Source organism: Pollicipes pollicipes, unplaced genomic scaffold (assembly GCF_011947565.3).
Source record: "Pollicipes pollicipes isolate AB1234 unplaced genomic scaffold, Ppol_2.1 Scaffold_5724;HRSCAF=6776_pilon_pilon_pilon, whole genome shotgun sequence".
NCBI lineage: Eukaryota > Metazoa > Arthropoda > Thecostraca > Pollicipedomorpha > Pollicipedidae > Pollicipes > Pollicipes pollicipes.
In genome coordinates, this window is record NW_023596746.1 from 2,742,708 (window position 1) to 2,814,796 (window position 72,089).

Genomic DNA, 72,089 nt, shown 5'->3' on the forward strand with positions numbered 1-72,089 from the left:
CCACCCGCCTGATCAGCTGCGGACAAGACAGCGAGCTCGCCCGGGGTGGCGGTTCAGGCGGAGAGCCCACCCGCCTGATCAGCTGCGGACACGACAGCGAGCGCGCCTGGGGCGGCGGCCCAGGCGGAGAGCCCGCCCGCCTGACCAGCTGCAGACACGACAACATGCCCCCACTGTGCCGACTCATAGCATCCTCCTCTCAGACCCCGACTGTACAGAGGTAGCCCCAGCCCCGTCCTGAGTTCGTAGGGGCGCACACACTCGTGAGAGTGTAGTACTTAGTGTAACAATACATGCTGTGTCGTGTTGTGAGCTCTGACCTGCGAGCGAGGTGAACCAAATGCCTTCACCTTCATCCATATATTTACCTTCATGATGATACCTCCACCACCACTTCATACTGCTGGCTTGTGGTAAAGGTGACTCATGTCACCACATCATAGGCCAAACCCTTGTCTATAACCTCCTGGTATTTACCCGGAGCCACCAGATGAGTGTCCTGCACGGATGTATTGCTCCAGACGACCACTGCAGCGCGTACACGTTCGCCGATAAAATGCATACAATCACTACACCATGCCACGCATGGTCTATTTCATAAACGCATGCCGCTGCTATCCGGCGCCGGGCCAGTTCACAGAACCGTGCTCAACCATGTCAACAGCAAGGGGTATGAGGGGCTGGCACGGGCGGGTACCGGAGACACACATAACACGGCAGGAAGCTGACGCAGCGACTCTTAACAAGCACTTCGCGTGCACCCCACGCCAGCTCACCATTCCCCAGCCACACGGCAGCCTGGGAACTCACACTCCTCGCAAACCTTCCTTACAAAAAGACCGGCCTCCGACGCCTTCACGAGCTCAGCCGACAGGAGAACCAGCCGCCCCGCTGACAACGCGAAGCGGCGAAGTGGCGGCTACCCGCGGCGCGGCCGCCGGCGCCGGCTGCGCTGGCGTCCAGCCGCAGCCAGCAGCGGCCCGCTCTGCGGCCGGGGCCGGTGACCGAGCCTAACTGGCCTGCTCCACTCGGCCACCACCTCCACCCCACCGACCTGCGGTGCGGGGCGACTGAAAGCACTACAGATCGGCCCGGAGGCGCCGCCCGCGCGCGGTTCGCCGCCGGCGGCGCGCCCCGGCCTCTCTCGCCCAGACTAGGAGTGTACTGCCGCGCCGCATTCCAGCGAGCCACCCTGTGTTCGTGCCACCTCAGACGTCCGGTGACCGCGCCACCTATCGGCAGCTCGTACAACCACTAGTTACCGTGAGCCCCGGCGCAGCAGCGCACGCTGCCTACGGGCGCGTCCGTTGATCTCCGGCGACCACTGAACAGTTTGTCGGCCAGAGCGCCGCTCACCGCACTTGGCCGAGCACTGGAAGATCCGTCTACAGCCGCCACAGACTCAGCCGTCAAAACACTAGTCGTTGTAGACCCACCAGTCGCGCTCGTAGCCTTCGTGCACGTGCTCTAGCAGGGCCCTCCGCCGGCCGTCGCAGTATCTGGCCGAACAAGAGCAACGCCGTTGGGCGTGCTTCACAGAACAGACTTGACAGTCACACGACATACACCGTGTAATGTTCCCCAGGACCCCACAATGGGACGAAACAACCCCACGTCCTACAAACTCAACTTGCCAGTTAAATATATGACGGCCACTGGTATCAGCGATATGGCCTCGCGCACGTCACAACTTCGCGAGTTCGAGTTTGAGTTTGTTCATAACTCCAATGACATGGGCGAGCATAATACATGAACACGATATGGCCTCGCGCACGCCACAACTTAACTTCGCGAGTTCGAGTTAGAGTTTGTTCATAACTCCAATGACATGGGCGAGCATAATACATGAACACGATATGGACGCGCGCACGCCACAACTTCGCGGGTTCGAGTTTGAGTTTGTCCCTAACTCCAATGACATGGGCGAGCATAAGACATGAACACGTGCAGTTCAATGACATCAGCAGCGCAAACGACGGCGCTTGGCCCCACCTGTCCTTGTCCTGAACTTTCTGTTTGATGTCCACCAGGTTCTCCTGAGTGATGTCGCGCTCCAGATACTCAGACAGCACCTCAGTACACCGCTCCAGGTCCTTCTGGTTCTCCTGCAGTACGCCACCACAAAATAAGCCTCCAGCTTTTTAGGTCGTGCCCCATGAAAGGTGGTACAAAGGCGGCGGCATGGGCCACCAACGCCTACGTCTTACGAGAAGACAACAGGCAACCCGACACGCACTTCGATGATAGGAATGTTTGCAACGAGCTTATCAATAATTGTCCATTCAGTAGGCAACTGGTGGTTAGATGCCACCGACACGCTTACCTCAAATATGGTTGACTGGTTGTTCTTTCGCAGGTAGTACGCGAAGACGTACGTGTACATAAGCGTCACACGACAGGAACACAGAATGTCCACAGCCTTCTTCAAAAATTGCACCTATGGCGACACAGAACACAAAACCATTGTGTTAGTCAGCAGGAAACATGATATCCGAAATTATCGTTCGAAATAAAGTGATATTAGCCTACTTAGTACGTTTGGTTCTTATGGGTCCGCAGTTACAGTTGTTTTGAGCATGACCAAGAAACATGAAGTTCAGCTGTGCACACACCAGTTTTTTAGTACTTGTTGGGCACATATTACACAAGTCAAGCGGCTAGGTGTGTCAGTGGTATAGTTTCCCAAGTGGCTGCTGCCATCCCTGCAAGGGCGTGACTTTAACATGACACACCACATACGTGAAATTATTATTAATTATTATTAATCATATGTGCATCTAGCTTTAGATAAGCTTGGAGTTGTGTTTGACTGTCATGCCTGGTTCATGTCTGAAACTGCTTTAGGATGCCCTCGCTTCGAGGTGTGGTACCACTCCTGCCCAGTTGGTATACAGCCACACACACACAGCAGGTACTCTCCCGACAGTGTGACGCCTATACCCCAGCTGCCTCCAGTCTGCAGCTGACCTCGATCCAACTCATGTTGTGCTGCTGCATCTCCTCCATCTTCTCCTTGACTGAGGCGTACAGCTTGTTCTCGAACTTGAGGGACTGCATGTGGTTCATGTAGCGGTTGCAGTAGAAGAGGTAGCGATTGAGTACGGCGCGCGATTTCTCCTGGGCGTCGCGGGCCGCCTTGGCCTCGTCCTCGTCGTACCGATTACAGCTGTACCTGTGTGTAGCGTAGAGAATTACACCGGAAACGGAGGTAGTGCCGGTGGCAGCTCTACCTATTGCAGGGGTGGGGTCTACGACTGACCAGCAGCGTACAACAAAACGCTACGCCTCCATAAGCCCACACATTACACGAAGCCGGGCGCCGATCAGCCCTAACATCTGCAAAACCCGGGTACAAAACACGATACAAGTATAAAACAGCAAAGGCATATATGAACAACGCATTTCCAAGCATCACACTATAGAAGCATTGCTAGGAGTGTATACATATTATGGGTAGCAACAAACACAGTATTGTGGCAAGTATTGTGATATTACTAGAAACGCATACACCTCATGGGTACCAGTAAACGTATTACATAACATCGCACGACAGTCCCGCTAAATGGGCCTAAATGTATGGTAGCATATATGAGACATTCGAGATTCCTGACAAAGCAAACGGCGAAAGCGGCACCAAACATCCTTTTTCCAGTCGTACCGATGAACACAAACTCAGGCGAGGCACCAGGTTACGGCGCGCGGGCTCGAGATGGCCGAGATGTTGGTCATAACTGGACCGTTCTAACTAGGGACGCGAGCAGCCCAACAAGACAGGAGGCCCACCCCAGCAGAGGTCGTCACTGACCAGGAGGAGCCGTGCGGCTCCCAAGAGCCCAGGCACACCCAGCAGAAGTCGGCGCGACAGCTCTGGTTCTTGCACACCATGTGGTTGCACCCGCCGTCCTTCTCGATTGTCACACTGCACTTTGGACACTCCTGCAAGGCACACACGCCATGGCGTCACACGATCCGCATGACGAGGTCGGCCCGCTTTGGACCGACCGGCTCGGCCGACGAGGACCAGCAACACTCTTCAATGCAAGCCAGGCCCGACTCGCTTCCAGGGCAGCCTCCACAGGACTTCGGACAATGGCTATAAATCCAGCAGACGCAGTATGGCCAATTTAACAAAAGCATCTGCTTTCAAAAGGCACAAAGCGGCGGCACAGTACTGCTCGACCCCTGCTTACAAACGGTACAATCCCCTCTAACTCACAGTCAAACCCCAGAATCAAATCAGCTCTCGACCCAACCAGCGTCCGCGAGCGGAAGCAACGCCCATCCAGCCCCAACACGCACCTTGGTGTTGGCGGAGATCCAGTTGAATGTCTCCGAGTCGTCGTCGCACTTCTTGAGCCAGCGCTTGATGAGCGAGCACCGCACCGGATCGTGCCAGGCCTCGCCGCACGCGAAGCAGAAGCGGTGACCGCACTTGCACGTGACGGGTCGCATGTCCGGGTAGGAGACCTTGAGCGCGTAGCCGCAGTCCGGCGTCGGGCACCAGCACAGACACCGGTTACACTGGCGGCGGACGACGGGCGCGTGACACACGACCGGCCCCGGACGGCCAAGCACTCTGCTGGCTGCTGGCCCGAGCGCCGACACTGGCGCAGCCACCAGCTGCAGGGCACTGTGGTGTAGTGTAGCAGGCGAGGCACAGAACACCGTACGCAAGGACATGAGGATGAAGAACAATTTTTTGCAGGCAACACGGCTGTCCGCGGTCTGCACAGTCGACACAAACACCAAATAATGACCCATCAAACATACTTTCTTTCGAGCTATAGGCTGACGTAACACCTCCCGCAATGTGAACCAACTTCAGCATTCTCGAAACCCAATCCAATTCGCTGATAGTCGCAGCTGTCTAAACATCCAACACAGAAAAGATGCTGCCGCCGCCACAGGCATGCCTCCGGTCGCCAGCTCGCACCTCAACGAAGCTGTTGGTGATGAGGTGCTGGTAGCGCTGCAGCACGCGCGGCTCGCTGACCAGCCGCATGACCGTCTCGTCGTCCACCAGGATGTCGCAGCCGTGCGCCGCGCACGAGATCGTCTGGCCCATACCCTCATCCATCACCTTGGTGGTCAGGTACTCAGCCCAGCAGCCAGCGCAGAACCGGTGGCCGCACGGCAGGCTCGACATGACCTGCGGGCGCGGGGCACCGTCACACGGGTCACGCGAGAGCAGCGTCCCTGACGTCCCTGCGTTCCTGACGCGGCAGCGGTCCGAAAGAGGCGTTGGCACGCGGCAGCGGTCCGAGGGAGGCTGTGGCACGCGGCAGCGGTCCGAGAGAGGCCGTGGCACGCGGCAGCGGTTCGACAGAGGCGTTGGCACGCGGCAGCGGTCCGAGAGAGGCGTTGGCACGCGGCAGCGGTCCGAGTAAGGCCGTGGCACGCGGCAGCGGTCCGAGAGAGGCGTTGGCACGTGGCAGCGGCCCGACAGAGGCGTTGGCACGCGGCAGCGGTCCAAGGGAGGCTGTGGCACGCGGCAGCGGTCCGAGAGAGGCCGTGGCACGCGGCAGCGGTCCGAGTAAGGCCGTGGCACGCGGCAGCGGTCCGAGAGAGGCGTTGGCACGTGGCAGCGGTCCGACAGGCGTTGGCACGCGGCAGCGGTCCGAGGGAGGCTGTGGCACGCGGCAGCGGTCCGAGAGAGGCCGTGGCACGCGGCAGCGGTCCGACAGAGGCGTTGGCGCGCGGCAGCGGTCCAAGAGAGGCGTTGGCACGCGGCAGCGGTCCGAGTAAGGCCGTGGCACGCGGCAGCGGTCCGACAGAGGCGTTGGCACGCGGCAGCGGTCCAAGAGAGGCGTTGGCACGCGGCAGCGGTCCGAGGAAGGCCGTGGCACGCGGCAGCGGTCCGAGAGAGGTGTTGGCACGTGGCAGCGGCCCCAGGGAGGCGGGTGGGATACCTATCGCCCTGACGGTCTGCTGCCCTACTGTTCAGTGTCTTAAGGATGCGTCATGCACAGGTCCACTCGGCAGTTCATTTGACACCCAGATAAGAACATAGCTGGCAAACCGACACTCAATATGTTAAGTGGCAATCTTGTTCAACTGTGTTCCTTTCAGATAAGCTACCTTTCGCTTCCGCTCGCTATTGATTGCTTTGTAAACGAGCCGCACCGACGCAATGGCACAACCATATACAAGTTGAAATAACAGATATTTCCGACTAGAGTCTGTGCTAAGCAGTTTACCGGGAGCCCGTATGTTACAGCGCAATCCTGGAGTCTCAATAGCAGTCCTGCCATTCACCCCAATGGTGCCCTCCGCCCCCGTCCCCCCCCCCCCCCCCCCCGCCCCTCTCCGGCCCTCCAGCTCAAGTGAAGGAGCACCGTCGCCGGCGGGAGGCCATCCCCGTCGTAGCCGGGGCTCTGCTTACCGCCGACGGCTGCACCGTCAGGCAGATCTCGCACTCCTCGGTGGTCACGGCGCCCCGCCGGCTGTTGACCTGGCGAGGTGGGACGCCCGGGTCAGTGTCACCGCACGTCACACACGGCAGCGCACCGGCAGGGTGGTGCTCCGCTCCCAGGATCCCGGCCCCCCACCACATCATTCGACGCTGGTGGGAAGACGTCCGAGGGAGGCGGAGGGGGGCGGCGTCTGGAGGGGCCATGTCTCGACGTGGCCGGCCTCCACCGGCTCACCCACCCGACGAATGCATGTGGTGGGAGTACAAGGTGCTGGCAGAAAGTCTGGAATGCCCGGACAACGGGCACTACTGGCGGCCATGAGGATAACCTCGTGAAAAAGCATTGGGCATATGTACCCAAAATATTTCATATTTCAGCGGGATCTGGATGTCATAGGGCTTCAGGCACCCAGTTTTCGAAGAACAACAGAAAAAAAACATATGACCTATCACCATAACATGGACTGGAAATGCTTTATCAATCATGTCACCGAGCCTTGCTCTGGGGCGAGCCCCCTGATCCACCTCGCAATCCTTCGCGTTTCTGTGCAGGAGAGCCGCAGGCCACCTGTCATCGCTGGGCGGGCGGTGGGTGCTCGTGATGCGCGGCGCCTACCTTGGGCGCGTGCGAGCTCTTCCTAATGAGCGGGCTGACGACATGCGCCTCCTGGAATAGCCGCTCCTGGTCCGTGTCATACAGCCGCTCCAGTAGCTTCTCCTTGTCCCAGTTAAAGTGGTTCAGCAGAATTCGTATCGTCGTTCGCGGCAGCTGGAACAGCGGTGAAACCACATATTAGAACACTGGTTAGAACACTGGACGGACGTACAGCAGTGACGGGATCGGGGTCAGTTCATGTCACGTGTCATTTCCTATTGAAGGCTCCAGATCCTGCCATCTGGCACATATACATTTAAGTCCAATGGATAAAGCCACACCATTTTGCCACCCAGCACGGAAGGATGTTTAGTTTTCTATCGTACTCCGATACCCTGAAGTTTGACCTGCCTGCACCCCGAGGGCAGCTGCCAATTTCGTGTCTTACATCAAAATAAGGCAAGCATATTCAGAAACACCCGTGGAAGTGCTGACCTGAGCCACGTCCTTCACTTCATTGATCTCTTCCACCATGAACTCGACGATCTCCTGGATGGAGAGGACCTGGAACGGGTAGTCGTCCATGATGGCGTCGTCGGCCCTGGAAGCGGATGGGCCCGCGCGCTGCTCGTCAAAGTCCAACTCGTCGCCGCTCGACTCGTTCCCCGAGTCGGCCTCGTACAGCATGTTGTCCTCGCCTGAGTCCTCGTCATACTGGATCTCGCCATCTGAATCCATGTCGACCTGGGGAAGGGTTATACAGGTTTTAAAATACTTGCAATAAGCATATATACTTCTCAAGGTCCAAGCTTTCAGAGCCAGTAAATATGGGTACACAAATCAAGTGAAATCAACAGGTTTATCCCTCCAGCAAGCAAGAGTTGAGGGCCATTTTCTGTTCCAAGGTGCAAGGTTTACAGAACATCATAGCATTTATGGATCAACATGGCGAACTCAACCAGATTGATTTTAACAAAATTACAAAAGTAACTCTAAGCAGGGAGAGAAAAACATAAGTTGGTAAGTTGGTCTTGCCACCCATCTAAGGTCTTACACTAATGAATGTTGATCCACTTAAGCCATGACTCAGTTCTGAATTCCAAAGCATTATTCAGAAATTCAAAATGATATCAAGATCAAATGGAAGATGAGTCCAGATTTTACAGCACAATGACAGAACAACAGTTGCAATGCACTGGAAATCAGAGAAAACAAAGTAGGTGAGGATAAACAAGACAAATGCCATGCATAGCACATATTAAACCATCCAGTAAGGATAAATTTCCCACCTCTAGCTGACTACTACCATCTAGCAATTCAACATGATACCTGATCCTGGTATGTGGTCAGACAGCATAAAATCATCCAACTGTTGTTAATTGATTAACAACTGAACAGTGTGGCATTCCAGCCTCGAGGTCTGATTATGACACAGTTCTTGCATCTGCATCTGATCTGATCATCTGACACAATGCAGGCAAAATTTAAAGCATCTTTATTAGAACATACTACTCCCATTGCTATGCAGAACATACTAGTCAAATAATGAACATTCATGTACAAGGCAATGTGACTGTGTCACTTGACAGATGTAATTGTGTGATATGATTACTTTTTTGCTAGTTATTAATTCATCTAGAGGCCTGATTCATGTTATGATTCAAAATTTTGAATGGTAGAGCACCATTCATATGTGCAGCCTTTTGTGCACAGGGCAGTTCACTATTTGGTTCACTCCCAAATCATCATCAGCTACCCAAATATTTACTGAAGACCTGCTGCTACCCTCCCCAAACATACCCAAATCTGAAACAGAGTGCTTCACATTTTTATAGGATTTGGAACCAAATAGCCATCTTAAGATAAGTTGGCACAGTCCACAGCACTCGCCCTTCTAAAGACTCAACCACCCCACCCCCCTCCCCCCTCTAAATTCTGAGCCACACATCTAGCCAAGATGCACTTGACTATTTCAAGCAGGACTATTTCAGTGTCACCCAAGCATCCAGCACAGTGGTAACATCATCGCCTCATCCATCATTGCCGTGATCAAGGCCCAAAAACATATAATTGGTGAGTTGTTCATGTCTCTGGCACTCATGACCACAATTTCTAGAAATTCAATTCTGTTATCTAAATTACATGATGTTTTATGAGCAATTTACTAACAGAAACATTGTATTTTCTAGAGCAGTATTTCCACTTAAAAGCATACCATTGTTATAAGTGGGCATATTTCATCATATCTAATGCTTGCTTCAATGTCTCAAGCTTGAAACATTTCCTTACAGGACATATTTTGTAAATTGCATGTTCCATAGCTTCATGGTGAGAACTCAGCCGTATATGTTTCTTCCATAGCATCATTTCTAAAATGCATCAAGGTTCCAACTGTGCATGACTAAACAACCTAAGACCAGAACAACCTAACACCATCAACCTAAGCAACCTTAGCAGCATTAACCTCAACCTTAACAACCTCAACCTTAACAACTACCAACAATTCAACTCTTAGGTTCTTCTTGGCAAGATGCTCAACTGTCTTGATGGTGCAGGCAGCCTTAGCAAATGAGAGTAGGACAGAAATAACCCTGTTACTTCACATTGCCTAAAACTGCATACATTATGTCTGTCTCACATAAAAGATCGATAAAGATACAGGATTAGAGTAGGTCTCCAATGAGCCATGTTATAATCCCCAAAGGAATGTGTAGATAAACCTGTACACAGTTCGGCTGTTATAATTTCTCAAAAATTGCACACTGCTTGCAAATGCCAATTGCTGCATTGCAGGCAGTGCTAAAAAACCAACATAGCTTCTTTCCTCACTTCAAGAAGGTTTCTATAAGCTCCATGTGGTCAAAAGCTTTGTATTGTTCTCAGTATGTCTTGAACCCTCAGTTTACACATGATGAACCATGAATGATTTTTAGCACAAAATGGAACATGTTGACAAACATGAATTTTTTTATATTTGTACAGGAATTGTTTTGATGCTATCATATTTTTTAGGACCTACATGTGACTAGATAGTTGCACAAGCCAAAACTCATATCATTCATTGCTAGATGTGTCTGGGGAACAGCCCACAGGCTTGATCATTTCACAACCCAGTGTATCCACCTGGTGGCAATGGGGGTTTCCCTACCCACATACAACTAGATCACTAGGTAGCTGAATACTTCATCCTGAATATCTCACATGGTCATATCTTGTTGACATCACCCAACCAGTCTGTCAAAAATTCATCCAATGCATCTCATTTGTCTCTGTGATGCTGTTCCAAACATGGAGCATGCCAGCACTCAACTCAAGCCAGGCAAAATTGCATGAAATGTCTTACTTTTTTAGCTTGGAAGCATTTTTGGGAACATCTCTGCCTGAAATTTGTTTAGCAACAACACTATTCCTTACAAAATAGGTGTTTGCCTGACATTATTTCAGCAACAACATAACTCCTTACAAAACATGCCATCCATGCAATGCAATCGACGGATGTTGTGAAGCGAAACCACAGTTCTCAGAATTAATGAGTTCACACACTGAAATTGTTGGCTGGGTGCCACTGCTATGCTGAACAAGTTTGGTGTGACATGTACTTTTGGCATATCAAATCAATCACACTTCCTTGCATGACCACAAAAAATATTTTTCGTAGACAGGTGTTAGCTGGGTATGTAGAAAAGAAACTTAGGCACTCATACTTCAGATTTACCGACCCAAATAATCTTACCCAAAGCGCTGTCGTCTTGATGCTACCACGAATATTTCACAGGACCGCCGATTTCACAACGTTGCACGTAGCGAAGATGCCTTTCAAGCGGTCTTTTGATGCAATAAAAAACAAATTAACTCATAAGTCTCCGCAGGCTTGCAGAAGGGCTAATCGTACATTGCACCAGTGAGCAATGAGTAAGCTTAATAACTAGCCCTAAGTATTCAATGAGTAAGCTAATACGAATACGGCTCACCTGCGAGCGAGTTATACCTAGTTTGATGACGTCACTGCTATCATCCTCTGATGTAAAATGCCAGCAACCATCGAAAGCATCAAACTTGTTTAGATACACGAACTTCAAATCATGATGAAGTAGGACAAACATATTTTTTCATGCACATATTTTTGATCTATGATTACTATTTTTGCACCCTATTTCGAATCCCTTGATCAGAAACGAGTTCACATGCTCATGTGAGGGAATAGGTATGTCCCAAATTTGAAGATTTGAAACAAGCATCGGTGCTGTCGAAGCAAGCATCAAGGAACACAGACTCTCTGGGTCTGTGCTCTTTGAACACCAAGCAACTCAAAGAAACTGCATCTGGCCAGTTGCATGCAACCGCCAGAGACTCCGACCAACGTTATAGAAGACAGTGGTTCGCGGTGTGCTGGGTGATGCCGGCCCACCTGACCAGCCGGCCGCACTGACCGGCACCTCCGCGCCCCCTTCGGGGGCGCGAGCTGCCGGTCAGTGGAACACCCTAATTACCGGGGAGCTCCAAACGCGAGCAATAATCCACCAACCGGGGAAACAGTAAAAAGAGGGCTCACTCCATGCCCTTAGCGCACAAACTTTCGGCACGGGAACATACCAACTACCCTCAACTGACATGACAGTGAATTGGTCAATGTTGACGTGAGCTTACTTCGCCCACGTGCAGTCCATGTGGATGAGATTCATGCCAGGCAGTCCCTCTCATTGGTACGTGGCATGGTAAAACCGAATCAGGGAGCACACGGTACGAAAATTATTGCGCACATAGTTAACATGACAAGGCATATGGCCCGCCAATCTGGATCCCAGATGGGGCCCCAGGCATCAGCCCGCTTGCATCCCATGCTGGCATGTGGTCAGCTGGCCCACGCTGCTGCCCGTTTGGATCTGAGTATATGCCGCTCACCATTGTTTAAACTAGCTTGTACACAATCAGAGAACATCCAACCATGAAGAGCAAGTCCGAAAACTAATACACTGATGTAAAACATGTCAGCATTGTGGGCAGGCCCACCTGCGTTCGACATAAAGCCCGAAGACAAGCCCACCAGCAGCCCATGTTGACATGGTCCCGACTTGCCCACATGCATCCCATGTGGCAAGTCGGGGCCCAGCTCGTGCTGCGCTCCTTTGTTGTGTACTCATTTGTACATGATAAGGAAAAATCCAACGCGGAAGCACAAAGTAGCAGACCTAATGCACCTGTACCAAAGATGGTAGTGTATTGGCAGCCCATCTAGGTCCCAGACGGAGCCCATATACCAGCCCACCCGCAGCCTACACGGGCGTGAGCATGGAGGTGGCACATGTAAAATAATTATACACGCTATGGTAAAATCTTAAAACAACAAATAAAATTGATATACACATAATTGTGTACATGACAACTTTATTGCGCATGTAACATATGGGCAGCCCATTTGGGCCTCAGATTAGGCCTAGATACCAGCCCACCGGCAACCCATGTTGACATAAGCCCAGCTTGCCCACGTATGGCCCACATAGATCCCACCAATGCAAGCATTCCCTCCTGGTAAGTTACTTCTTCTTGACATGATAAATTCCGACGGAACAGTACAAGGCACGAGCATTTCTGGTGCATTCAAAAATATGAAACGATGCGGATGTCCCGTGTGCGACCCAACTGGAGCCCAGTCAAAAGTCCACCTGTAGCACAAGCCCACATTAACCCAGTTGCCCCACGTTTAGCCCATGTGAGTCCCATTTGGGAATGCCGGCTGGGATCGCATGCGATGACATAAGCTTAATCTTAACTAATGAGACGCTTTTGCGTTGAAAAAGCTGCTTTAGACACCACAATTTTTCCGCTCAGTAAATGTGCTCCTCAATGCGCCATTGTTTGATTACGTCATCTTATCTTCCAAAACACTGATTGACAGCCAATGCTGACAGCCGTTATATTTTGATAGTGCTTATGAACACCAGATTCATATGAACGAATCGACAATTATATTTTCCTGGTCTTGACTGCGTCATGACCAGTTGAATGGCAGAATTTGAATGGCGTTATCATCGCTTCATGGTTTCCTGGGTGGCCTAGAAATAGTATTGCCGAAGAGGTCCGCACATCTTCGCGGGCGTGTAGCTCAGAAACTCGAGTTGTTTGCGCCTTAAGGACCTGTGACCTATGAACTGCACTGAATGGTCTCCAAGATGGCGCCATCTTGGAGAGCTTCTAGAGATAGCTCGAGTTACCTTTCTTACGTTCGTTTCGGAGCTATCTCTTTTTATCTTTTCTTCTTACGTTCCCCGGTCCAGTCTAGGCTCGCCGTGCTCCATCCGGTGTCGTCCGTTCCCGTCTGTCCCTTTTTGTCCCGTCTCGTTCGGCTTCTATCAGGGTCATGCCCGGACTCCGTGCGATACCGTTTGGCCCCGTTCTGTTTGGGTCGGCCACTTCCGTGACTGTTTGGTACCATACGTTTCCGTCCGTTCCGTCCGGTGCCGTCAGTCCCACTCGGGCCCGTCCGATCGTGTTCGATCCCGTTCGGCAGTGACTTTGGTTTTGAGGCGTCGCCATACAATCAGCTGAAAGTGTTTGTGATCTTTACGATTGCAGGGTAATCTGCTAGTTGTTCATGATATGGTACCAGTGTCTGAGACTTTCGTGTTTCTTGATGTTTTTAGCTCCAATGCATTTTGTTCTCAACAAATATACACTGGAAAGAATGCTAAAATTGTTCTCTTTGAGCGACGTCAGATGAAAGCAAGCTGTTCCTGAAACTTGGACAGCATCGCGGACCACACTCACGACTAAACGGGGGATACTGGCTGCGGGTTACAGACGAATCTTTTTACCATATCACACACGATCTTCCCTTGCAATGCACTCGGTACCCTGGTCCGTTGCTGCTCACCAGCACACGTTTGACCCACCCAACGTACAACAACAACACCCACGTGCTCAGACACCGGGCCCGAGCCCGCACTCAAAAAACAACAACAGCGTCTTGACGGGCCAGGGAGAACGCGGAGAACATCTCTTATACGTCAGGATTCAACGTTTTTCTGGACTGCACGTGGAACCATTGTAAGCCATAAAAATTCTACGAAAGTATACGATGTCACAACATGTGCCTGTAAATATGGCGCGAATCAATCATATCTTGATGAATAAATATTTTCAAATTTTTAAATACTTATCTTCACTTGCATTTGAACTATCAAAAACCTTTCCACGACAATGTTTTGCGGAGGGAAGAGCGTCGGCTTAGGTCTGTTGAGAACCGACCAATCAGTTGACGAAACGTCGCTGCCAGGCCGGATGCCAGGTGCTCCTCATCACTTCACTGGTAGACATGTAACATTGGACTTCTTTTACTTCTCACATCACAGGGATTCACAACTTACTTATGATGGCGACATTGAAAACCAAGCAGGTATTCGTAATAGCACGTGTTCTGCATCTTACCGATGACCTCACTGGGTGCGAACTGAATCAGTCATCAGTTGCAAACTTCAGTGGGACACGTTTTTTCGGCTGTGCCCGCTGCTCACGACGTTCCGGGAGGACTTGTTACGGTGTACGTGCATCTTCCTACGTACTCGTGATTAAACATTCATTTCGTGATGCCACTTGACAAAATGGAGTAAAAAAAATGAGCTGCACTTTACCGGTTGTTTCATGACGTTCGTAACACGAGTAATGGTCTTCGTTTCGTATTCACTAGGGAACCTGGTAATGGCGGAAAAACTACCTTTCCCCAGCAAGCTTCCTCGAGAAAACTACCGCAAGAAGGTCCAAGTGATCCATGAACAAACCGCATTCAGGCATGTCCACACTGAGTTGCCAATGTGGCCGGAAAAAAGGCCCTAAAACTGACTCAACGTTTTCGGCTACCGACATATCTGTCTCTAACAGACATTCCAAAATAGTGTCCATCGGTGCAACCATTGGCGGACACCCTTTTGACACGATTTGGATGGCAATGGTTTCTCCTAGCCTTGAAACCGCGGGTTCTGTGAGTGTTATGGCACCCTCACCATTAGACACTTTCTGAAAATACTATGTAGAGCATTAGCGCCCATGGCAATGGATGGGAAGAATCGACTATAATATGAGTATGAACACCCTTGCTTTCTGAGACGTTCCTCCGTCTATGTTCGGGTGCCAATGCCAAACCTTGTATTACATTTGCAGCCCAACTCTTTCAATTTACCTTCCGGCCGTCTGGTATGAACTCTCCAAGTTCAATGCGCGATGCCGCTTTGCTGCGTTTGGAAACGACTGCAGGGTGTTTTAATCATTGCTGAACACAATGCCTTTTAGGTGAGTCCACTTTGAGTCAATCATATGGCCGTTGATGGGCCATAATCGTACTTTTTACCTTTCGACCGTCAGTCTTATCCACCCATTTCAGGCGTGCCAATATAGTTTCAATAGATGCAACCACTAGAAAAACCACATCGTTGGGATGTGTGCTTCATTTCAATGTATCATATGTGACTGTTGGACTTGATATTTCAGGTATACATACCTTTCATGGTAAATACATTTAGCCGCATACACACCGTGTTTCACGCTCGAAGGGTCGTGTGGGTATTGCGTAGGCCTTAACGCACGCTCTGGCTATGTGCCCAATAGGCCGCGGTGCTGCCCGTGAAAAGCTAACCGGGGCTAGAATATTTCAGATGCCACTTAAACAGCTTTAGAATTATGTCCACTAGTCGTTTGCACCGATGGAAACTGTACTGACACGTTTGAAATGGGTAGATAGAGCTGGCGGCTGAACCGTAAAGAGTTTGCTCATGGCTATCGCCGGCCCTATTGGTAACTCGGAGTGGCCTTAGCTCAATGACGTTGCGTCCAGGAATCATTTAGAGCACCTTTCAGTAGTTTATAAAGGTAGAAAAGCTATGCCATGCAGTGAAATTCGAGATTTTCCAGGAGACGGCCGCAAGGTAAATGGAAGTGCTTGACTGGAAAGGTAATATGTGGCCTGACGCTGCCTGCCGAGACCTAGGCAGAGGAACGGCTCAAAAAGAGGTTGCGCCCATATTCATTTTGTATTTATTTTTTTCTTACGTTACCATAGTGTAAATCCCAACAATTTTGAAAGTGGGGGGGGGGGCGGTGCTATGAAACCGTGAAACGCAGAGATCCCACGATCCTACGCTTGCAGCCCAAAAGGCATTACGTGACTGATTTCCCTGTCCCAAATGTGATGGCTTCTCTTATGTCATGCGTGACTATTACACCAGAGTTTTCAAACAAACACACGTTTCATGGCATTCACCTACAGCTGCATGCGAACCTTGTGTCATGCTCACAGGCGGGTAGGTGTTGCGCCGGCTTGACCTACGCTGTGGGTTTGTGCCTAATAACCAGTCCACGGTAGTAATATGCCGAGCGATGCTTATTGCATTTGTTTCCTAAGCATTTTTAAGATGATTTCAACATCATTTAACATCGTTCAAAATTACATAAGTTATTCAGTGCGTTAGCGAGGAACATTACTCACATAGACTAGACAGTAGAAGAAGCCTTATTCGTCGGAGAAAAACCAGGCCAATGGAGATATAGTTCGGTTGATGTTTCGGCAACATGCTTTTTCGAAACAATAGCAGAGGCAACCTTCAAATAGCAATAGCAATGGCAATTAAAAAACAAGAGCAGTAGCAAACTTCTGCTATTGTTTCGATAGAGGAATGTTGCCGAAATACCAACTGAACTATATCTCCCTTGTCCTGGTTTTCTGTGAGGAATAAGATAAATACTATTGTATTATCAACATCATTCAACATTACGGATTTATTGCTTCTTATATTTGTATACGTTTGCGGTTCCTCACTGAATAATGAGTAGCGCAAGAATAATAACTGTAGTGATATACATTATATCTATCTATCTATCTATCTATCTATCTATCTATCTATCTATCTATCTATCTATACCTATTATATATATATATATATATATATATATATATATATATATATATATATATATATATATCACTTTAACTTCAGATCCACGTAATACTTAACCGCCTGCAAGTCAACAACAAACACTTGAGAGCGTTTATATATGTGTACCATAAAGCGAGTGTTTCCCTAAAAAATCATATGATTGTTGCACATGATGTAGCAGAGAAAGCAACAGACTTGGGACGTGGGCATCAATAAAAATGCATTTTGTCTCAAAGGCGAGGGAACGGCGGTTACATGGGTGTTGTGTCCCCCCCCCCCCCCAATTCCGAGAATGTTTAGCACGAATCGTCAGAGTACAAAATAAGTTTGAGCAAACCTCGCCTTTCTGATACGTTTCTCCGCCCACGTGTCCGCTGCTAGCGAGAAGTCGAGAAATCACTTTCCATCCAGACGTTTTTGTAACCTTACCAAACCTTACGCCCGCCTGGAAATAAAATTCAAATTTCACTGCATGACTAAACTTTTGCTGCGCTTAAAAACCTTTGGAAATGGGTCCGAATGATTGAAGAACAGCTGAGTCCACTCTGAGATATCAGGGCCGGTGATAGGCATAGACGAACTATTTGCGATTCGACCGCCAGCCGGCATTATCTCCCCCATTTCAAGCGGGTCAGTATAGTTTCCTCCGGTTGCAATCATTCGAGGGCACCATTTTAAAACTGTTCCGAGGTAAATGAAATATATATATATATATATATATATATATATATATATATATATATATTTTCTGATACGTTTCTCCGCCCACGTGTCCGCTGCTAGCGAGAAGTCGGGAAATCACTTTCCAGACAGGTGTGCCATTGAAGCACTGAGCAAAAAACCTTTCCAGACAGGTGTGCCATTTACATATGTATATAAATGCATTTCGCTACGCAATGAACATATGGCTACGTCATCCATCAGACCTAGCGTCAAAGGAGTCGTCTAGTGCCGACCGAAAAAGGTCATCGCAGCTCAAGTGAATTACATTCCGGATAGAAGCGTCCCCGTTAGCGAACGGTGCCAGCATTGCGCTCTTGTGAACTTCTCGGAAGTGCCTCTTCTTGCGGTGTCATGCACTTGATGTTATTGCTGCATTAGGTATCAACAATGATGCCCTCGTGACAAACTAATTGTTATGTTGTTGATAATTGCAGTCATGGCAGGCGATATATTCGCTTCCCTCCATATTTACTTGTTCCTTGCTTGACTTTACCTAGATCCCGCCTTCACAGACCAACCCATGCGCCAAGTCGTGATCTGTCCTCGATCCGGTCCGGTGATAGGCCTTGACGCTTTTGAAACTTCTCCCGCCCGACCAATTAGAACGCCTTCATACACGTGCCATAGTGCACGCGCTTGAAGACAGGGGAGTTGGCGCGAACGTTCGGCTGATCGGCCAAGGCCATCGATCGCCGTAACAGCATAGCCCAGATTGCGGTGAGCCCGGCATCGAATAAGACCGAGGGATGTTTAACAATGATACAGGAATGTATAATGTGGATAAGATAGCAAAACTTTTACATAAGCACAGTTCGCTCTTCCGTTTTACGAAGCCTTTAGTAATGGAGGTGTGCTCGGGGCAAGGGTAGCAGAGAGCAGTTTTGTGGTGCTTATTGCAATTCTCTTGAAACAGGATGCGTGATAGTAGGCGTTAGTCGTCTAGCAGCCGACCGTATGTAGCAACACCCCGTCAGATGCCAGAGCATTATGATACTGTCGACATTAAACATGATGGTGCCACGAGAGAGGGAGCGAATGGTGCGTGTCCGTTAATTTTGAGGAAGCGTGCGCAGAGAGACTTGTGGGGAGAGGGCAGAGACACCATAGGCCAGTGCACGCCATCTCGTGCCAAAGAGGGCACCAGTTGTATACGATGTAGAAATAACACTGGAATATGTAAAGGGGGTTTCCAGCCATAGATCCAAATGGTACGCAATCAGATCAACACGGAAAAACTAGCATACAGGGGCCCACGCGTGGAGGCAAATGACGAATGACGAAAAATGACTAGTTACGCATTGAGGCGGTGAAGCGTGCCTTGTTAAGCGGCCTCGAATACATTTCTTAACCCTGATTTGATTTGCGGCAGGTAGTTACGAGTTCAGATGGCCCCTTATGTGTCCAACAGCCTACGCATAACCGAGCATCGGAATGACGAGGATGGCTGTACGGCTGAGGTCTGACGAATCGCCAAGTATATGGTATTGCTCGTTGTGTACTGTTAATGCGCTTTTATGGTGTTGATAGCCAATGTTGATCCTTGAACTGCCATTATGGAGTATTTTACTTTTCAGCATCATTTGACTTCCAATGCAACGGCAGCAGAGATGAGGTCAGTCAATTGACAACAACATTGCAAAGATCATTAGCGTGACGTGTGATGGGGCATACGGGGGCGTATAGCCCGTGTTAGATCCAGAGCAACATGAGAACACCATTTCCACTGATCACCTACAACACTCCAACCCGTATCACACCAACACACAGTGAAGCGAGCGTGCAAGTTCTGCGAGATTTGCCTGTCTGTCGCCAAAATAGCATTTTACCTAGATGTATACATTTACGTGCATATATACACATACACACACACACACACATGTATTTATATATATATATATATATATATATATATATATATATGTGGTTCTCTCTCCTCTCTCCTCTCTCTCTCTCTCTCTCTCTCTCTCTCTCTCTCCCTCTCTCCCTCTCTCCCTCTCTCCCTCTCTCCCTCTCTCCCTCCCTCTCTCTCTCTCTCTCTCTCTCTCTCTCTCTCTCTTCTCTCTCTCTCTCTCTCTCTCTCTCTCTCTCTCTCTCTCTCTCTCTCTCTCTCTCTCTCCCTCTCTCTCTCTCTCCCTTGCTACATGCTACTGCTATACTAATTGGTAACTTGACATCCACGTACATTCATGATTTAATGGGTGGGCCGTTAACATTTGTAAACATGAGAAATCATTAATCATAGAGTGGCATGATGCTGAAATGTTGGATGATGTTGAAATCATTTCAAAAATGTCTAGAAAACAAAAGCAATATGCACCGCTCGGCAGATTACTACCACGGACAAACACTGGTTATTAGGCACAAACCCACAGCGTAAGTTCAGACTGACGCAATACCTACCTGCCTGTGAGCATGACACAAGGTTCGCATGCAGCTATATGTGAATGCCATGAAACGTGTGTTTGAAAAATATAGTGTAATAGTCACGCATGACATGAAATCAATCACATTGTGCCTTTTGGGCTGCAAGCGTAGAAACGTGGGATCTTTACGTTTCATGCCCCCGCCCTCTTCCAAGATTGTTGAGATTTACACTATGGCAACAAATGAAAAAAATGAATGCAAAATGAGTATGGGCGACACCTCTTTCTGGGCCGTCCCTCTGCCTAGGTCTCGGCAGGCAGCGCCAGGCCACATATTGCCTTTCCAGTCAAGTACTTCCATATACCTTGCGGCCGTCTCCTGTAAAATCTCGAATTTCATCGCATGACATAGTTTTTCTGCATTTATAAACTACTGCAAGGTGTTCCAAATGATTCCTGGACACGTCATTAAGCTAAGTCCACTCCGAGTTACCAATAGGGTTGGCGATAGCCATGAGCGAACTCTACGTTTCGGCCGCCAGCACTATCAACCCATTTCAAACGTGTCAGTATGGTGTCCATCGGTGCAACGACTAGTGGACATAATTCTAAAGCTGTTTAAATGGCATCTGAAATATTCTAGCCCCGGTTAGCTTTTCACGGGCAGTGCCACGGCCTCCAGGGCACATGACCAGAGCGTGCGTTAAGGCCTACGCAATACCCACACGACCCTTCAAGCGTGAAACACGGTGCGTATGCGGCGAAATGCCTTTACCATGAAAGGCATGTTTACCTGAAATATCAAGTCCAACGGTCACCTATGACACTTTGAAACGAAGCACACATCCCAACGCGCACACAAAAGAAGCAGAGTTAACAATAGGTATGTAGTTAACAACAGGTAATAGATATGTGCGGACTCGAGAATTCGGCTCTCAGTATTATCTGCCGATTTCAAGCGTGTCAGTTTAGTTTCGATCAGTGAAATCACTAGCCGACATATTCCAAAACTGTCTAAATGACAATCCATACATTCTTGTTGGCGGTTTACTGCCGGGGACCAGCGCTGTTAACTGGGCAAATAGGATCAGCGTGCCGCGTGCCCCGTTGTCAGACGTAACACCTAACAGCCTGCCAGCCGAAGCTCGCTTGTTCTCGCTATACAATGTACCATAGCACGTGCATTCATCTGAACGTTCATGCGTCATGATCAGGACCCTGAAAGCATCGTAGCTTCGAGAGATTATCCCTCGGAGCCCACCATGACGTATTGGGCATAAAGCCACAGCGTGCGTTAAGGCCAACGCAATACCTAACCGCCTGCAATCCTGATACAAGGCTTGTATGCGGTTATGTGTATATACCATAAGACGCGCTGGTCACACATTACAAAACAGAGAAAACGCTACGTCAGCACAGGAAAATGAATCAGGGAGTCCACTTCCGGCTGGTAGCGCCGGTGGCCAAATCACCACTTCGAACCAATACTCACTTCCATTACAACCGCCTGCCATGAAATGTTTAATTGGGCTCCCTGACCTAACTTTGCTACATTTAGAAAGTACTGGAGGCCAATATGATTCATGAATAAACTCGCATTGATATCAGTCCAATCGATATTACCAATAGTGGCCGTTCATAGACATAAGCGGACTCTACGTTTCGGCCGCTACCATTCTGCCCATTTAAAACGTGCCAATATAGTTAAAATGGACGATAGCACCTCCAACACCATTTTAAAACTATGCCTACAATTTCACTATCATCATGGAGACATTGACCCGTCCTTCCTGAACAAAATGTTATTCGGGTGTGCCCACTCGTAGTTACTAAAAGGGCCGATGATAGGAGTAAAGCGAAATCTTTACGTTTTGGCTGCCAGTATCATTTGTCCATTTCAGACGTGTCAATATAGCTTCTATCGGTGCAACGACTAGTGGACATCATTCTAAAGCTGTTTAAACGGCATCTGAGATGTTCTAGCCCAGGTGGGTTTTTCACGAGCAGCACCACGGCCTATTGGGTACATAGCCAGGTCGTGCGTTAAGGTCTACACAATACCCGCACGCCTTCGAGCATGAAACACGGGGTGCATGCGGCTATAAGTATATACCATTGCAGGAAAACGTAGCGGCGTACCCTCCCGGACTCGTCCAAAAACCGACTGGCACCTGCGAGCGTCGGGTCTCTGCCGCCGCCTCAGCGGCCGACCCTTGACCTCCGGCGAATCGGGAGACCCGCAGTCACGTGACGCCCCCCGGCACCCAGTCAGATGCAGAGCTCGGAAAACAGCGAGGGCGAGGGCGCACCCCCCGCACAATCACACCGCAACCATGAAAGGTATGTTTACCTGAAAAATCAAGTCCAACGGTCATATATGACGCGCGGAAAAGCGGTACACATCCCAACACGCACACAGTAGAACGAGTTACCAACAGGGCCGGCGCTGGGCTTAAAGCACAGCTCTTAACGTTTTGGCCCACAGCATGGTCAGTCTATATCAAACACTGCAGTTTAGTTTTTATCGGTGCGATCATAACCGGAAACCACTTTTGTTTAATACGGCAATTGAAACATTCCATCCTCAGCATGTCGTGCCCGGGGAGCACCACAGCCTACTTGGCACATCGCAACAACGGCGTTAAAGCCAACACAACATGTAGCCGCATGCGAGACTGAAACAGGCTGTGAATGCGGCTATGTGCAGATGCCATGAAACTTGTGCTGATGTGAAATTCGAGCATCGTGGTCAGGGCAATAATAACATTCTAGCCTCGGCCGATTATTATCGGGGAGCGCCAGGGCTTATAGGACACAAAAAGACAGCGTGTATTTGGGCCGGCGCAGCACCTACCCGCACACGAGCCCGCAACAATGTGTGTGTGCGGCTTTATGCATATACCATGAAACGGTATTTCACTGTACGTCGCGGCGAGTCCCTGGCCGACGCAGTAGGCCGCTAGTCAACTTAAGGGACCCAGTCAATGCAAATCGCAGGCCGCAGCCTGTCCCTATTTTTAAAATGGATACCAGAGGCCAGGCCACGTTAGTGACATTGTGTTCAGGAATTATTTGGAACACCTTGCAGTAGTTTCCAAATGCAGCAAGACGTCACATTTGCCCCCGTGCCAACCAATCTACAAACGGTACGAAAGACTACTTGGATACGCAGGAAACATATTTCATTGGATTATTGTCACCTTGGCCACTTACATTTTTATGGTTCTTGATGCGCAGTAATATTGTGATCACGCGTAGCAATCGCACCGGGGTCGCGGTTGCTGGGTGTTTGCGTGTCTGGGAAACCAGAGGTCCCGGGTTCGATTCCCCGTGGTGCCCGCCCTTCCTGCCAGGGTGAGAGGCAGGCGACGTCATATAGATATAGCCTCAGCAGCTGAGTGCGTCGTAAAGCCCGAATGACGGACGCACACTGGGTGTTTGCAGCGCTCGGGTAGTCGGTATCGTAGTCATTTAAGTTCCAAGATAGGAGTTTATGTGACCTGTTTTACGATTATTTACGATACGTTCTGCCTTAAAAACGATGATTAATGTATAGTGCTCTTCTTAACATCAGGTAGCAATGCATTCCATGACCTTAAAATCGACGAGTGATGTACAATGCTCTTTTTTAACATGAGGTAGCAATGTATACCCTGATCGATGCTCGTACTGATATTGTGGCATGCATTACATTTCAGTCATGAACTTGTCATAATGTGCTAGGGGAATGGTGCAAAAGGTGTGCAACATTTTAAGCATCAGCCTCCATCAGCCTTCATTGGGACTGACACCTTTGCAATAGGATTGTCAATATCAACAGCTTTCTATCAGCACCATAGCTTAGAAAATGCATTATGTGTGAGCATAGACTTAGGGAGGAAGCACATACTGAGAATGGTAATTATTTTAAAAAAGATGTAATAATTGCAAGCAGCCAGTCTCTAATGGTCTTTGGCATGCACTGAGACCAGGTAGGGTATGGTGTGTACTTTCATCTGCTACCAAAGAATGTCTTAGTGCCAGCTGTTAATGCAGTGCAAATTTAGTGATTTTCATGTTTTTGTTCTATCTCCAAGAGCCAGAACTAAATTTCAGATACTGTATAGTGTATGGTATATAAGGCCGAATTAACACGCTATTCAAAAATGGCTTGTGCTGCATGCATCTATTGCTACCAATAGTACGCAGGCTGTGTACTTGATTCATCTGATGCACTGGTTTACAAAGTGCAAGACCCACACCTGTGATGCCCAACCAGCATCTGTGAAGCCCAACAAGCTCTGCTTAGCTGTGCTATGATCCCAGATTTGTCTGTCAAAAAGATTTTTAAAATGTTTGATATGCACCCAACCAAACCACATCTGTTATGTCGGTCACTGACCATCTTAACATTCTTGGTGTTCTGGACCACAATATATTTGCATTTCTTACACAGTGCCAGGTAAGCTTAAGTTACTATTTTTTTAATCTCCTCAGGAAATTTTGATAAATTCTTCCTAGGGGCTTATGGAGAATTTCTAAATGGGTTGGGCAAGGCTAAAATTTTCACAAAGCTGGTTTTAGCTTCCCATAGGTGTGCCTTGATTATTTTGTTAACAAACATCACTTCCTGTTCATATCTGTTCTTATTTCATGTGTCTGCCATTAAGTTTGAAATGTCAAAATTTATTCTTATGCACAAATTCTTACCAAATTTCATGTCAGAGAATACACTGTGGTGGATGCTTGCTGACTACCAGAGAAAGCATCACAATAGAGGTGTGGTTGATGGATAGTCAGGGAAACATTGTTGCAAGGTAAAATCCCAGGGGCTTCTTGCCCCTGACAACCGCTCTGTGATTGGCTGAATATATATATTAATGGTCTTGGGAATAGTACCCACAAAAATGGTTTTGAGATGAATTGTGCTGCAAGGTTTTGAATGCACTGGTTGACTTGTCTTACTGTTAATGGTGCTCTCTTGCACTTCAGTAATTCTGTGAGCGCTTACCTCCAGCAGGGACATCAGTGCCTAAGCATGCCATATTTGTCATGTTAATTTTGCACATTTTTCAAGGAAGGCCTACATATGGATGTCAAAGACCCCAGTTGGCTTTGGGGTGCAGTTAATGCTTAGTTTATGATTAGGTTTAGATTGGCAGGCTTCAATTAGACACAGTCCATGTAATGCCAGGTGCCAGGGTGCAGGACTTACAGCCAGCCCCCACCAAAGTTTGTCATTAGCTCTACTGTCTATGGTATAGTTGCTGCTAGCCCACAGGGTTTTTATATAAGGGGTGCAGTTTTGCAGAACTAAATCATCATATCATAGCAAAATGTACCCACTAAAACTCACTTTACACCCTGGTTTGATCACAAGACTCTGTGGCTCTGCATAGTGATGAGCCAGATCTTATGCTACACATGAATATGGAGGTCAGTGCTTTGATAGAGTGTGACTGATGCATGTCAAGGGGTGGGCATTGTGGCAGTATGCACAGGTGTGACTATAATTCATGCTAAGGTCTTCTTGAATGTTTTAAAACTTTAGAGCCAGATCCTGTCAGCTTTCCTTCATGGCAAGTAGCATGTTTGTCTTTGTTTTGCATTTCTAGCCTAATCAGTGGCCAAACGGATGTTGTCTTTTTTGGCTGTATGCTTAATGCAGCATAACTGGGCAAAGGTGTTTGTCCAGTGTAACCTGTGCGTAGTTGTTAAGTTTTGCGCCCATCGTGGTGCCGGGGACTCACTGCCGCTCGCGGTCGGCTTTTTGCGCACAAGCGGGAAGGAGCGCGGGCGCCGTCTCGCGCGTGGGGCTGGCTCGGTTGCATACGACACCGCATCGTGGTTGGTTCGGAGCCCTGCCGCCAGGCGGCCGTCACTTGGGCTGTCGGCTTCGCCGGCGCTGGAGGCGTGACCAGCCGCTAGGTGGCGGAAACAGCTGTACCAGGCATTCCAGGTGCCTCAGCCGAGTGCCGCGCATGCGTGAAGAAGCGAGCGTCCCATCCCAGGGCGAGCACGATGTGGGACGTGATGAACAGTTTCTCGAGGCACTCCGCACCGTGGTCTCCCCCTGGAGCTGGTTCTCGGGGACTGGCTTAAGAGGGTGGGACTCTGTGGACTTCACGGGTGAGGGATTTCCTTCATGTGTTCTTAACTGTCTGCACTCTGTGTTTTGATTGGTATGAAGTGAACATTCATAGTGGTTTGATGCTAAGGATAAATTCCAGGACGAGCATCAGTGTTTGGAGTAGGAAGCAACCGGTTCATTTCGAGTAATGCTTGGTCGAGCAATGTGTGTAACAAACAGGTGCAGTGAGCTCATCTCTCCCTTCCTGCTGCGCTTGGCTGGGGTTTCTCCTCGGTGAACACTAAACGAACTCTTCCGGGCTCACACACCCATAGCGTGTGGCAGGCGGAGCAAGTGTGTATCAACCTGCACCACGAAGCATTGATGTGACCAGTTGGTGCAATGTGATATTTCGCGGTAACGGCTGACGCGGCGCGCTAGCCAACGACGCGAGAATTTAACAAAACCTTGGAGAGGGGTTTTAAAAATGTTCAAAGCTGTGTAACAACTCATTGATCGCCCCTTGCCATTTGCCTATTGAACGAGTCAGCCCCCATTTTTGATGGATCAACCTGGTTCCTGGACAAAAGGCCCGTGGAAATGCCAAATGGAAAATTTAAATCAGTCACAATATTTGATCCACTCATCGCAACTAGTTTAGTGGAATAAATATTGTGAAAGATAAAGCATGCATCAGAAAAGTCGAACGACCAAATTTGACACCTGCTGCACACGGATTCTGTGGCTCCAAGGAGCAAAGCTACCTCGTATTTATCGGCCCCATCTTACCCGGGCCTGCTGGCGCCCGCCCAGCAAAATCTCGGGCGCCAGCCAGCCTTCGCACCTTCTCCATTGAGCCATGCGCAGCGCGCCCTGAGGCCATTTGGTGACCAGTCTGCTGTGAGGGCGCGGCTGGCCTATATCAATCTCTCTTAATACCTGTAGTCACTGCTTGGCTGGGACGGTCGGCTTTTCGACAGTTCCGGTGACCAGGTACATGGCACATTCCTGACCAGGCACATGGCTGGTTCCTAATACTGACTTCTGGTTCTCATTTCCCCTCCTGAAAACGTCGCCTGGGGTCGTGGTTCCGGCTGGTTTCTTTCACAGCTCTCCGCTCTGGCTTCTGGATCCCTTGTTGGTTGTTTTTGTCGCGAAATGACCGTTGCTGTCGACTCGCCCCTAAAAACTCAAGTGCAAAATAATCATTGGTTGTATTGCCAACGCCACGCCATACTTCATGATCGTCATCGGTTCATTCATGAATTAAGGTAGGCGTTTTTGGTGCCCTCAAAAACACCAAGACTTAGTTACTGGCTCCGATTGGTTTTCGATGAACACCATTCCCTGGTTCTTGGTTCTCGCTAGTTCTCTCACGAATACTAGGCCCTGGTCTGTCGATCCTACTGGTCTGTTCATTAAAAAGTTCACCGAAAAGACAAGACCCTAGTTCGTGTCTCCCATCGGTTCCTCACAAACACAGGACTCTGGTTTCGTTCCTAATGATACCTTCAGGAAAAAACATCCCAGCCGCCTTTGGTTGGTTCAGTCGTAAACACCAGCTCGGGTTGTCGTTTGTCAGTTATCTACCATTTAAGGTTTGTCGTCTGAAATATGAGATATGTTGCATGTTCACGTAATCGTTACAAGTGGGACGTGCATAATATAGGAACACTGTGTGTGTATCCGGTTTTCCGGTATCCGGTGGTTTATGACGTAATTCCAGGTTGGATCCTGGTTCTCACGTGTTTCGGTGTCTCAACTGGTTGTTCCTGTTGGATAAGCAGCGCAATTCTGGTCTTGGTCTGGGTTCAACCTTGATATTTTTTCCATACTGTTCGCCGGATCTTAATTTTTGCTGCATCTCTTGATATACTTACAGGATTGATCTTCGCTCTCGCCGGATCTGTGTATACATTCCGAGCCAGATTTTGGCTGTTGCTGGACCCCTTGTCTTGGCCACGTTCGGCTGGCAGATTCTCCAGGAAAATTATTCGGAATTTGGAAAATTTTCCGGAATGGCGCTCGGCAATACCAATGCCGAAAATTACCCAGATGAAATTCCGCACCGAGAGAGGATACCGGAAAATTTTCAGAACATGGTCATTTAACAACATAGCCATGATGGTCACGGATAATTTGTTTTTGCTGTGCATAGTCATTACCTTTGGCTGTGCATGGTGCACAGGAGGTTTTTCAGTTTTATATCTGTCAAATTCTATTCTTGTTGACTCTTTGTCCTTTGACTTTTATCCCTGTCTACTTGTTGGACCTCCTTCATTTGATTTTTTCCATTCAAAACTCTCCATTTGACTTATTACTCAGACACCGATTGTCGCTACCCGAGGGACTGTTTTGAATTAAAAGCCTAAGAAGTTGTAGCTTACTCTCCTAAGATGCTTTCAGATGTGATATTTTCTTTGTGACGGTTTTTCTTTGCATCATAATCTTTTTACATTCACAGCCTCCACAATGGTGCTTAAACTTTCATTGTGACGTTATGTTTTCCTTGTGATTTAGTGTTGGTACCAACGGGAAAAGTGATAGGTCAGCTGTCGGACATTAGTTAAGCTTCAAGACTGCTTGTGTGGAGCATAATTTAGTTTATGGTGAAAGCTAACTAAGCAAATGTTTTAGTCTTGAACCCTTCAGTTACTTCAAAATACCTGTGTTTCAGATACTGCCTCCCAGGGTGAAACATGTCATGCATGACAAGAATGAGTTTTCTGCTGAGGCGTCATGCCGCAAGGAACTTTTCAGGCCAAAGTGGTGTCAGCAGGAAGCATCAAAAGCCCGGTGATCAGAGACGAAGGGGCACTAAAGGTGTGCGCCATGTTTTGTCATTGATTCACAGAACAATCATATATATATATATATATATATATATATATATATATATGTGTGTGTGTGTGGTGTGTGTGTGTGTGTGTGTGTGTGTGGTGTGTGTGGTGTGTGCGTGCGTGCGTGCGTGTGGTGTGCGTGTGCGTGTGCGTGTGTGTGTGCTGATAGTGCTTGGCGTTCTGCAGACATGAATGGACAGCTGCCACTTAAAAGTCAACGACACATGGGTGAAGCAGATCAGTTTATCCCAGACGACGAAGAGGTCAGCTTTTTTCTTCCAGACAAGATGGCAGGTGCAGTTCAGAGGTTGGTTATACTGTTGCAAGGAAGTTAGTGGTATGCCGATTTCTGCGAACCCGTGTTGCTGGAGATTTTCGTACCGGTAGTTCAATTGGTTACATTGCCTTCGATGATTTGCCCACCCGTGACGGCGTGAGTTCGAGTTACTTTAAGCGCTCTTTGTGTGTCCCGTCTTGGGATGGCCGGGGCTCGGTGCTGAATGCACAGCGATGTCGGCCGAAAATGAAGGGGCATTGATCGTTGTAAGCAAACAGTCGTTGAAGTTTGGATGTTGCAGACTGTGGATTGGTATTAGCGGCGCTGTCTTCTATTGCGTTGCTTTGCCTATGTTCGGGATCTTCGTTTTTGAATGATGTGACGGTTTATAGTCACAGATGAGCAAGGGTGCATCCAGGACGCCGCCTTGGGAGGTGGCGATGCTAGCTTGGGCGAAGCACACTGAGGTATCTTGGTCTTCGAAAATCCACGGGATCGAGCTTTTTAACCTCGATGATGATGGGAGCTTTAAGGCTCTCCGAAGTCAATGGTCATTTTCTGCCCTTCCCTTTTACCTGTAGAAGGGTTCTAAAACGGGTTTACGTTCGTAAAAGCAACCTAGATTTTCTGTTAAGCTCGAAAATTTACATCAGTCATCACATTTAGCGTTTTTCGTTGTCACCCTTGTGGACATCTGCGGAAGGGGTGGGGGTGGGCTACCGTGGCCCATGTAGCTGAAGAAAGGTTACCGCCACTTTGCGAAAGAAAGGCGTCAGTTCACGCGCATATCAATGGGGATGGCCAGTGCATCTTACCTGAAAGCTTGAAAAAGCCGGGGAGCATTTTGGTCAACCATTGCGCCCATTTCCATACCGGGTGTGCCGGAACTGTACCGAGAGAAGGGGAAAACCGCCGTAATCTGCATGAGAGAACTCATTGTCAAAAAAAAATCGATCGTAATCTAGCCAAATGTAATGCCAGAGCATGACCAGCATACTTGTCTATGATTAAACAGGCGAATACACCGAACAACACGGTGTTCGTGTACGCACGTTATTGCATATAGTTGACATTAATGTTTGTTGTGTTCTTTTACGATATCACAATGATTACCTGAAGAATTTACGCTGCACATGCGTAATAGTATTATTTGTGGCACGATAGCTTGGTTTAGTGGTGCGCCATGGTTGGTACCTGGGATCTTATGTTGGATAAAAAATGCATATGGTTAATTTGTAATTTATTTGATTTCAGGACTTATGTCAGACGGGTCACTCCAGCCTATCTGTCAGTGACTAGGCATGACTAGGTACTTGTTTGCATGCTGATGAAACAGTCTGTCTGACAATGCTATTGGTCATGCCTGGATCTTTTTTGGGTTTTCCGGGCTCTTATTTATCTTTGGGGAGTTAATTCTCTTGCCTGCCTTTTTTGCATCGCTTGCGGACTGTATAAAATGCTGTTTAAAGACTTGTTGATGATAACATAATTTAAAAGTAGATATTACAATGTTGGGTGCTTTTATGCAATGCATTTTGAGCTAACTGTAGGCGATTTTCGGTATGAATGACTGGAACGTGCAGTCTGCGACTTTCCCTTACCTGGATATTCTTAACATGACCAGTTAGTTATTTGTCAAAGCGGCCTTTCACATTTAACCCTTGCCCTTACAGGGAGGGCCCCCCCCCCCCACGAACACCACACCAAATCGATGCGACCCCTACACCGATCAGTTTTTTAGTATACCCCTCCATCATGTCGTGCAATCGCGCCCAAATTGTCAGGGCATCCTTTGCGCGCGTTTCGACACCAAAAAACGCGGTGTCCCTAGCATTTCTGGTTCCGGAGCAGCGGCGTTTTTTTTCTTCTAAGGAATGCTGCATCTTGGTCTGCGGGCGACTGTCGGCAGCCAACGATGCCGTGGAACACTCGCGGCGGACCGACTTTGTTACATTAACGGAGCCATACGTCATAACTATATGCTCAAAACACAAAACTACATACCATTGCACTCAGAATTGGACAAAGAGCACATCTCTTGAGGCTTGGTGTGGCGACAAGGTATGGTCTTGTGCGTATGAGCGTGAAAAGGTAAAAGGTGCGATTTTTGGGAAGACGTTGCCTCCGACTTGGCATAATTGACTTAGCAATATGAAACTTTGTATTAATCGCGAGATCTCGTTGAGACCAATCAACTGATGTTTTCCGCTAAGATCTATGTTTTTTTAGTTTGAGAACGGCAGAGGGCAGCGTTGCCCCCCCCCCCCGTCCCCGTATTAGTTTGCGTTATGAAAAAAGGCGAATCAGGGCGGGGGTTAAGCGCCTGTGGGGACGGAAAGCCCCGCCTGCTGATCCGCTCTGCGTAACGGTGATAACAACCATAACGGTTATCATAAAACAACTTGGAGAACATTTCATAAATCTTTAAAACTAAACAAACAACATTTAATAGTTGTCGGATGCTGTTAACCTGACATCTCTTGGAGCCCGGCGCCATTAGAAGCCGTGGACTTTGCGTAGCTGGCAATATGGTTCAACGTGGTTTCCTGTTTATGTTTAATTTTAGATGTATTTGCATTATTTCATTCGCGCGCGCACACACACAAACGCCCGCACGCCCGCATATATATATATATATATATATATATATATATATATATATATATAGCAAAATCATCCGGGTGAACTTGGGTTATTAAGGGGGACCAACCTTCACTCGTATGCATGAACGTGCGTTAAGGCCGTAAAGAGCAGGCGTAGTTTGGGTAGTGCAAGACCGTTGAAAGTATAAAAAGGCCGAGAAGTGGAAGCGTTCCATTGCTATGTACGATTGTGTTGTTCATGAATGGAATTGATGCAGCTTCACGTTTTTGGCTAAGTTAATCGTATGATTACTGTGGGAACTGGTAAGCGCTTTTTCTGTGAACAGTGATTGCAGACTCTTTGGTCTGAAATATACAGCGGAGTAAACGTAAACGCGTCTGCGTTTTGTAAACGGTTAACAATCACAAAAAAATGCGAAGGAAATACAATATTTCCATGAAAACGCCAATGGCATAGAAGCAGGACTGAAGAATCCGGCGCAAAATGCTCAGAAATATATTGGGTTTTTGGCAGCCCTACCCCCCGTTTACTTTCTGTCATGGTTGCGGACTTTGTTCATATTCGTCTCAAATCTGGGTAGATGTGCCGTTGTGATGGAATATTTGAGTTTAGTCAAACCGCTAAATTTGAAAATTCGCTATTGCCGAAACTCAATAGCATCACGCCGAATTCCTCAGCCGTTCTACCACACTTGTCCAAATGGATACGGCCGCGTTGAATAAGGCTGGCCAAATTGAAAAGTGCATTTGGAAAAGACGAGGTGTAGTTTTAAGGCTTCTTGGTCATTGCTCGAATTTGATGAGATGCGTGGGGCTTATATGTGTGCAAATTATCCAACGGTGATTTGATAATGATTGTCTTATGCCATATTTGAGCACGTATACATCACTGTAAAGGTTGTTGGCGCTGTCGCGCCGTGACGCAAACGGAATCCTGTGACGGTTTCGTGAGGGCGAAAGTCGACTCGGACCGCATGATCTCGTGCACAGCTCCTGAACCATGTCCACCGACTCCGGCAGAGAGTACCGGCGGGTGCGAGCACACATGAACTGGAACGAGGCGCGCCGCGCCGTGGAGCGCGGCCCACAGGAGCCAAACCTGCTGACCGCCGCACAGAAGCTGGAGCTGCGGCGGCTGGCGGCCGACGACCCAGCGCACTGGAGGCCGCAGAGGCTGGCTGCCGCTTTCAATCTGTCGTCCAGCGCGGTCATAGTGCGTGGATCGGGCCTGTCGCGCATGCACAGACTACTGAGGCGTTAGCAAACTGTGCCAGGGGTAGGCCGGGAATATGTGTAAGGAGTTGACCTGGAGTTCCGACGATATTTTGCCTACTTGAGAACGGCAATGGAGTTCCCGCACTCCGCTGTTGATTGCCGGGATGCATCACTCACTTTTTCAAACTATGAAGTAATTTGCTTTGAAAGTGTGGGCTGTCGGTTTAAATCGGTATCATGACACCGATGTAGAGGCGTTGTGAATCACTCTTGGGTATGACGTGTGTGGCCTGTTCGATCCACAGAAGCTGCTGAAGAGCCACTGGCAGCCGACCACGCCGGAAGAAGTCGAGAAACATGACCGAAGGGTGGCGGCCCGACGGAGGGCACTCGGCCTGCCTGTGTACTCTGCCGACCGGCCGGCGGCCACGCCCGCCACACCGAACCCGGTCGCTCGACGCCGCGGCCCCATGACCGCACTGCTCAGCCAGTTCTCCAGGCCGTCCGTCCCAGACGTGCACTCGGCAGACCGAGAGCGCCAGAACGTCGTCAGCGCCGTGTACCAGCGCAAGGAGGTGCTGCAGTTTCCCGTATCGGATACTGTGGGCGAGGACGACAGCGAGATGAGACGGCTGGACGCGCAGATAGACCTGCCAAAGACCCACATGACGCTGGACGAGCTGAAGCGGATGGAGAAGAGCATGGAGCGCAAGAGCAAGCTGAGGATCACCTCCAGGAGACCTGGGTCAGCGGTGAAGTGCTGACGTCGGTGAAGCGACTCGGCAGCTGCACGCCTCAACTCAGCTTCACAGGCATCCTGAAAAAAACGCCTATGAAAAACTGACGAAGAAGGAGAGCACCATGTGCTCGTGTCGTTGTGTGTTACTCATCTGCACTGACCTTCGTTGAAGTCCCATTATGGATGTGTGCGTGGCAGCCAACTGCAGCTGGCCAATTCCGGCGCCACAGCCGCGGTTGTCTGTGCTCAGTGGGCCTCTAGCTGCACCGAGTTCATGAGAGGTGCTATCCGCACCGGCGTCCGAGAGGCGGCAAACTCGCGGTCCAGTGCAGCACGCACTAGATGCGGGGACGCGAGTTTGCACAATCGGGCGTGTCCTTATCGAGTTTCTGATATGCCGCATGGCACGTGCAAAACTATCCGCCTCCACGACCAAAGGCAAAAATAAACGGTCAAGGTTAATGTTGTCATTGGGACATTACGACGCACTCAGCTGTTGAGGCTACATGGCGTCGCCTGCTTCTCACCCTGGCAGGAAGGGCGGGCACCGCGGGATGCGAAACCCGTACCTCTGGTTTCCCAGACGCGCCGTTGTTAACGCAGACGCGTTACGATCCACGCATCGCGGATGTCGTGAACAGATGCCACGCATCGCTTCGCGGCATCCGTCAACGCAGACGCGTTAACCACCACACTACCGGCACCCCCACGGTCATGGCTCAAGTACGTCGACTGCGAATGGTCATGGAGCGATGGAATGGTCAAAATTGAACTATAGTCGAAACAAGCGTGTGCACATCTCATTAGAAACAATGATATATATTTTGGGTCGTATCCAACACCATGGCTTATCGCATTCTGGACGATCATCTTCATGTAGTATGCCCTTCACAGTCCTTTGCTACATCATCTGCATATGTTTGGATGCCATCCGCACAGAAACACACACAAAAAAAAACGCAGTGATGGGTGTGAAACTGCGGGATGTCTCGGCGTAATATCATCGCGGCGTGGCATCGGTGGTATCGCGGTGGGGTATTTGCGGTACCTCAGCGTGGTATCTGTGGTATCTCGGCGGGCTCGGTCTGTGGCTGGTGTACCGCATCGGCAATCACTGCGCGGTGTTACGCGGGCGCTTCCCTGATGTTTGTTGGGGCGTTTCTGCGCACTCCTGTACCGGAGAGACCCATTGGTCGGTCTACGAGTTGGACGATTCTCAGCGTGCGGCCCGACACGTGGGGACAGACTCCGACGCGTCCGGCATCAACGCAATGTGAGCCATACAGTTTGCAAAAAGCGGGTGACCTGCTGATGGGCGGAAGGGTGGGGCCGGTCAGGCACCACGCGTGGCTTTCCGCACGTGGCTGTGATCCCGTAACCGCAATTTCACACGTTTAATAGTGCGCGAACAGGCGTTGGTGCACAAGCGGCGTTTAACCTGCCTTGAGTTCCCCGGTATGCGCGCCGAAATCGGGTTGCATACCGTACCCAAATCGGGTTGCGTACCGTACCGAAATCGCATGGAACCCCATCCCGCGCGACCGCTGAATTTCACTGGCGAGGGGTCGACGCTGGAAGGCTTCGTCCCTGCCTAAGCCTCTCGCTCTTCGTTTATTCGGGCCTTGCCACATACACCCCAGCGTGTCCATGCGCTGGCGCCCATGTGATTCCACATGTCGCAGTCACGCATGTGGCATGAGACTTCCTCCAGTTACCCCTCATACCCCTTTTCCAGCGCCTCGAAAATATGAATGGTAAAACTTGGCGAGGACTTGAGGGGCGGAGCCAGTTTCATCCATCTCGAATTACAGAGTAGATTCATGTGTGTGTGTGCCCTATTTTAAACTTATCACATTGATTTACCGTCGGTGCGTCGCCGGCGCGGTCACTAGGTCTGGCGTTGTGCACCTAGGTCAAGGAGTGCCTCGCACCCCCGTCTGGATTCCATTGTGACGACTCCCCAATCTGATGGCACTCCCGCGCTCCTCACCTGCGATGGCCACCCACCGCTCCTTCGGCCACGCCCACTGTTCGCAGCTATCCCCACAGCTGCACCGTCCGCGTCTCACGCGCTGATCAGCGGGATAGCGCCCGCGGCGCCTGTGCGCCGTCGTCTGCCGGGTGTTGGAGTGAGCTTCAAGTAACACAGCCCATACGGTGCGTGCCTCAGGTGCAGGGATGTCAATTTCACGGATCTTTCGGGGAGCGGGCTGAGCAAATAGAGTCGACCTTACCTACCCCCAAATCCCGATTCTTCCGCGGATTTCAGCCCCTTTAATTTGCGTCCTCGATGTTAGAACTTAGATTGAAAAATATGGTTCGACGGTTCTAAGATTGTGTTGTGGAAACCCAAGTTTTGATTTTTCACTGACCTTTAGAGATCAGACTAAGCACTTGAAAAAAGAGCATTGCATAATTGTGAAAAGGTGCGTTGGGTTTGACCTGGGGAGACCGCTTTTACGACGAATACGACGCTAGTTTGACGGACGTGGTCGGCTGCAGGTGGCGGCTCGAGCCCGTTCCCGGCAAGTGGAAGTAGCGATCCGCCCGCCCTTCAGTGTCGCCGTTTTCGGGCTTGCAGAGATATCACCGCTCGTTGCCCGAACGGGGAGCGAGGGGAGACACCTGCGCCGGCCTCCTCTTTCGCGACTGACGGATCCAACTAGCACGCTACCGGTGAGAGAGTTCTGCGTCGACAGGGCGTCGTGTGCGGAGCGGAGCTAACTGATTCTGGGTGCACGCGAACTCTGTCGCACGAGTCAGTATGCCGTCGGTGGTGGCTTTCCCTGACCACTGGACAGTGGCGGTCAGCGCCCTGGTGGCCAGGGAAGGCCTCTCAGTTGTGGCTTGATCATGGGAATGGAAGCCGTGCAGGCTCTAGGTAAATGACCGTCCGCTCGCTCTCTGATTTGTAGTTTGCCTGCGAGGAGGTGAGTGCGGCGTGTGTTGCCGCTGCCGAGGAGCTGCAGCACAAGGACGAACTGAGGTTCGAGAAAGAGGACTCCTGCGTGGCATTTGACCCGACCCAGCGGTGCTGGATAGAGTCATGGAAGTGGGCCCGGGGCAGCCCGCCGAGTGAGCTGTTCAGCGTGGCAGACGAGTACCAGGTGCCGGCGGAATCCCACGCAGAGTACAAAACGGAGCTTGACAGCTGGATCAGGGACAGCTGGCCGCGTGGGTGCGAGGAGATTCAGCTGGGGTCACCCGAGGGATCGATAACGTTGATGGCGGTAGTGCAGAAGGTGAAAATGCGACTGGTCTTGGATTTTCGATCCTTGAACCGCTATGTCACAGCCTTCACGAGAGCTGACGTGACGCTGCTGGGCTTTAAAAAAATGCATTTTCGCAAATCCACATGGAGGAGGCTCTCTGGCCTTACCAGATCGTCTGGTTCAGGCGACAAAGGTTCGCAATGGACAATGGATGAAGTTATTTGCGGTATTTGGTTCCACTATTTACTGTCTGTGTTGGTGGTGTTTCGCAACTTATTTTTTTGAGGGAGTTGACGACTGATGTGTAATGCTGACTGATTTCATGTCTGCTCCAGGTAGGCGCGCATATAGATCTCCAGCTCGTGGCACGCTTACCTCTATTGTTAGTTTTTTACTTTTAGAAACTTGATCCGAACACTTTCAATGGATGTATTTCTGGGACCAGCGCTCACGCTAAGCAGTGCTTGTGTGAGCCCTGACCCCTACCATCCGATCGCGCAATTCCAGGCAACGGCAGAATTTAGTGGCGAAACCTTAACGTGCCGCAACGCTCGGCACGGTCCGTCCTGCCCTCTGACGTCAACTGACCTTTACCGCGATCGCTGCCGCCGGCCGCAGGCCGTACCTGTCAAGGACAAATAGCAAGTGCCTAAAGCGACTTGAACCCACCCCGCCACGGGCGAGTGAATCAGGAGGCAGGTGCTCAAACCAACTGAGCCATCGGGACGGACTATGATTTGATTTGGCTGTTTTCCCTCCCCCCAATTGCAAATTATTTCACACGCTCCTGCAAACGGGAATTATTCTGAATTCTGCATGCCTTTACTCTCAAAAAGAGGGGATGGGGGCTTTCTCATGAGCTGAATCCGGATACTTCTCCCTGGTGAGACACGTTCAAATAACCCAGCCTGCAAATGATTTGTTTCTTCAGTTAGGCACGTTTTAAACGGGGGCGTAATTTCCAAAAATAAGTTGGCTGGCTGGGCGATGAAAATGCAACGAAGGGTACCGCGATAATACGCCAACAAATTAGTTTCTCTCCGAATTTGGCTCACTTGTTCACAAGTTTGCAGGCTGCAGCCCAAGATACGGCGGGGGATGAAACCCATGTAACTGAATAGGGAACCGCACTTCTGGTTGCAAGTGAATAGGAAGTAAAAAAGCCAACGTTGACTGCAAATGTATTCAACTATCTGCCAAACGTCATGCAAAACACTACGCACGTGCCGCGTTTAAAGCCGCTGTTGATTCACCATCTGAACAGTGGAGCCGAGTGTATGCCACTGAGCTAGTTTGCGATATATAAGCTGAATGATTTGGGAGAATCGTAGCTTGCATTCGCCATCCACTTTATCAACCTTGACACGCCTTCTTCCGTTTACACTTCAGAACCTTCCAAGTATAAAATTTTGGCGTCCAGCAACACTAGTCTGGAGTTTTTCGACACGGGTGCAGTTCGCGCCGCAGGGGGCGATGGTGGCATAGTGGTTAATGGTTTGGCTGCTCATCTCTGGACTTGAATAGCCCTAGCAGCCGGTGAGACGTAAAGCCCCAATCAGTATTACAGCCCGTCCGCCAAACAAACCGCCGCCCGACAAATTTGCCGACGATGCTTCCGCTCAAGCATTGTATATGTGCGGGAATAATCATATGCATTCGGTTGGACGCGGAGCTCGGACACACAGGCCAGCCCAGAGGCTGCCCAGCTCGACGGTCCGGCCGGCAGCCACGCCCGCGGCGGGCCGGCGGACGGGGCAGCCCGGATGCCAAATGAAGAACGTAGCAACGCGCGCGTCGTCCCTCGCCCGAAAACGGGACCCCGCCACACACGCGCGACATGTCCGTGGTGCAGCCCGTCCGCGGTCGAAACACTGCCAGCTCAGTCGGGCACGCCGCCATCTTCGCGTCAGAGCTCGAGGCCACTGACTCGTTTTCGCGTCAGAGCCCGAGGCCTCTGACTCGTTTTCGCTCGGTTCGTCGCGATACACATCCCGACGGACCGGACATCCGGACGTGTCGGACATCCCGGGATCTCGCTGGTGCTGGACCGTAGCTCTCCCCCTTCCCTCCTCTTCCTTCTTGACGGGTGCCTCAATGGAAGTGTCAGTCAGGGACCAGCACTGGACGGAGTCCCTCCACCCGTTTTCCCTATGGCTCAAATGCGTCGAACTGGGATCCCCGTGTCATTTATTAAAACCGTTACTCTCAGGACCTTCTTGGGTCGGTGAGCGGCTCCGCGTTGATTCAGGGTCAACCATCCCGATCAGAGGGCCTTCGGTGCCAGAGAGGGGACCAATGTATCACGTGTATCAATAGTAACCGATTAAAAATCTGGAAGGGGACGGAAATATTGAACGGGAGGGGGGGGGAGAAGGGCGAGGGGTCCAGGAACCCCCGGGAGGAACTCTTTGCGACCGCGGAGTCCAAAAATGACCGCATTGAATGAGAAGAGCAAACAACATTGCCAAATGAAGTTCAGACAGCAACGTCTAGCGGTCCAGGAAGCCCCCTCTGGTAAACTCGTGGACACCCTCTTGCTGCTCAGTTGGGACTTCCGGTTAGCCAGAGGTACACTGGTATTTAAGGGCCCTCACAACTACTTAGACCTCCGTTGACTTCAAACCATGGACACTAAGAAAAATGGGAAACTACTCGAATACTCTGGTCGTTCAGGGGTCGCATTCACCGCTCAGGTACCTCCAGCAGCGCACACAGGATATGTGGAGGGGCACGTGCCCCCCCCCCCCTCTCGCCTTAGGGCTCTTCGGACAGACGATCAAAGACCCGACTCGTGGCTCCGAATGGTCTGAAGGGCTCGGTGGAGATCGTGTTAGGAATTCCGGTCCTACGGGCCGGGCCCGCATAATCGGTATCATTTGCGCATAACCATAATATAATATAACATAACCATAAATAATTTGCGCATAATAAAACTGATGTAGGTAGGTAAAACATTCATGTAAGAACAGGCACCAGGTAATTTCAAGTGTACAAACCAAGGCCAATAGAGAAGGCCATGCAGGCGTGACGTCACCATGGGACTTGAACTTGGTGATCCGCAGTATGGTTTTTGTTTGATACCACGAAAAGGTTGGCAGATATTAGTCCGGTGATGAAAATGGAAATTTCGCCATTGAGCTGGATGGCAGCCCTGCTCTATATCTTTATCTTTGTGTTATGTGAATCTAAATTGTAATTTCTCATTTCAAAGCTTCTAAAGACAACTGAATACTAAGATCCGATTCCAAAAATAAATCCCACTAAACCACGTTTCTAGTTCCAACATCCGCGCCATATTCATCGAGGCCAACGCGCCTGAATATCCATATGCAATGCTTTTTTGTAAAAGGAATATTTGATTTAAATAAATAAATGCCATCTGTACTGTTAATATTAAATCAGTTAATGAGAAATGGTTGCGCATATATATTTATACTGCAGCATCAATATGAAGTGAAATGTGAAAATAAGGCTATGTGAGGAGCAAAGGTGCCAACAATTTCGGTGTTGCTGTGCTATTATATTCCTAGCTGTTGGTTTGAATGCGGATCTATAATGTTGGATGGGTTAGATAAAAAAAATAAACCGAGAATAATACCCCCAGCGTCTAAAAATAGTTCTGTTTCGGAGATAGGCTATTTCGGAGCTGAGATATGGGCTTCGACTTTTTGGCTCGCAGAAACGACAAAACATGCAGAAATCGGCCCATTTCACAGGAAAGCTCCGCTATCTTGAACTGAAATGACACGTGCTATATTTAAGCCCCCGGGGCTCACTACCCACTACCCCCAAAAGGGCAGGCCATCCCCCTAAGGCTACATGATGTGCCTTCCAACTTCTCAATGCGTGTCCCAGGGTGCTGAGAGCCCGTCTGGCCCGCCGTTTCTCATTTCCATCCTACGTTGTTGTTGTTGCATGTTGTGCTCCTTTACACAGGCTGTCTAAGCACTTCCAGTTAAATTCTTCGGGATAAATCACTGGTGAATGGGTCACCCCATCTGTCTGTTGGGAGAAAGCTGGAAGCGCATTTCGGCAATAGGTTTGTGGCTCTGGTGCAAACCAACGCCATTTCCCAGCTGAAATTTTTTCATTGAATATGCTAGGTCGAACAATTTGGCTTATGGAAATATCCATGTTCAAACTAGCCCGCAAAGAACAGCGTCTTCACTCTGCCATAGCGCTGGTGCCATATGACTTAGTCCGATGATAACGTCACGGCATCGTTACCCAGAATGCAGTAATGCTGGGGTTTGTTTATAAACGTACTACGATATCTACTTTGTTCAAAATTGTCAGTCCAGAAAATGTCCAATGAAGGATGGAACGTTGAGAAATGTAAATAATACCAGGCCGTGCCATATGACAATCTAAGCCTTCTTTGTATCGTGAGTTGTGGTGATATCGTCAACGACCAGCGAGAAGAAGCGAAGGCTGTCATCAGATTTATCCAGAAAGCATCCGAAAAGGTCATCACTGCCAAGGCTGCTGTGATGTTTAACAAAACGTGTATAAAGAACAATCTGCTTTGCGCATGTTTATTAATATATATATATATATATATATATATATATATATATATATATATATATATATACATAAGTGCCTTTGCTAATCAATGGGCATGCGGTTACGGAATGCATCAGATTTTGCACCCAGTAAAGGTCCGGAGTCGACGAAGACAAACAGCCATCGTAGGTTAAGTTGATCGGATTTGTTATCGAAAATGAGCTTCAGTGCGTGTCCCCATTCACTAACGCTAGTTTCATGGCAGGGCAATACGAATGCACCTTCAAAAATAATTATGCCTCAAAAACACTGCCGCGCCAAATGCTCACCTGCATCCTATATGTTTTCGTGATTGACGGCGGCAAAATATTTAGATGGGTGCTTCGGTTAAGCTGACTGCATATCGTGCAATTTTCTGTTTCTTGTAAATATTTTTAGCCCCCGGAATATCTGGCCCAACTATGACCGGAATGATATAACGGGAGAGCTTTGACACCCACAGATCGGAGTGCAAGTGAGGATTGTAATGATCACATCAGATTACAGATCATGTAATGCTACGCCCAGGAAATATGTGGTTGATAGTAATATCCCTTCTGCATGTGCTTTGTACGAATGTTTAAGCACCCACGCTCGCTGCATGTCTTAGCCATCGCCATGATTCGCCGTTTTGCATAACTCGGACTGATAGGGAGAGGAGGTTGATGTAACCCTCCCCTGGCGTTTTGAAGCTTATAAAGCTATAGCTTACTGAGAACACCAGTATATTATTCTGACCACGATCTCACGATTGGTACTATTTTTTACGTTGTTGACAGGCCAGAGGTCGAATTTCCAGAAAACCGCACTTTGTAGCTTTACTTTTTGCTTAGGAGACCATGCCCTGCGGTGACACGAAACTTAAACTGGCGTGTGTCTTGTTCAATTCCGAGTACATTTTACAGTGCAATTCTCTTGCCACCCGCCGCCCGAATCAGCCATAGATCGCCATGGAGTGCTCATCACAAATTTCCGTCGCTCCGAAGCCAGATTTTTGATGAAACGATATTTCTCATTTTGTTAATAACTAAAGCCATAGCGGGGAAAACAAGAAAGAACAATGCATGTTTGCTTCCATATTAACCTGCTCCTAGCTTCACCTCACGCAGACCCCGTCCAAAATGACTGAGTCCCTCGCAAGAAGTTGTGATCTGTCCATGGGGTGGGACCGAAGGTTCCGATGCGCGCGAAACTTTCCCTGTCCAAACAGCTAAAGCATCTTCATATTCAATATGTTCAGCTCCTTTCGTCGTTTCGTCAAGTCTTCGATAATGGATGTAGAAGCGCACAGTGTGATTACGGCAAGCTCAATATGTGGGGCATGCTACAAATGCTCTTAAGACGGGAGATGCAATAGTGTAGGCGTTAGGCGACAAACAGCCGATTGCATACACCAACACCGAGACAAATGTCAGAGCATCATGTTATCGTCGGTATTTAGCAGATGCGTGACCAGTAGGTAGCAGGGTGGCGACAGGTGCTGCCATTTAATTTGATGTTTCCGCCACTTCAGGCGGAGGCAGGTTTCCTCTGATGCATGTCTCGGTAAGATAACAGCATACCGTACACTTGTGTCTCTTTTCATGTTTTCTAGTCTCCGCAATGTCTCGCCTAGTTGTGAACGAAGTATTTAACGAGATATGTGTGTAACCAGAATTACAGTGGGAATGTATGAATTCATATCATGTAATGCTTAGAAATACGGGGTCGATGGTGATATCCTTTCTGCATGTGCAATGCCGTACGTATTGTAAGTACCTGCTCTCGCTGTCTTTGGCATAATCTTATTGCTGCATTGGATATCGGCAATGATGTTTCATAAAAAAGATGATCCTTATTTTGTCGACAGTTGCAACCATGTGAGGCAAGAATGTTTGCTTACTTCCATATTAACTGACTCATTGTTTCATCTCACACTGAGCCCACCTTCGAAAACCAACTCCCACGCGACAAATCGTGATCTGTCTGGGGTCAGGCGCTGGACGACTACGGCGCTTGAGAGGCTCAAAAAGGGAAACGTCCCCGTCCGACCAATAATGTCTTAAGAAAATTTGTATCCACTTGTGGAACTTCACGCGCTTGACGACAGGCAGCTTGGCGCCAATGAAAAAGGCGCAAACGATCAGCTGATCGGCCAACGCAACCGATGGCTGTAATCGCGTAAGTCAGACTGCAGTGAACCAAAATTCACATGAGGCTAAGGGAAATATAACCATGATACAGGTATATATATATATATATATATATATATATATATATATATATATATATATATATATGTGTGTGTGTGTGTGTGTGTGTGTGTGTGTGTGTGTGTGTACGTAATATGGATGTGATTACAAAAGTTTTCAATATGCACAGTTCGTTTCATTGCTTTGTTAAGTCCTTGGTAATGGAGGCAGGTACACCGTGTGCTCGGAGCAAGGGCAGCAGAGAGCACTTTGAACGGTGCTTATTGCAAATGCTCTTGAAACGGGATAAGCGATGGAGTATGCAATAGGCGTCTAGCAGCGGGCCGTATGTAGCAACACAGCGTGCGTACCTGTTCGCGTGCGTACTTGAACCGCTGGTGGGTACCTGTTGACTTGAAGGAAACATGCGCTTAGTGCCTGCGTGGGGAGAGTTTAGAGGCAACATGGCCCAGGATACACATGTCTCGTGCGAAGGAGGCGTCAGCTATATAGCATGTACAAAAAACACTTTCGGAACGTAGAATTGGGTTTTGCAGTCACAAACACAATACGGTATATACTCAGATCCACACCAAAGTACATAGATAGGGCTTACGCGTGGAGCCGGATGGCAAATTAGGAAAAAATAACGGGTTACATTTTGAGACAATGGGGCGATGAACTGTATTTTGCCAGCCGACCTTGACCAATGGCGGATCCAGAGTGGTAGGGGTGGGGGATGGGGTTATACCCCCGTCCCTTGGGGCGAGGGGCAACGAAATGTCATGGTGAAGGGGCAGCGAAATCCTCATTTCGGATCCATATAACATTTGTTTTTAAAAGGCCCCAAAAATTTCAGGGGCACCATAAATTACCTCAAATATTTATTTTCGATAGGCGCCGACATCCAGTTACACCATTACCGGCCCAAAACCTTCATTCACCAAGGGCACCAAATTTCAGGGTTACAACATTGTTGTGCCTCCCACCCTGACAAAATCTTGGAATGGCCCCTTGGGGTAGGGGGCACCAAAATAATCAGCTTGGGGTACCATAACTTTTATTTTGTGGCACCATAGGCTTTATTTTAAGGAGACTCTTTATTTAAGCGGGCGATTCAAATTTCCCAAGACCTTAGTCACAAACAGGGTTTAAAATCCGTGGATATCACAATATCTATGCCCTTCACCCTTACAAAATTCTGGATCTGCCTGTTCCACGAGGTCGCACCAAAAACTTCATTACCGGGCATCTTAGCTTTTATTTTCCAGAGGCACATCAAGTTAATACAAACCGTCAGCCCGCTTTGATCTACAGTCTACATCCGCGGGGTCCGTAATATCTCTTTAGAACCCAGATATAAATTACGACGAAGATACGAAGCTTCTGAGTTCTATCGGTCGAGAAAAACCTCACTCAACCATTGTCAAACAGACAGCACCGGTGATTTAATCCATGCAATCGTTAAACGCCTGATTTCTTCAGCTTATTGACTATACAAGTCAATCAGAATTTATCTGGCGGTAGCTTCCGGTTTCTTTTCAGGTTATGGAAGGAAGATAGTGATAAAATATCACTGATAAGTATGCCCTCATTAATAAACGAGTCATCTTTGGCGGTTTCTGTACCCCGTTTGCCAAGGCTCTGGCTGCGCGACTGTTGGTGATGAGGCCCATAACCCGAATGCCGAGCCTGCCTTTAGATTGATGGCATACATGCACTGCAATAATTTGCACTGCGGATCAATTCTAAAGTGTAAAAGGATTATGAAAGCCTGTTTAAGTCTATACTCACCTGTCGGGGGCTCATTCTGGCATACTTAGGACTCATTATGACCAAACAAAGGCGCTTTGTGCCTACAGAGGACCCATTCTGACCTGAAGAAAGTCAATTCGGGCCAGCAGAAACCCATTCCGAACTGTTGACGGCCTACTTTTCAATGGGGTGGGGGGGGGGCACAGTCTGGCATGTAGAGGGCTCATTCTGACCCTTACGGGCTTTTTGACCTCGAGAGGGGCTTTATTTGGCCAGAAGACGGTTCACTTTGCCCTGTAGAGGGCTCGTTATGAGTTGCAGAGGGTCTATTATTTACGGTCGAGGGCCATTTTGGTCTGTAGAGAGCCCATTATTGACTGAGAAAGGCCAATTTTGGGCTCTAGATGGCCCATTCTGACATGCAGAGAACACATGATTGACTATAGAGGGTCCATGCTGCACCTGTAGAGGGCTCATTTAGGCCTGCAGGCGACCCGTTCTGGCACGTGAAGAGCCCATTCTGGCCTAACAAGAGCTCACTAGCCTGGCTCGTAGAAGTCCAGTGTGACTTGTAGTAGGCCCATTCTAACCCGTAAAAGGCCCACCATTGGCTGTGAAGGGCCATTCCAGCTTCTGGAGGTCCGCTTTCTAACTTAAGGAGGCCCACTTGGAATTTTGGAGCTGGCTCCTCAACTTGAACATGGTCCCCGCTTGTCTGGTGCACATGTACCATCAGTTACAACACACACACACTTCTTTTCTAGACATTACATGTCGCAAAGGGCATTTAATACAGCCATACTTAAAAACACCTCTCTCAGACAAAAATAAGTGGAAATGAAGTCCGTTTTGACCTGAACTGCATTAGGCATATTCAAACACGAGATAGGGCGCGCCAATGTCTGGAAGGTGTTGCAAACGTCTGCGGGTTGTCACAACCTCCCCCAAAAACCTTTCTCACAAAATAATGAGTTGAAAATTAAGCGATTTCGACCTGAACTCAATATGGCACACTGAAACATGAAATTGGATGGATGGGCTTTGTGAAAAACCGAATCCAACATAGGTGACTCAATTTGTACCAGATGGGCGTCATAAGTTTCATACACCGGAAAATGAGAATAAGTAGTCTTAAAAAGATAAAAACACCAAACATTATCTTCTTGTGATAATGAGGAAAGCAATTCTGGATGCCGTGAAGCTGACGATTTATTCAGCGATTTGGTACTGGTCGATTTTAAACTTGAAAATATCAAAATATTCATAAATTGAACAGCTAGCGTCCATCAAAAAGTTCTGACCTCTCAAGGTCATCCTTCAAGGCCAGATGTGGGCTCAAAGGATGGGGAACTCCACATCACTCATAGATTACCGTCTGATTTATAGTAGCCAGAACCAGAATATTTACTACAAAAAGAAAAAGCGTCCGCCAAAGTGTCCTGACTTCTCAACGTTGCCCTTCAAGGTTAAACGAGGTGCTTAAGGACGGGAAACTCCATGTCACCCAAAATTTACCTGCCGATTTTAAACTTTCAAGCATCAAAATCTTCACCACATAAAAAACTACCGTCCGTCAAACAGTTTTAAACTCTCAGTCATCCTTCTAGGTCAAACATGGGCTCAGAGGACAAAGACTAGTTTGATGAATGCTAGTTCTTTCTGTGGTGAATGTTCTGATGTTTGCAAGTTTAAAATCGGCCGATAATTTTTGGGTGAAATTGAGTTCCCATCATTTGAGCCCGCATTTGACCTTGAAGGGCCGCCTTGAGAGGTCAGGAGTTTTTGACAGACGCTAGTTCTTGTGTTTGTAAATATTTTGATGCTTGCAGTTTTTGAATCGGTATGCAAGTTTTTGGTGATATCGAGTTTCCTGTCCTCTGACCCAGCTTTTGATCTTAAGGGTCACATGATATTGGAAAATAAAGGTCATTTTTGATGTTCTGATGTCATTATTCACCTTGAAACATTTTTTTTATGGAGAAATCGGAACTCGTCGCTTAAAAAAACGCAGGATAAATCGCTAACTTCACGGACATAAAAAGCTGCCCGTCCTACTTCTACCTCAAAGACAACGTCAAAAACATTCAGAAACAAAAACAAAACGGTTAGAAAGCTACGTAGACAACTATCCCATCGTTTGCAAAGGCAACACATGTGCCAAGTTGTGACATGCGCAACACCTATGATCGTTTCACCCATCACCAACTTGAATTCGCCACCAAAACCAAGATCCCAAGACGACAGCTCGTCATGTAACTCGAGGCCTCACCAAAGCTAGGAATATTTCTGGAACCTCAAAATCCCATCAAATACCCGTAGAACTCTCCAGGCAAAAGGTCTCTAGCGACTAGGAAACAAACATACGCCTACTGCCGACGATCTGGATATAGCTGCATCAACGGTACTGGGGCCCCAATAAAACTGCATTGGTGCACCGTACTGCCATGGAGTACTGACTACCGCCCATTTTTAACTCCTTTTGTTTTATCCTCCTCATGACTCTTCCTTCCACACCTGACCCTCTCATCCTCTCTCTCTCTTGCTTTATCCTGAATTATCTCGACACTCCGCTTGTCTGGGGCAGGCTGTAGGCACTAGCCATGAGTGGGCCAAGAGGCCCGTGGAGGGTGACCCCAACCGGGCGCCCAGCTCACACCCCGCAGAGGGGTCCCTATGCGGGCTAAGGTTCGGCGCTTGGCCCATATGCTGATGAAGCTCTCCCCATCGTTATCCATCCTCCTTCATCCCATAGCCCTGAAATAATCGGTTTTGGTCGAAAGGGCTCTGATCCAAATTACGAGATTATCTTGCCACCCGTCTAAGTTGCGAAATACGCCAGCTGCGGCAAGTCCATGCATGTAAGGTGAAAGGATTGCCGCCAAAGTTTTCTGCTCATCGTGGATGCAGATCCGTCTGCTTTCTTGGCGTGCTTGCGACGTTTGTGGGGCCCTGGCAATCGCCATGTACGAAATGCCCCAGGAGCGGGGTTCTGGTACGAGGGCTTAGGGTCGTGTGTGGTGCACGGAAAACCGCAGTTGTGGTTGCAGGAGAGACGGCAGGAGGCTACGAATACCAGTCTGGTATCACCAGTGCCGAGTTACTATTCGCAGAAGATCTTGCAGGCCATTGGCTGTGTTCAAGAGCCGGACATCCGTCTGTAGCTGGATCAAGCAGGTGAGGAACATGAAAGATTGGCACTAGACCGTTTTTTCAGGATACCGTCCGTCACCTATCTGCCATCAACCTTCAGGAGCAGAGCTTCCTCTAGCGCTTTGAATGAGTTCACAGAACCCAGGAATCTCCAGCTCCTTCCCCCTTCCAGTCCTGATATCAAGGAATACATGTTGCATCAAAATGTCTGGTGTAGCGGTGACATCTCAACAACATGCTAGCACATGTATGCTGAAAACGTGAGTGCTGAGCTTGGTGCATGTTGCCACCAGTTGCAGGGTAGAGAGTCAATGTTGCAGCTCATGACAACATGTATGTAAGTTCAGGCAGGAATAGTTTAAAGACATTGTTTCATGCCAAAATGATAGAAAGTAGGGTAATTTGGCCCGGGCTGAGTATGGAACATGCAAGCATAATGATCAGTGCACTGATGTTGCCTTAGCTTTTGTGTGGTGGATAAATATCTTTGCAGACTGGATTTCATTCTGGTTAAAGTTATGTCATGAGGGCTGTTTTTTCAGCTCAAAACATTAAGAATGAGATGAAATATCTTATGTTGTAAATAAAAAAGATTTTGCATGTGTATAAACCAAGCAGGATAAGTCAGGTCCCCAGTCCAGGCCAACTCCAGCCATCAGACTAGTTTCCATAGTACAAATGTATGAGAAGTAGGGAGTGCTATTTGGATATATTTATGACATCATTTGTGATTTAGGAAACCCCATGCACCTCCTTAAATTGTTGTCACACTGTGCATTGTTGCTGCATATGCCGATATCAGGAGTTAATGCACAGAATGAAAACAGGTGACATGGGAGAGCATCCAATCATCAGGGAGAGCACGGACTGACTTGGTGTGTTCCATGGGCCACAAAATGAATGTTGACAAGGATGTATGAAGCATAGTGATTGCCCAACACCCGAGGATGAGCACTGCCCCAGTAAGATGCCTCCCTAAACTATGGCATGTTACAGTTGAGTCGTGGAGGTGTAAAAATGAGGGTTATGGGGCAGCATAGGAGGCTAGTAGTGTGTTCTGAATTGTTATGTTACATCTGTTTTATGCCTTTGATTTCAGGCATAATTTTGAAGTACTTTAAAGAGCTGCATCAAAATGGGTTTGAATGGCTGGAATTGGATTAGTAATGTATGCTGACAGTGAGCTGTTGCATCATCATCATCATTTTGTTTCTGAATCACACATGTAAATGTATGCACCCTGCAGGCTGGTGCACTGGCATAAGATCAGCAAGTGGTGCAGCCAAAGATGTTTTGTGGCCATGCTCCCCTTTCCTTGGAAGGAGTGGGCCCCAGATGTCCAAGGCTCCTGTGCATTTGGCAGTTCACATGTGCACATAATCAATGTCATGATATATCAGATTGCAGCCCTGAGCTTAACAATTCTATAAGAAAAAAATAACTTAGAGACCTTAGCAACAAAAATGGTCAATGTAGCTACTAGGACATGACACAGAAGTCAGCTGACTTTTTACATCTGATCCTACTCTATTGCTTATGCTCATGTTAAATAACAAACATTATTGCAATTGGATACACTTTTGTGTTCCTGCCCCATGATCTTCCCTTCTATTGTGAATTCGGATATGGTGAACAGGTTCCTGCCTGGATCAGCTGAGCTAAACCGCTAGCAAAATTTGGCAATTTGTAGGTGAAATGATGAAAGGGATAAAAGGAGGTGTGACCTCTTCACCCTCTCTGACCTCTTCAACAAAATGAATGTGATGCAGTGGTGCAGCGAGCCAATAACTGGGTTGGTCCTTGATCCTGGGATGTACCCCTTGCATTGAACCTACAGTAGTCAACAACAACTGGGTTCTGTTCATTGTCATGCCTTTCGTGAAATATCCTCAAGCATGACAGGCACATGTGGCCAAAGGAGGCAGGCAAGATGACATGTAGTCAATCCCGTCAACCGTCCTTTAACGCGTGATGTCAGCGCGACGAAGGAAGTTCAATGCACAAAAATTATTGCGCACGTGCGATACAGAAAACTCCTTGCGCTCTCTTTCATTCCGTGGACACTGGAATGTATCCCAAATAAAGCACGTAAGCCGCCTTTTACACCGTCAAGCTACGCTTCGTGTCAAGCAAGAGCCAGTCTGCGGTTCCAGTGATCATGGTGACTTCAGCAACAATTATGTGGTACGCCGAGTGTGCCTCACCTCACACGAGAACCAAAACGAAACGTTTTTTTTTTACAAAGTGGCCGGATTATGCTTGTATTGCCGCATTATCCCTTTCCCTGTACGTCAGCATTCAATAGATGCGTCGCCTCATTTGAAATTGACATTATCAGTATTTTTCTATTGATGTTACATCAGTGTTCATCCTTTTAGTTTGGGAGCTGTGGGAGTTGGGTTTGTTATAAGCGCATTGCATGAATGACGCACAGCCCGAGTTCATAATAATGTGTATTTTAAGGACTTATCATATCGATACGTTACAAGAATTGCATTATTGTGTGCGGTACAAATTTATTTAAAATGTCTGTCTTTTGAACACATAACAAATCAGCACATGACAATTCCGTTGAGCCACTCAAGATCTCGCTTGCGGGCCTCGGTCAATGGTAACCACCGCGAGAACCATATCCATTTCCGCCACCTCCAAATCCGCCTCGAGAGCCGCCACCGTACCCACCAATCGACCCACCTCCGTATCCCCCACGTGATCCTCCGCCAGATCCACCTCCGTACCCACCAATTGATCCACCTCCATGTCCCCGACCAATGCCACCTCCGTATCCGCCGCGCTGTCCTCCACGTCCGCCTGAATATTGCCCGCCATGCCCGCCAGTGAATCCACCTCTGTGTCCACCAATGGATCCACCTCCGTAGCCGCCTCCGTTTCCACCAATGGATCCGCCTCCGTAACCGCCTCCGTTTCCACCAATGAATCCACCTCCGTAGCCGCCTCCGCGCCCGCCGATGGATCCACCACGTAGCTGCTTCCCTGTCCACCGCCGCCATGTCCGCCTCCTATTCCTCCAATGAATCTTCCGCTGGAGCCCCCTCCATAACCACCTCCTGAGCCACCATGTCCTACGAAGCTGCCTCCATGCCCACCGATGGACCCTCCTCGGAATCCGCCGTGGCCTCCGCTGGAGCGGCCTCCGTATCCGCCGCTGGATGTGGTGACGAAAGATCCACCGCTGTGGCCGCCGCCTCCTCTGTGGCCACCGGAGAATCCCTTACCACCCCCTCCGCCTCCGTGGTCAGCAGAGGTGAGGGCCACCAAGGCCGCGGCGCACATCACAACGCGCTGGAACAGGGAGATGCAGTGAGCCACTCGACATCAGTAATACGATGCTCATCTGTCTGAAGTGCTCGGACATTACGAATGAATATGGTGGCCGCGATCGCCACAGGTGACGAGCCACGTGTGACTGTGAGGGCTCTGACTAAGCTATGGCTGTGCCGTCTGTGTCGTCGGGCGGGTAGGAAGTCCTTCAACAGGGAGCGTAAAACCACATCTCTTTTTGGCATAAGTAGAGCGCATGGACCGGTCTTAACTATGGCAAGGAGTTCTTGATTAATAAAACATCGGAAAGCTGCGACGTGCTTGCTGTTGCATTTTTTGATACACAAGCTTTGACGGATGGTGGATTCCAGCCTGATTTTCACGAAAAGGACACGTACTTTGTAAGGATTTACACTGCAACGGTATCGTGGCCAGTCATCGTTCACTTCCAATCGAAGTCGCAGATCCATAAGTTGGGGTTTGGTCACTTACCAGAGACATCATGTCGGCATGCACCGCTCTTGTTGACTGACACGCCACCAAGCAGCGACCGCTTCTTTTATAGGACCCGAACTACCTCAGTGGACGCCATCGTCGGGTCCAGGGTCATGGAACATACGCCCGGGTGGGTCTGAAGCGCTGCGTCCAGTTTTTACGCGGAGGCCTGCTGGGTTGCAATGCATTCTGGCATGGGCTGTGTGGACATCTGTGGTGCTTAGTGATCGTGACGAATTCTAATCATGAGCGGCGGGACAAGCTGGTTGTACGCCTATTGAAGCTGGTCCGCTAAACGTGCATTGCGTTTGTGTGACGTAGATGAGTCTCGACGTTTGTGTCGGGTTACGCCTGCCATTTTAATGAAGCGGTACTGCCTGACGTGAATTTTTGTGGTGGATCTTGGATAGTTCATGAACTGCCGAAAAGGTTGTCCCCGTGATTTCAGTGCTGCCTGAGCATAGGGTTGCCTTTTTGCAAGATTAGAGTTAGTTGTGTCTGATCGGTTTCGGTCGGTGACTAGCGGACGCAGAATGGGTGGCTGGCCGAAAAACAAATGCTGTATTCAGCTGATAGCTAGGACTAGTGCAGAGTACCAAAATTAGTTTTGTTTTTGAGTGTGGAGTGGAAAGTGAAATTCCAGCTTCTTAAGTATCATCAAATCAATATATAGTTTTTCAAACTCCCAACAGTAATGCTGTTTTTTGGTATTGTGGTACATTTTTAAGGACCTGGTAGACTTTGTAGAATTTTACAAGGGCTTGGCAGACTGTGCGCTAGTTAGACGTTGTAGATGACGAAAAGCATCCTGCTGCATTGAAGTCATGAAATGTGTCTCGCATCAGTAAAACTTGGTGAAATGACCACCAGAAATGATAACAATTTTGACTCCCATGAAAATTTGGAAAAAGTTGAAAAAAGAAAACACTACAATTGAATGAGCAAATTGCATCGACCTAGTAAGGTCAGGTATGAAGGTCAGACCAAGGTCAAACCAACCTGTTTTATTACTCTAGGGCTTGCTGTGTAGGGTAGTTTCTGGTGCTCATTTCGAATTTATTGATAGCAGGAACCGCATTCCACATCTTCCATGGACTTCTTAGAGGTCAGAATAGGTCATTGACCTAAAATGACCCAGGTCAACATTTGGTTTTTCGGAGCATACTGCCTAGCGTAAACTTTGTCGCTTATTTAAATGCAAGACTTAGAGCAGTCTTGTATGATTTTGGTCGCCATGACCTTCAAAAGGTCAAACAAGGTCACTGACCTTAAATGAAAATGAGACCTTGTGCTTAGAAACAGTTATCTATGTTCTGGGAGCACTTTGGAGACACACCTGAAATTCTACCTTGTTTGACCCTATTTAACCCGAAGATCATGGCCTAGGAACCTCAAACTTTAAGCCAAGTGATTTCATGTACAGGTCAACATACCCTGTGAATTTGGTGTCTCTAGCTCTCATAATTCTCTGGATATCGGGGGGGGGGGGGGGTCAATTACCCCTCTCACACGAGCGAAGGGTATCCAGCCGGCCACCCGGGCGCGTGTTAAATGTCGCCTGCTGAATGCCTCACTAACCGGTATTTTTGTGTCATAGCGCGATTGAGGAATATGCATTTTTTTCCGTGCTAGCTACCATCCGACATAACGCCGCCGCGTTACTCATGACTTTCTTGGGATTGTGCAGCAATGAGTTTAGTAGCCAACACTAAGGTGCTTATTGAAATGATAGACACATCTTGATTGACGTAGGTTTCGCGTGTGTTTTTTTGCGGTTATCTGAATGGTAACCATGGTTCAATGGCAATAATGGTTATGCTTAGGCTTTGTTCAAACTGATTTATTTCTGATGAGATTTGGTTGCCTCGGCATCGTGGAACATTTGCTATGAATGTGATGGAAGGCATAGTATGGCATGAAGTATAAAAGCTGGAATATACCAATATATCATTGCCCGTACCAAACCGCTAGAGTTTCTCATTTTTTCGGGATGAAAGCAATGCCTTTAACTCCATTTCAGTCCTATGCCACGTATATGGTATACGACTAGTGTTTGTGGAGATATTTGCAACGGCTTATCATTGGAGTGGCAATTGAAAGTCGTCGTGAAAGAGACTGATGTATTGCTGGTTTTTGATGTACAATGGTGCCTCTCGTTGTTGACTCATGCACGTAGACATGAAAAGACACCATTGCGTGAATTTATGTTTGTTTATCCTTTGGTTTGTTTTTTTTTCTTTAGGTTTGTTGATCCTGCATTTTTGTCACCGGCCGCACGCTCAGTGTCGAAAGATTACAGTAATTGGGAAAATGGATTCCTATACAATGCAATGGACATATTCTCAGTGTTGGGAATTCAAAAAAGTTTCCTGGTAGCGGAGTACACATTTTCTATAATGGAGTACACAATTATCCGAGTGCCATGGGCCATTACAATTTTATTTAGATTATCTTTGAGAGATAACAGTACAGTAGGTGGTACTAAACAAAAGCGCCATTTTTCAGATGCAGCAATGCATGTGAAAGCACTTTAAATGAAAGGAAACACCTGTATTAAACATGACGCACTGAAACAACACGGTCTCAGGCTCTGTACTATGAATCACAGGTGCATATATATGGGTTTGCAATTAATGACAGGCTGTGCGTGGTAACCACCCTCCAAAACGGCGGGTGGTTACGCACCGGCTCAAACACCCTCAAAAATGGAGGGTGGCTACGCACCGGGCTTACACAACCTCCAACATGGAGGGTGGCTACGATATGCACAGCCAGAGAAAAGTGGTACGCAAAAAATGCCAATGAACGTACCACAGACGGCCACCTACGTATGCTCCACCACGATCACGCTATCCACGCTCCACCACGGTCACGCTACTTACGCTGCACAAGGTAACTGGCTTTAAAACGGCTAAACATCCATGCCCTCCACCTCCCGGACAACACACGGGACCCGCACGTCCCAGCCGAATAATAGAGACAGGCAGCACTCTCAGCCGATATACCGAACCAGCGCAAGTACAATGCCCGACAGACCCGCCCAGGCCGGCCAAAAGGGATCGGAGTCAGTCACTCCGCTGACTCCGGTGGATAATACAATGTATTATGAATTTTGATGTTTTGTCTCAATAAAACCCTTCTCCTTAGTTTGCCGGGCGAAAGTTACGAGTGCATGTTACCCTGGCGTCCTGGCGTTTTTTGCCGGAGTGAGATGGCTGTCTCCGAACAGTTTTTTTTGGCCATTTATGACATCGTTTTCGATTTTAACATATATTTTGTAAGGCCTGAATTGCCAGCTTTAATTTCCACACCCTTAATCGACGAAGTTAACTTGATTTAAATCCCCAGCTGCCGTTACATTTTGTACTCCGGATACCCGGAAGAGGCCAAAAATCCAACCACAGGGCGGCTCTGGATGAGTACTTATAAGTCCTTCGTCATAATCGTGATGCCCGTCTCTACACAGTTTCCCTCCAAATATCTACAATTCTGTTCAAGGCATGAGCGCGAGCAGAAGATTTATGCTCTTGTCAAAGCAGCCAAGAGGAGGCGAATCATTAAAACCAATTGGATACTTTTGTTATGTTCAACCTTCATCCTGAGCTGGGAGGCGGGGCGCAAGCCGCTGAATAGTTGAGATGTTTCCGACGCTGAATTGCGAGTAATTCTCTTGTTTGCATTGCCATGACACAATGGTGGCGCGTGTGTAAGCGGCTGTCTGTGATAGGTGCTTGCTTGCGTGATTTAAAATGACCGTCCATTGCATCCTTGGCATTGATGTGGTTCGTCGTCCATGGTAGCTTAATTTATGTTCAAGCTTGAGTTGGTCGATGTAAGGCGTTGGAAGTGACAGCTTTGCTAATCTACAGGCCGGTGTGATTCTGCTACTCGTTTCTCATTTTCCACTATTGTTCAAAGGCAATTCAATTCAACATTCACACTTTATTTTTCACATTTCGATACATGATTTATCGTATACCTAGATGGCAACACAAGCTGCTTGATATTGGGCATCTTAGTTTGGTAGTTGCAGGATTTGTGTTCTTGCAGATATCAATACATGGCTCATGATAGAAGCAGCAAGTCCCAATTTGTTGCACCCTCTGGTTTAGTTTTGTCCTAAAACAGAGATACGGTGAGGTTTTCTTCTCAAAAAAATGTTTGTCTTGCATTATGATAGAGTACTAAATATTTCATTTTACCTACTCACAATCCTGGAGTACAAAATCTCCTGGTATACGTAATACCAGGAAACGTCAAGTTTTCCAACACTGCGCACGCTCCTGAGGGGACCTCTGCCGTCCGTGGCTATGTTGTTTTCATGACATCGTTGCTTGTCGGTGGGGCCAAGCAACACTCGCTCTCTGGCGAGGACATCACGCGCCGTGAAGTGTAGACGCTAGCACCCCTTCGTCTACATCACACTGACTTTGGACGTCAGTGGAGCCGTTTGTACACATCATGACTAGATGTCAACGGTTGCTTCATGTCTAAAAGCGACTGATATGTTTCGGTCGTGTCTTTCCACGCCATTGCAAACACATCATTACCCGGCTTCCATACATCGCTGGTAGTTTTCACAGTAGGTGTTTGAGCGTCGTATTGCGGTTCTTCATCAATACCATGCGCGGACGCACTGCTTATAATGTTGGCGTCGAGGTGAAATAGCGTCTGCTGAATGCCCCAGTAATCTGTATCTTTGTTTCAAAGCACCATTGAGGAATATGCTTTTTTGCGTTGACGACCATCGGACATAGCGCCGCCGCGCTACTCATGACTTTCTTGGTATTAGTGAGATTAATAGCCAACATTGCGGTGGCTATTGCAGTGATAGACATATGTTGATTGAGGTGGGCTCGCGTGTGTATTTTGCTTTGTTTGGCGATTATCTGGACGGTATTCATGGTCCAAGAGCACTGGTGGTTATCCTTTGGCTCGTTCCGTCTGATTCGTCTGTGCTGATATATTTGTTTTCGTTGCATGTTGGAACGGTTCGCCATAAATGTTTTGGAAGGCATGACATGACATGACACGTAAATTCTGAAATGTAGCAATATTATATTGGGCGGCAGTAATCCGGTAGAGGTGATTATTTTTTCAGTTGAAAGGTATGCTTTTAACTAGAGTTGTGTAGTATGTCCAATATACGGTATACGACTACAAGCGCTTATGGAGGTATTTTGCAAACGTTTTATCAATGGAGTGGCCGTTGAAGAACTGAAAGAGACTGATGTATTGCTGGATTTTAACGTACAGTGGTGTCTCTTTTGTAGTTGGCTCATGCACATAGTCGTGAAAAGGCACCATTAGATAGTTTGAGGTTGTGTTAGCGACATTATGCATTGTGTCCTAAAACGGAGTAACGCGTGTAAATACGGCATTCTTGAACGCCCAGCGAGTTTAAACAATTTGCTGTTTTCAAGGTTGATGGTTTTCATCGGCATTTTGGTGGTACCCGAGGTAGATTTGGTGCCGATGATGTACAATTGGTTTTTGGCTCAGTGTTAACACGCTTAGCAAGTGGGGCTGCAGTTATGCTGAGCCCATGACGTGAGTTGTCACTTTTCTTTTTAAGGGAAAGTGTTGTGTCTGTCCTGTTTTGGCAAAGAGGAGTGTGGAAGGATCGGTTTGCTGATCCTGCATTGTTGTCATGGGCCGGAGACGGCTCTGCCGTCGGTAGCTATATAATTCCCATGGCATCGTTGCTTGTCGGTGAGGCCAAGTACCAGTCGCGCTGTGGCGCAGACATCACGCGCCGTGAGGGGTGGACGCTAGCATCCCTTCATGCACATCACAGTGACTTTGGGCGTTAGAGGGCCCGTTTTTGTTACAAAATGGCTAGATGCCGAACGGTTGCTTGATGTTTAAAAGCGAATGGTATGTTTCGACTGTGTATTTTCACGCCATTGCAAACAAATCATTACACCGGTTACCAATACATCGCTGGTAGTTTTCGCAGTAGGTGTTTGGGCATCATCATCACGTGCCACTATAAATGATCAATAGGTACCAATGTGAGGCGCACAAACACCTGCAAGTTATTGCCGTTTTTCATAAATGCAATATGTACACTACATGTGGAGACGTCCAGCATGGCATATTGCGTTATGTTTAGCCGTGATAACCGCCATATCCAGCGCTGGAGCGGCTGCCATATCCTCCACGGGATCCGCCGCCGTATCCACGGCTGGAGCCACCTCCGTATCCACCGCTGGAACCGCCCCCGTAGCCTCCACCGGTAGCACCTCGGTAGCCACCGCTGGAACCACCTCCGTAGCCTCCACGGGATGCGCCCCCATATGCACCGCTGGAACCACCTCCGTAGCCTCCACGGGATCCGCCTCCATATCCGCCGCTCGAGCCACCTCCGTAGCCTCCACGGGAAGCACTTCCGTAGCCACCGCTGGAGCTTCCTGCATATCCGCCGCTGGAACCGCCTCCGTAGCCTCCACGGTAGCCGCCTCCATGGCTACTGCTGGAGACGAAGCTTACAGATCGACCGCCGTGGCCGCTGGAGAATCCCTTACCAACCCCTCTGCTTCCGTGGTCAGCAGAGGTGAGGGCCACCAGGGCCGCGGCGCTCATCACAACACGCTGGAACAGGGAGTCGGCAATTGGTGACACGTGGCAAGGTGACACATGACACCCGAAAATGAATGTAAACAGGCGATCGGCATCTCTACCGTGGGTTTTGGCGGCAGCTGTATGAATGACTTTGTCGGCACACGTCCCGACTGACCAACAGTGACAGCCCTGAGAGGGTGTTTCTAGCCTTAAACTAGCCTTAGCGGCTCTAGGCACGTTCCACTGACCAGTATCGCCATGGTTGCTGTCAGTGTTGCTGTCTCAGCCGACTGTGTTGGGTTGCGAGTTGTGGCTGCTTTTATACTGGTGCGCCCGCGGATTTTCCGCACACTCTCGGCGTTCCAGGGTCAAGTGTGCTGCACAGACTGCGGCCGACTGCTCTAACAGTAACATTTCTTAATCTTGGGGAGGGGTACCATGAACATTGATTTTGCGCCAACGGCGTTAAAGTTGTACCGAATTCCTCGAACCACGTCGTGCAATTGAACGAAACGGTTGCTGCTTGGCTTCGAGGAGTTCGCTGTGCCCCTGAAATGATTTGTTGTTTTTTGACGAGAAGTCGTGCGAGGCATTTTACAATGTTTTTGCACGTGCACGCGCAAATGCATATGCACGCGCAATTGCGGTGCGCGGACGCACTGCTTGTAGTGCTGTTGGTGAGGTGAAATTGCGTTTACTAAATACCGCAATGATCGGTATCTTTGTATCATGGCACCATGATGAGTATGTATTTTTTTCTGCATTGGATGACCATCAGACATTGCGCCGCCGCGTTCTCATGACTTTCTTGGTATCGTACAATAACGAGATTAATGACTAACATTGCGGCGGTTATTGAAGTGATAGACATATGTTGATTGAGGTGGGTATCGCGGTGTGCATTTTTTGTGGCGGGGTATCTGGACGGTAATGATGATCCAAGGGCACTGGTGGTTATTGTTATGCTTCGTTCCATCTGATTCGTTTGTGCTGAGATAATTTTTTGTTACATTATCGAGCGTTCGCCATAAATGTCATGGAAGGCATGACCAGTAGGGGTGACGTGATCCAGTAGGTGTGATTAATATTGTTTTTTTGGTTGAAAGCTATGGTCTAACTGGATTTCAGTTTTATACCACGCATACGGTATACCACTACAGCGTTTATGGAGGTATTTTGCAACTTTTGATCAATGGGGTGGCCATTGAAGAACTGAAAGAGACTGATGTATTGCTGGTTTTTAACGTACACTGGTGTCCCTTTTGCAGTTGACTCATGCACCTAGTCGTGAAAAGGTACCATTGGATAGTTTGAGGTTGTTTTAGCGACGTTATGCATTGTCTCTTAAAAGGGATAACGCATGTAAGTACGGCATTCTTGAACGCCCAGGGCCTTTGAGCAGTTTGCTGTTTTTAAAGTTGATGTTTTCATGGGCATTTTTATGGTGCCCGGGGAAGATTTGCTGTCGATTACGCAAAATTGGTTTTGACTCAGTGTACACGCTTAGTAAGTTGGGCTGCAGTTACGCTGAGCCCATGACGTGAGGTGTCACTTTTCTTTTTGAGGGAAAGAGTTGTTTCTGTCCTGTTTATCAACGAGGAGGATGGAAGGATCGGTTTGCTGATCCTGCATTGTTGTCACGGGCCGGAGACGGCTCTACCATCGGTGGCTATGTTGTTTCCATGGCATCGTTGCTTGTCGGCGAGGCCAAGTACCAGTCGCGCTGTGGCGCAGACATGACGCGCCGTGAAGGGTGGATGCTAGCATCCCTTCATGCACATCACAGTGACTTTGGGCGTCAGAGGACCCGTTTTGGTACAGAATGGCAGATGGCAACGGTTTGCTTGATGTTTAAAAGCGACTGATACGTTTCGACTGTGTATTTTCACGCCATTGCAAAGAAGTCATTACACCGGCTGGCAATACATCGCTGGAAGTTTTCGTACTAGGTGTTTGGGCATCGGTATCATGTGCCACTATAGATGATCAGTTGTGGCGTTCTGATGTGCACAAAGACCTGCATGTCATTGCCGTTCTTCATAAATACAATATGTACACTATATGTGGAGACGTCTACCGTGGCATATTGCGATATGTTTAGCCATGATAACCGCCATATCCGGCGCTGGAGCGCAACGCCATGTCCTCCGCGGTATCCGCTGCCGTATCCACGGCTGGAGCCACCTCCTACCCGCCGCTAGACCCGCCTCCGTAGCCTCGACGGGAACCGGCTCCATAGCCGCCGCTGGATCCACCACCGTAGCCTCCGCGGGTGCCACCTCCATATCCACCGCTGGAACCACCTCCGTAGCCGCCACGGGAGCCAACCGCCATATCCACCGCTGGAACCACCTCCGTAGCCTCCACGGGATCCGCCTCCATATCCGCCGCTCGAAGCCACCTCCGTAGCCTCCACGGGAAGCACCTCCGTAGCCACCGCTGGAGGTTCCTCCATATCCGCCGCTGGAACCGCCTCCGTAGCCTCCACGGTAGCCGCCTCCATGGGCTACCTGCTGGAGACGAAGCTTACAGATCGACCGCCGTGGCCGCTGGAGAATCCCTTACCACCCCCTCTGCCTCCATGGTCAGCAGAGGTGAAGGCCACCAGGGCCGCGGCGCACACCACAACACGCTGGAACAGGGAGTCGGCAATTAGTAACACGAGGCAAGGTGACCCATGACACCCGAAAGTGAATGTAAACAGGTGATTGGCATCTCCACCGTGGGTTTTCACGACAGCTGTATGAATGACTTTGTCGGCGCGCGTCCCGACTCACGCAAGCCTATGATACTCTACCAGAAGGCGTGTTTTCACTAAGTTCTCCATGGTTGTGCTAAAGGTGTTTTTCTACCTTGTCCCTTAGACCATTATGATTGCAGCCCTAAAGGAGTTTTTTTCTCGTTAAAATACCCTTATCGGCTGTAGGCACGTTCCACTGACCAGTATCGCCATGGTTGCTGTCAGTGTTGCCGTCTCAGCCGACTGTGTTGGGTTGCGAGTTGTGGCTGCTTTTATACTGGTGCGCCCGCGGATTTTCCACACACACTCGGCGTTCCAGGGTCAAGTGTGCTGCACAGGCTGCGGCGGGCGGCCATAACAGTAACATTTCTTAACGCTAGGGGAGGTGCACCATGGCCATTGATTTGCGCCAATGGCGTTAAAGTTGTACCGAATTTTTCGAACCAAGTTGTGCAACTGCACGAAACGGTTGCTGCTTGGGTCCTAGGAGTTCGTTGTGCCCCTAAAATTATTTGTTGTTCTTTGACAAGGAGTCTTGCGAGGCATTTTGCAGTGTTTTTGTAGCATGTGCACGCGCAAATGCCTTGCGCGGACGCACTGGTTGTATTGCTATTGGCGTCGAGGTGAAATGGCGTCTAATTAATGCCCCAATAATCGGTGTGTTTGTATCATGGCGCGATTGAGGAACATTCATTTTTCTGCATTGACGGCCATCGGACATTGTGCAGCTGAGTTACTCTCGACTTTTGGTATCGTACAGTAATGATATTTATGGCTAACATTGTGGTGGTTTTTGAAGTGATAGAAACTTGTTGATTGAGGTGGGTTTCGCGTGTGCATTTTTTTGTTGTTGCTGTTATCTGGATGGTTGTCATGGTCCAAGGGCACTGGAGGTTATTGTTTTGCTTCGTTCCGTCTGATTCGTTTGTGCTGAGAGAATTTTGTCATTGTATTGTGGAACGCTCGCCATGAATGTCATGGAAGGCATGACATGACATTAATCTAACATTATGAAATGTAGCATTATGACGTTGGCGGCAGTTATCCAGTAGAGATGATTATTTTTTGTTGTTGAAAGCTACGACCTTAACTGTATTTGAGTTTTGTACCACGTATACAGTATACGACTACAGCGTTTATGGAGGTATTTTGCAACCTTTTTTAAATGGGGTGGCCATTGAAGAACTGAAGAAGACTGATGTATCGTTGGTTTTTAACGTACAGTGGTGTCTCTTTTGTAGTTGGCTCATGCACGTAGTCGTGAAAAGGCACAATCGGATAGTTTTATGTTGTTAGCGACATTGTCATTGTTTGACATTGTTATGCCTTGTCTCCTAAAAGGGGTAACGCATGTAAGTACGGCATTCTTGAACGCTCAGCGACCTTGAGCAATTGCTGTTTTCAAGGTTGTTGATATTCATCGGCATTTGATGGTACCAGGGGTAGATTTGGTGTCGAATTCGCACAAACGGTTTTTGGCTCAGTGTACACGTTTAGCAAGGTGGGCTGCAGTTACAATGAGCCCATGACGTGAGATGTCACTTTTGTTTTTGTGGGAAAGGGTTGCTTCTGTCCCGTTTTGTCAAAGAGGAGGGCGGAAGGATCGGTTTGTTGGTCCTGGATAGTTATGACGGGCCGGAGACGGCTTTGCCGTCGGTGGCTATGTAATTTCCATGGCATCGTTGTTGTCGGTGAGGCCAAGTACCAGTCGCGCTGTGACGCAGACATCACGCGCCGTGAGGTGTGGACGCTAGCGTGCATTCGTGCACACCACGGGGACTTTGGGCGTTAGAAGACCCGTTTGGTTACAAAATGGCTAGAGGCCAACGGTTGCTTGATGTTTAAAAGCGACTGATGTGTTTCGACTGTGTATTTTCACGCCATTGCAAACAAATCTTTACACCGGCTACCAATGCATCGCTGGTAGTTTTTCGCAGTAGGTGTTTGGGGCGTCATAATCATGTGCCACTATAGATGATGAATAGTGCCAAGGTGAGGTGCCCAAAGACCTGCAAGTTATTGCCGTTTTCATAAATGCAATATGTACACTACCATGGAAGATTTCTACCATGGCATAATGCGTTATGTTTAGCCATGATAACTGCCATATCCAGCGCTGGAGCGGCCGCCATATGCTCCACGGGATCCGCCGACTATCCACGGCTGGGAGCCACCGTATCCACCGGTGGAGCCACTTCCGTACCCGCCGCTATACCCGCCTCCGTAGCCTCGACGGGAACCGGCTCCATAGCCGCCGCTGGAGCCACCACCGTAGCCTCCGCTGGAGGCACCTCCATATCCACCGCTGGAACCGCCTCCGTAGCCGCCACGGGAGCTACCGCCATATCCACCGCTGGAACGACCTCCGTAGCCTCCACGGGATCCGCCCCCATATCCGCCGCTCGAGCCACCTCCGTAGCCTCCACGGGAAGCACCTCCGTAGCCACCGCTGGAGCCTCCTCCATATCCGCCGCTGGAACCGTCTCCGTAGCCTCCACGGTAGCTGCCTCCATGGCTAGTGCTGGAGACGAAGCTTACAGATCGACCGCCGTGGCCGCCGGCGAATCCCTTACCACCTCCTCTGCCTCCGTGGTCAGCAGAGGTGAAGGCCACCAGGGCCGCGGCGCACATCACAACACGCTGGAACAGGGAGTCAGCAATTAGTGACACGAGGCAAGGTGACACATGACGCCCGAAAATGAATGTAAACAGGCGATCGCCATCTCTACCGCGGGTTTTGGCGGCAGCTGTATGAATGACTTTGTCGCCACACGTCCCGACTGACCGACAGTGACAGGCCCGAGAGAGTGTTTCTTTCGTTAAACTAGCCTTATCGGCTCTAGGCACGTTCCACTGACCAGTATCGCCATGGTTGCTGTCAGTTTTGCTGTCTCAGCCGACTGTGTTGGGTTGCGAGTTGTGGCTGCTTTTATACTGGTGCGCCTGTGAATTTTCCGCACACTCTCGGCGCTCCAGGGTCAAGTGTGCGACGCGGATCGCTGCTGACGGCTGTAGCAGTAATATCTCTTAATGTTGGGGGAGGTGCACTATGACCATTTGTTTTGCGCCAACGGCGTTAAAATTGTACCAAATGTCTCGAACCAAGTCGTGCAAATGAAGGAAACGGCTGCTGCTCACGTCCTAGGAGTTCGCTGCGCCCCTGAGATTGCTTTTTTTGACCGGTCGTGGTGCGAGACATTTTCGAATGTTTTTTTGTAGCATATGCACGCGCAAATGCCTTGCGCGGACGCACTGGTTGTATTGCTGTTGGCGTCGAGGTGAAATGGCGTCTAATGAATGCCCCAATAATCGGTGTCTTTGTATCATGGCACCAGTGAGGAATGTGTATTTTTTCTGCATTGACGACCATCGGACATAGCGCCGTCGCGTTGCTCATGACTTTTGGTATCGTACAGTAATGAGATTAATAGCCAAAATTGCGGTGGTTATTGAAGTGATAGACATATGTTGATTGACGTGGTTTTGGCGTGTGTATTTTTTACGGTTGTCTGAACGGTAATCATGGTCCAAGGGCAATGGTCGATATTTTTGGCTCCGCTCCGTCTGATTCGTTTGTGCGAGAGATTTTTTTCGTTACAGTGTGGAACGTACGCCATGAATGTCATGGAAGGCCTGACATGACATGAAGCATAAGTTCTGAAACGTAGCAATATGATACTGGCGGCAGTAATCTGGTGGAGGTGATGATTTATTTTGGTTGAAAGCTATGACCTTAACTGTATTTGAGTTTTATACCACGTATACGGTATACGACTACAGCGTTTATGGAGATATGTTGCAACGTTTTATGAATGGGGTGGCCATTGAAGGACTGAAAGAGACTGATGTATTGCTGGATTTTAACATACAGTGGTGTCTCTTTTGTGTTTGACTCATGCACGTAGTCGTGGAAAGGCACCATTGGATAGTGGTATGTTATGTTAGCGACGCTATACATTATCTCCTAAAAAGACGTAGCGCGTGTAAGTACGACATTCTTGAACACCCAGCGACTTTGAGCAATTTGCTGTCTTCAAGGTTGATGATTTCATCGGCATTTTGATGGTACCCGGGGTGGATTTGGTGTCGATTATGCACAAAGGTTTTTGGCTGTGTATACGCTTAGCAAGTTGGGCTGTAGTTATGCTGAGCCCATGACGTGAGTTATCACTTTTCTTTTTGGGGAAAATGTTGTTTCTGTCCTTTTTTGTCAAGGAGGAGGGTGGAAGGATCAGTTTGTTGATCCTGGATTGTTGTCACGGGCCGGAGACGGCTGTGCCGTCGGTGGCTATGTTGTTTCCATGGCATCGTTGCTTGTCGGCGAGGCCAAGTGTCAGTCGCGCTGTGGCGCAGACATCACGCGCCGTGAGGGGTGGACGCTAGCATCCCTTCATGCACATCACGATGACTTGGGGCGTCAGAGGACCCGTTTGGTACAGAATGGCTAGATGCCAACGGTTGCTTGATGTTTAAAAGCGACTGATACGTTTCGACTGTGTATTTTCACGCCATTGCAAACAAGTCATTACAACCGGCTTGCAATACATCGCGTGTAGTTTTCGCAGTACGTGTTTGGGCGTCAGAATCATGTGCCACTATAGATGACCAATAGTGCCAATCTGGGTGCCCAAAGACCTGCAAGTTATTGCTGTTCTTCATAATTACAATATGTACAGTACCTGTGGATATTTCTACCATGGCATATTGCGTTATGTTTAGCCATGATAACCGCCATATCCAGCGCTGGAGCGGCCGCCATATTCTTCCCCGGATCCGCCGCCGTATGCACTGGTGGAGCCACCTCCGTACCCGCCGTTAGACCCGCCTCCGTAGCCTCGACGGGAACCGGCTCCATAGCCGCCGCTGGAGCCACCACCGTAGCTTCCGCGGGAGCCACCTGCATATCCACCGCTGACCTCCGTAGCCTCCACGGGTAGCACTTCCGTAGCCACCGCTGAAACCACCTCCGTAGCCTCCACCGGATCCGCCCCCATATCCGCCGCTCGAGCCACCTCCGTAGCCTCCACGGGAAGCACCTCCGTAGCCACCGCTGGAGCTTCCTCCATATCCGCCGCTGGAACCGCCTCCGTATCCTCCACGATAGCCGCCTCCATGGCTACTGCTGGAAACGAATCTGACAGATCGACCGCCGTGGCCGCTGGAGAATCCCTTACCACCCCGTCTGCCTCCGTGGTCAGCAGAGGTGAAGGCCACCAGGGCCGCGGCGCACATCACAACGCGCTGGAACAGGGAGTCAGCAATTAGTAACACGAGGCAAGGTGACCCATGACACCCGAAAGTGAATGTTAACAGGCGATCGGCATCTTTGCCGTTGGTTTTCGTGGCAGCTGTATAAATGACTTGGTCGGCACACGACCCGACTGACCGACAATGACTGGCCTGAGAGATTGTTTCTTTCGTTAAGCTAGCCTCATCGGCTCTAGGCACGTTCCACTGACCAGTATCGCCATGGTTGCTGTCAGTGTTGCCGTCTCAGCCGACTGTGTTGGGTTGCGAGTTGTGGCTGCTTTTATACTGGTGCGCCCTCGGATTTTCCACACACTCTCGACATTCCAGGGTCAAGTGTGCTGTGCAAACAGTGGGCCACGGCCATAACAGTAACATTTCTTAATGCTAGGGGAGGTGCACCATGGCCATTGACTTTGCGCCAATGGCGTTAAGGTTGTACCGAATTTTTCGAACCAAGTTGTGCAACTGAACGAAACGGCTGCTGCTTGGGTCCTAGGAGTTCGTTGTGCCCCTCAAATTATTTGTTGTTCTTTGACGAGAAGTCTTGCGAGGCATTTTACAGTGTTTTTGTAGCATATGCACGCGCAAATGCCTTGCGCGGACGCACTGGTTGTATTGCTGTTGTCGTCGAGGTGAAATGGCGTCTAATGAATGCCCCAATAATCGGTGTCTTTGTATCATGGCGCGATTGAGGAATATTCATTTTTCTGCATTGACGACCATCGGACATTGTGCAGCTGAGTTACTCTCGACTTTTGGTATCGTACAGTAATGATATTGATAGCCAACGTGGTGGTTATTGAAGTGGTGGAAACATGTTGATTGAGGTGGGTTTCGCGTGTGCATTTTTTTGTTGTTGCTGTTATCTGGATGGTTGTCATGGTCCAAGGGCACTGGAGGTTATTGTTTTGCTTCGTTCCGTCTGATTCGTTTGTGCTGAGAGAATTTTGTCATTGTATTGTGGAACGCTCGCCATGAATGTCATGGAAGGCATGACATGACATTAAGTTAACGTTATGAAATGTAGCATTATGACGTTGGCGGCAGTTATCCAGTAGAGATGATTATTTTTGTTGTTGAAAGCTACGAACCTAACCGTATTTGAGTTTTGTACCACGTATACAGTATACGACTACAGCGTTTATGGAGGTATTTTGCAACCTTTTTTGAAATGGGGTGGCCATTGAAGAACTGAAGAAGACTGATGTATCGCTGGTTTTTAACGTACAGTGGTGTCTCTTTTGTAGTTGGCTCATGCACATAGTCGTGAAAAGGCACCATTAGATAGTTTTATGTTTGTTAGCGACATTGTCATTGTTTGACATTGTTATGCATTGTCTCCTAAAAGGGGTAACGCATGTAAGTACGGCATTCTTGAACGCTCAACGACCTTGAGCAATTTGCTGTTTTCAAGGTTGATGATATTCATCAGCATTTTGATGGTACCAGGGGTAGATTTGTTGTCGATTTCGCACAAACGGTTTTTGGCTCAGTATACACGCTTAGCAAGGTGGGCTGCAGTTACAATGAGCCCATGACGTGAGATGTCACTCTTCTTTTTGTGGGAAAGGGTTGTTTCTGTCCCGTTTTGTCAAAGAGGAGGGCGGAAGGATCGGTTTGTTGATCCTGGATAGTTATGACGGGCCGGAGACGGTTCTGCCGTCGGTGGCTATGTAATTTCTATGGCATCATTGCTTGTCGGTGAGGCCAAGTACCAGTCGGCAGACATCACGCGCCGTGAGGTGTGGACGCTAGCATGCATTCGTGCACACCACGGGGACTTTGGGCGTTAGAGGACCCGTTTTTTGTTACAAAATGGCTAGAGGCCAACGGTTGCTTGATGTTTAAAGGCGACTGATAGGTTTCGGTTGTGTATTTTCACGCCATTGTAAACAAGTCATTACACCGGCTTGCAATACGTCGCTGGTAGTTTTCGCAGAAGGCGTTTGGGCGTCATAATCATGTGCCACTATAGATGATCAATAGTGTCAATGTGAGGTGCCCAAAGACCTGCATGTTATTGCCGTTCTTCATAAATACAATATGTACACTCCCTGGGAAGATTTCTACCATGGCATAGTGTGTTATGTTTAGCCATGATATCCGCCATATCCAGCGCTGGAGCGGCGGCCATATCCTCCACTGGATCCGCCGCCGTATCCACGGCTGGAGCCACCTCCGTATCCACCGTTGGAGCCACCGCCGTACCCGCCGGCAGACCCGCCTCCGTAGCCTCGACGGGAACCGGCTCCATAGCCGCCGCTAGAGCCACCACCGTAGCCTCCGCGGGAGCGACCTCCATATCCGCCGCTAGAACCACCTCCGTAGCCTCCACGGAATGCGCTCCCATATCCACCGCTGAAACCACCTCCGTAGCCTCCACGGGATCCGCCCCCATATCCGCCGCTCGAGCCACCTCCGTAGCCTCCACGGGAAGCACCTCCGTAGCCACCGCTGGAGCTTCCTCCATATCCGCCGCTGGAACCGTCTCCGTAGCCTCCACGGTAGCCGCCTCCATGGCTAGTGCTGGAGACGAAGCTTACAGATTGACCGCCGTGGCCGCCGGAGAATCCCTTACCACCCCCTCTGCCTCCGTGGTCAGCAGAGGTGAAGGCCACCAGCGCCGCGGCGCACATCACAACACGCTGGAACAGGGGGTCGGCAATTAGTGACACGTCGCAAGGTGACACATGCCACCCGAAAATGAATGTAAACAGGTGATCGGCATCTCTTCCGTGGGTTTTTGCGGCAGCTGTATGAATGATTTTGTCGGCACGCGTCCCGACTAACGCAAGCCTATGATGCTGCACCAGAAGACGTGTTTTCACTTAGTTCTCCATGGTTGTGCTAAAGGTGTTGTTCTACCTTGTCCTGTAGACCAGTATGATTGCAACCCTAAGAGAGTTTTCCTTTCGTTAAGCTAGCCTTATCGTCTCTAGGCACGTTCCACTGACCAGTATCGCCATGGTTGCTGTCAGTTTTGCTGTCTCAGCCGACTGTGTTGGGTTGCGAGTTGTGGCTGCTTTTATACTGGTGCGCCCGCGGATTTTCCGCACACTCTCGGCGTTCCAGGGTCAAGTGTGCTGCACGGACCGCGGCCGAGGGCTATAACAGTAACATTTCTTAATCTGAAGGGAGGTGCACCATGGCCATTGATTTGGCGCCAACGGCGTTATAATTGTACCGAATTTGTCGGACGAAGTCGTTCGGCTGAACGAAACGGCTGCTGCTTGGGTCCTAGAAGTTCCATGTACCCCTGAAATGACTTGATGGTTTTTTTGACGAGAAGTCGTGGGGATCCATTTTACATTGTTTTTGTGGCATATGGGCGCGCAAATGCCTTGCACGGACGCGGTGCTTGTATGGCTGTTAGCGTCGAGGTGAAATGGCGTCTAATGAACGCCCCAATAATTGGTATCTATGCATCATGGCACCATTGAGGAATATGTATTTTTTTGCATTGACTACCATCGGACATTGCGCCGCCGCGTTACTCATGACTTTTTGGTATCGTATAGTAATAAGATTAGTAGCCAAGATAGTGGCGGTTTTTGAGGTGGTAGACAGATGTTGATTGACGTGGGTTTCGCATGTACATTTTTTGTGTTGCGGTTATCTGGACGGTAATCAGTGTCCAAGGGAACGGTGGATATTCTTTGGCTTCGTTCCGTCTGATTCGTTTGTGCTGATAGCATTTTTCGTTGCATTGTGGAAGGTTCGCCATGAATGTCGTGGAAGGCATGAGATGACATGAAACGTGGATTGTGAAATGTGGCTATATGATGTTGGCGGCAGTAATCCGGTAGAGGTGATTATTTTTTTTGTGGAAGGCTATGATCTTAACGGGATTTGAGTCGCATGCCACGTATATGGTATACGACTACAGCGCTTATGGAGGTATTTTGCAACGGTTATGAATGGGGTGGCCATTAAATGACTGAAAGAGATTGATGTATTGCTGGGTTTTAACGTACAGTGGTGTCTTGTTTGTGGTTGACTCATGTACGTAGTCGTTAAAAGAGGCCGTTGCATAGGTTCATGTTGTGTCAGCGACGTTACACATTGTCTGTTAAAAGGAGTAACGCATGTAAGCACGGCATGTTTCACGCCCAGCGACGTTGAGCACTTTGCTGTTTTCATGGTTGATGGTATTCATCGGCATTTTGATGGTGCCCGGGATAGATTTGATGTCAATTACCCACAAATGGTTTTTGGCCCAATGTACACGCTTAGCAAGTTGGGCTGCAGGTACGCTGAGCCCATGACGTGAGTTGTCACTTTTCTTTTTGGGGAAAGTTTTGTTTCTGTCCTGTTTTGTCAAAGAGGAGGGTGAAAGGATCGGTTTGTTGATGGTGCATTGTTGTCATGGGTCGGAAACGGCTCTGCGGTCGGTAGCTCTGTAATGTCATGTTCATGTTCACATATTTCGTAACTTTCTACAAGATTCAGTGGCTTTTTCAAAGTTTCACGTTATCATTGATAAAAACGGGCATGAAAGAGACAGTGTAAAACTAAGTAGAAATAGCCTAACACATCACACATCGGTCAAAGGATCGCCTCGGTGAATCACACTATTGCATTCACATTGTGGCATCACACACAATCGAACTCACACACGCACCCGCTCATGTGCTAGCATTCGCCTCACTCAGTAGAAACTCCATAAGTTGGCGCTTGAAGCGGCCTAGACTCTGAACATTGCGGAAGTCGGGCGGCAGGCAGTTAAACAAATCCCATGCTCTGTAGCTAAATCGGCGAGTGCCAGAGTTGCTCAGCGCTCGGGGGCGCCCCAACTGGTTAGCCTATCGCGTTTCATGAGTGTGCTCAGCACGTGTGAACATCGCGGCTATATCTGGTGGCTGACCCGTGAGTACGACTTTTTTGAGCAGGCACAACATATGGTATCTGACCAGATGATCAGCACTAAGCCATCGTAGATCCCTGACAACGTCCGATGCATGGTCACACATTCTCCTTCCGCTCACAATCCGCGCGCAGAAGTTCACGGCTTTTTGCACACGATGGAACTGGGTGGCTCCGTGAGTACCATACAGTGCTGTACAGTATCTAATGGATTAAAGAACTAGAGCTCCGACAATGCGAACGAGGGTGTCTCTTGGGAGTACATGCTTGGCATGGGACAGGGCCACCAGAGCGCCCGTCGACCTAGCAACAAGCTGATCAAT

At 48.8% G+C, this 72,089-nt stretch overlaps 2 protein-coding genes across 7 annotated transcripts; one reads left to right on the forward strand and one right to left on the reverse strand.

Annotated features, from left to right (window-relative positions):
- Positions 1-491: 491 nt before the first annotated feature.
- On the reverse strand, positions 492-10,872 carry LOC119103705 (E3 ubiquitin-protein ligase arih1). Its single transcript, XM_037227335.1, has 11 exons — positions 10,741-10,872; positions 7,503-7,751; positions 7,029-7,181; positions 6,383-6,451; positions 4,934-5,149; positions 4,300-4,521; positions 3,806-3,936; positions 2,968-3,172; positions 2,324-2,437; positions 1,993-2,105; positions 492-1,499 (listed from the first exon to the last, which is right to left on the reverse strand). The coding sequence occupies exons 2-11, from the start codon at positions 7,743-7,745 to the stop codon at positions 1,418-1,420; spliced, it is 1,548 nt and encodes a 515-aa protein (XP_037083230.1). The 5' UTR covers positions 7,746-7,751; positions 10,741-10,872; the 3' UTR covers positions 492-1,417.
- Positions 10,873-23,030: 12,158 nt separating this feature from the next.
- LOC119103565 (uncharacterized) lies at positions 23,031-34,201 on the forward strand. 6 transcript variants are annotated; one of them, XM_037227149.1, is made up of 5 exons: positions 23,031-23,162; positions 28,743-28,888; positions 29,092-29,212; positions 32,806-32,998; positions 33,306-34,201. In XM_037227149.1, exons 2-5 carry the CDS (start codon positions 28,765-28,767, stop codon positions 33,762-33,764), a joined length of 897 nt encoding a protein of 298 aa, XP_037083044.1. In that variant the 5' UTR covers positions 23,031-23,162; positions 28,743-28,764; the 3' UTR covers positions 33,765-34,201. The 6 variants fall into 6 exon arrangements, with proteins under 6 accessions (XP_037083044.1, XP_037083042.1, XP_037083043.1 ...); XM_037227147.1 differs by lacking the exon at positions 23,031-23,162 and adding an exon at positions 23,305-23,370; XM_037227148.1 differs by lacking the exon at positions 23,031-23,162 and adding an exon at positions 23,371-23,414.
- Positions 34,202-72,089: the final 37,888 nt, after the last annotated feature.

What these genes read in the sequence shown, in the direction of transcription:
- LOC119103565 (XM_037227149.1), top strand. Translation starts at nt 28,765, where the DNA reads ATGTCATGCATGACAAGAATGAGTTTTCTGCTGAGGCGTCATGCCGCA. An exon ending in GAGACGAAGGGGCACTAAAG is followed by an intron (nt 28,889 to 29,091) that starts GTGTGCGCCATG and finishes GGCGTTCTGCAG; the next exon opens with ACATGAATGGACAGCTGCCA. An exon ending in TGTCGTCCAGCGCGGTCATA is followed by an intron (nt 32,999 to 33,305) that starts GTGCGTGGATCG and finishes TTCGATCCACAG; the next exon opens with AAGCTGCTGAAGAGCCACTG.
- LOC119103705 (XM_037227335.1), bottom strand. Translation starts at nt 7,745, where the DNA reads ATGGATTCAGATGGCGAGATCCAGTATGACGAGGACTCAGGCGAGGAC. An exon ending in TCACCAACAGCTTCGTTGAG is followed by an intron (nt 4,522 to 4,933) that starts GTGCGAGCTGGC and finishes GTCCGCCGCCAG; the next exon opens with TGTAACCGGTGTCTGTGCTG. An exon ending in ACCAGTCAACCATATTTGAG is followed by an intron (nt 2,106 to 2,323) that starts GTAAGCGTGTCG and finishes GGCGTACTGCAG; the next exon opens with GAGAACCAGAAGGACCTGGA.